Consider the following 72,089-nt stretch of genomic DNA (forward strand, 5'->3'; position numbering starts at 1 on the left):
TTTTTGAGTTCAACCCATAATAGTTACTTTAGAACTCTTGATCTTTCTCTTCGATTGGTCCCTTCTGGCCAATAAGACCTTGATTCTGAACTCCAGTGCAATTCAACTTTGTTCCTTGATTTCAAGCACAAATATCTTTGCTAATTTAAACCCTGAGTTGTTTAATCACTTTGCTACGTCTCACAGTCTACTCATTTTCCCTAATGTCCATTGTTCATAATGCGCATTCCCTGGAAAATAACAACGGTTTTCATAAGAGAAATGTCCTTAATATTTTCTATTCCATAAGTTTCCCCAGGTGATGCAGGCTTTTAAAATAATATAAGGTATTTATTTATTGAATTTAGAAAGTTGCCCAATGTAACACTCTGGACGGGGTAAATATTCAAAACAAAAGAACCAAAATAATAGGAATTTTGCACCAACTGAAGTTTCCGGATGCTCTCCAAGGGCAGCCCCATGTAGAGTGTGTTGCAATATTCAAGACGAGAAGTGACTAGGGTACAATGACTGTGAGTAGGGACTGTCAGTCCAGGAAAGGGCATAACTGGTGCACAACCCACAGCTGTGCAAATGCCCTCCTGGCCATGACTTCCTGCTCTTTGAGCAGGCGTTGTGAGTCCAGGAAAACCCCTAGATTACACACAGGTTCTGTTTGGGGTAGTGCCACTCCATCCAAGACCAAAGGTGGCAATTTTCCCTGAGCCAATGAACCCCAAACCCAGAGCCACTCGGTCTTGCAACGGTTTAGTTTCAACCAGTTGCTCCCCATCCAGCCCCTAACAGCCTCTAGGCACTGCGAGAGGGAGGACACGGCATCACTTAACACATCACAGGCCGAGACATACAGCTGAGTATCATCAGCATATTGGTGATACACAGTGGTGAAATCCAATTTTTTTTACTACCAGTTCTGTGGGCATGGCTTGGTGGGCATGGCAGGGAAAGATACTGCAAAATCTCCATTCCCACCCCACTCTGGGGCCAGCCAGAGGTGGTATTTGCCAGTTCTCCGACTACTCAAGCTTTCCGCTACCGGTTCTGCAGAACCTGCCAGAACCTGCTGGATTTCACCCCTGGTGATAGCTCAATCCATGGTGATGGAAGGTGGTTTCATCGAATTCTTTGCAAGAAAGGCTGTATATGATGAAGGAAGATAGATAGAAGAAGCTAGTAACAAGAAATGTTGCTCCAAATATTTTTTCTTTAAAGAAACTACTAGAAGACCAGCAGCAAACTAATAGAACTTCCAAGCTTACAACAAGAACAACAACAAAAAGAATTTGCTGTTTAATATTATACAATTGTACAACGGAGATAATGTTGGGATGGATCTGAAAAAGATGTGAAAAAGAGCATTCTAGAATTGCCTTTTAACAAACGTCTGCTGACCATCCCTTGAATAGGAGTCATTTTAACAGAGAAAAATTATCAGGTCTTCACTTAAGATAATGGGAAAAAGAAGACTAGCTCACTTAACAGAATAGCTGTTATTTTGAAAGGAGATGAAAAGTGCTTAATGTTTATTTAGTTAGGAATCAACTGGCCTGAGCAATCTCATGGGCCCCTCAGAAATCTCTCTGGAATTGCTTTATAATTTGGCATGCATGCAAATGCATACCCTCTACCTTAAACTGAGCTAATGAACATTTTCGCAAACTCATGTAACTCCTTTGCTTAAAAGCAGAAGCATGGCTAAATATCATGCAGAAATGCAGATTGAGTTCCCTTTCTGGAAATTAGAGAAGCAACACAAGAAGTCACCTGACCCCCTCATCAGCCAATAAGAGGAAAGAACGGGATTCTGTTTGGTTTTTGGCGGGAAAAACCTCAGAATGCCTTTGGTAAAAGAATCAATGGCTTCCTGGAAGAGGAGTTACCTCAGGAACAATAGGAAATTGTGATTTTGCTATTGTATAGCCACAATTGTACTGGCATTTTGCATGTTTAAAGTGTGTATTCTGTATATGGAAGCTCACTTTCTTTTGACACCTTTAATAAAGTGGTTTTTTGTTCCAATCCTGCCTTTCTGCCACCCACCTGAGCTTGGTTTTTCTTGGCTTCTCCTTTGGATTTAGCCAGATTTGGGTGGGGTGTGGGTGTCCATCCTTCCCAGTTCCCCAGGGGACTGGTGTGGAGGAAGGAACCAGTATCCGGCAAAGAGGATGGCAACAGCCATTGGACCGATTTTTTCAGTTGATGGTCATCCCAGGTTTCCTCAGAACTGAAGGACCTCAGAGGAAGAGCTGATTTGACCCCTAGGGCGCCTTTCCCTTGTTATTATAGTGACCAAATCTCCTTGGAAAAAAAAGGACAAACCTGAAAAAGTGTCCAACCTGAAAGCGGTTCATAAGGACAACGTGTTTTAAAGTAACAACCCAACCTCCCACAAGTGAAGCTGTGTAAAACATTGTTTAGATGAGCACAAACACACCGCAGCAACCCCAAACATCAGGAAAAGGAAACAGATCGGGTATACAACATCTTCCAGCAGAATGGATAGCTACGCAACTTTATTCAAAAAGTGCCTGGCCACATTCAACCCTCTACACCACAGGCAATAGAAGCTGTGAAAAGGATAGCAAAAAAATCTAATAAATAATAATAATAATAATAATAATAATAATAATAATAATAATAATAATAATAATAATAATAATAATAATAATAATTTTATTTCTATACCACCCTTCTCCCGAAGGACTCAGGGCGGTGTACAGCCTAATTAAAAAACAGAATAAACATCAATTTAAAATAATTTAAAAATATTAAATAAATTTGGCTTAATTTAAAACCCCCAAAATTTAAAACATCCAATTTAAAATTATATTGCTAACCCAGCCTGGCGGAACAATAGGGTCTTGGTAGGTATCAAATAAAAATGGGGGGATGGGACCGGTGGTGGGTTTCAAATTTTTTGACTACAGGTTCTATGGGTGTGGCTTAGCTTGGTGGGTGTAGCTTGGTGGGCGTGGCTTGGTGGGTGTGGCAGGGGAAGGATACTGTAAAATCTCCATTCCCTCCCCAGTCCAGGGGAAGGATACTGCAAAATCCCCATTTTCTCCCGATCAGCTGGGACTTGGTAGACAGAGAATAGATGGGGGCGGGGCTAGTCAGAATTTTTACTACTGGTTCTCCGATCTACTCAAAATTTTTGCTACCGGTTCTCCAGAAATGGTCAGAACCTGCTGAAACCCATTTCTGGATGGGACAGGATTGATGTACAGAGTTAACAAGTTTCAATTGAGAAACTGTGAGCATCCTAAACTAAGTTAACTCCAAAAATGCTAGACTTTTCCTTGAAGCCTAGCACTCAGGCACAATTGGGATATGATTCCAGCCATCCCTCTCCTTTAGATTTAGACATCACAAAAACCACCCTGAATTTGGCTAAAATGGGATTTAGCAGCTGATAGGTCAATTTGTGGGAATTCAGGCATTGTCTTAAAATATTCGCAGCATGCTCAGGTATCATTCTTAATTGGGAGTAGCATGGTATGTGAACATAGCAACTACCGGTATATTTCATTCAACTGCTTTCAACCCAATTACCAATAAAGGTTGGGTTGAAATATTTGTAGCTCAGAGTTTAAATGAGGGGTCTTTGATGCTCTCTGAGCTTGACTGATCAGATTGAGGATGTTACCTAATTTGGGTAGTGAAATTTTTGCAAGCAAACAATCAAGCTCAGAGAGTATCAAGAACCCAAATACTTAGATAGAATATTGACCGTGTGTGCAATTCTCCCTTCTCTGGTTTACACCTTCTCTACTCCACATGTTTCAGTTAAATGTCAAAGCAAGGCATCACAAAACAATGTCTCCTATCAGATTTTGTTGACAATGTGGTTTGAAAATGTATCCTTTCCCTGGAGAAATTTAGAAAAAAAATGTCAGTTTTACAAGCAAGATGAAAGGATATGGAAAAACCAAGACAAGAAGTTAGTTGGAAAGGGTTGGCAGTCTGACTCTTACATTGATGATTAAAGAAACTTGCTTGTTATTTCCAGTTTGAAATGTTAACTCTGTTCCCAACCTTGGGACATAATCTCAAACATACTAGAACATTAGCTGGTAAATTCAAAAGTTCTAACCTGAAACAAAGAGGAAGTGGTAGCCTAGTGGTTAAGACTCTAGGCTTGTCAACCAGAAGGTTGGCAGTTTGAGACTCAAGTACCGCATGACAGAATGAGCTTCCGTTAGTTGCCTCAGATCCTGCCAATTTAGCAGTTTGAAAGCATGCAGATGCAAGTAGATAAATAGGTAGCACTTCAATGGGAAGGTAGCGGCATTCCATGAACGTCTGCACAAAGATGGCCTTGAGAGACATATTCAGGATCTGTTAAAAAACCCAAAAAGGACAGAAGCCTTCTCTGAGCCCTGGGAAAGAAAGAGAAAAAGTCTGAAGCTCTATCCACCCTGAGTCAGTGGGTTACAAGAAGAGGGGATGAAAAACTAAACTCTAGAACTAAACTTTATGCTATATGAACAGAATCTTGTAGATCTGTTTCCTGATCTGGAGAATTTTCAAGGGCTAACAATGGCAGCCCCCTCAACACCTACTGATTTGATTTCATCAGAAGAGAACTTAATGGAAACATTTCAGTGGAATATTGTTTCCTGAGCTGCATAGAAAATTACTGTTGCTTTCATACTCTTTGGTCTCTAGTGTCTCGAGGGAAAAGATGAAAAAAAGAGAAATCCAATTTCCCCTTTTCTTGCTTTCTCTTCCTTCTACAATGGTACGCCTTAAGGGTAATTTAAACAGGATGTTTAATTGCCCATCAATGGTAATTTAAACATTAAAAAGGTATAACTTTTTCACGCTAAGAAGAATTGCCAAACACTAATGGTCCAAAATTGAATGGCTTTATAAGGAATGTCTTGAAGAATCGATGTCTCACTCTTTTTGAGCCAAGACCATCGCTGTGTTTACACTTTGCTGACAATCCTGGGAGAAGAGAGGACTTCTTTTGAGGCCAGATCAGGGATTACAGTGAAGAGATCCTGAGATAGGAGAACTCACTAGAATTTGAATATCAAAAGGTAGGTGCTCTCTGAATTTATGCATATGTCCTGTACCTGGAATTTCTCTCTATGATGGATTGATTATGTGCCATTAAGTTGTTGCCAACTCTTAGGAAACACATTGATATTTTCCATTATGTTCTGTCTCTTCTTCTATGATGCTGATTTTCCCCCCTTTCCCATGCCTCCTAATGCTACACCTTCCATTCCCACAATTCTGCTTCAACAACATTTTTAGACTTCACTTGGAGTACAACCATGGGTGAAATCCAGCAGGTTCTGACAGATTCTGGAGAATCAGTAGTGGAAATTTTGAGTAGTTCAGAGAACTGGCAAATATCACCTCTGGCTGGCCCCAGAGTGGGGTGGGAATGGGGATTTTGAAGTATCCTTCCCCTGCCATGCCAACCAAGCCTCGCCTACCAAGCCACACAATGCCCACCGAGCCATACCTATAGAACCGGTGGTAAAAAAAAATTGAATTTCACCCCTGAGTACAACACACTACTACACTATCTTTTGCTTCCGTCCACATCATTCTCCACCCAAAGGCCAACCTTTGGCAACCGAAGGAAGCAATAATTTAGTAAACTTGTATAAATTATGCATAGATATTTTTTTTGTTTAATCTCATCATTTCCCCCCAAAAAACAGCAATCACAAATTGTATCTCACTTTTGATACTGAAGGGTTTAAATATTTATACATACACTATAATACAGAAAATAGAAGGAAAATAGAAGGAGAGGCAAGTAGGAAAAAATTATGATACATTTTTAGGACCTCCTTGGAAAAGGATTGATTTTACATTATATTCTCAGCAGCTCAAGGTTGATTCAGCCTTCCATCCTTCCAGTGTCAGTAAAATGAGGACCCAGATTGTTGGGGACAATATGCTGACTCTGTAAACTGCTTAGAGAGGATCGTAAAGCACTGTGAAGTGGTATATAAGTCTAAGTGTTATTGCTATTATATTTAATTAAAGAGACTCACCTCCGAGTCAAGTTCAATGTACGAATGAAGGCAAATATGTTTGTCCCAGGAATATTGTTGCAGGATCAAATTCAGCTCCTGGGGACTCTGTGGATTTGGCAACAGGATAAAATAGTTTGCCATTCTTAGTGTTTTTCAGTTTCTCAAAATAATTCACAGACTGGGATTACTTCTTGGTTACCCATCCAGGTATTTACCTGGTCCAACTCTGCTGAGCTCTTGGATACCAGCCAACATTGGCTGAATGTGATTCATTTATTAGACATTTTACCTTTGTTTTCTCTCTAACAGACTTTTCAATAGCAACCAGTTAACTGATAGATCCTTCGTTCAGCTCATCAAGGAAACTGATTCCATCTCTGTTTTTTTTCTTCTTCTTATGCCATCAATGCATAAATCATGGCAAAAAGTAGACCAAAAGCCCAAACCACAGACTAAATAATGTCCCAAACTTCTTATCCACACCTTCTATGGACCTGGGACCAGAACTGACCCACATGGATGCTGAATTCCCAGCTGTAACCATTTCAGAATCAGATTATTCTTATTATTTAATCCTCATGATTAATATCTTCATTTTCACAATTTCCATTTTTGGATTTTCCAGGAAGGAGAACACAATAGAAAAGACATGGAGATAGAATTTCACTTTCAAAGTTTGATGCAATGCTTCCACAATTTTCTGGTTGGGATTAATTTGATGGCCCACCACTAACTGGGTAATACCCTTTCAGAAATGTGAATGGGTCAGTAAGTAGAATCTAAAGGATGGCTGCAGTTCAAATTTGGATAGGAGTATCAAAAAGGCAGTCTAATGTTTAATGCCTTTTTGGGAAAAAAATGTAAAATTTTATTAGTGAACTATATCGAATAAAAATAATATATCATTAATTGTAGAATGAAAAAACCCATATAAGTTACTTTGATTAAAGTAGACTGAATATAAGAGGAGAAAAACAAAATAAACTAAAGAAGTTATGAAAAAGGAAAAATTAAGACCGTATAATATTTGTGTAAGATCAGTTTAATTCTTAAAGTTATGATTATTTATTTATTTTTATTTATTTATTTTTTAAATGTTTATACCGCCCACTCTCCCGAAGGACTCGGGGCGGTGAACAGCCAAAATTAAAAACACACAGTACAAATATTAAAATACATTAAAATGAAATCAAATTTATCTTTGGCTTCCGCAATTTAAAACCCGTTACCCATAAAATCCCCCAATTAAAAGATTTTTAACCCAGCCCGGCTTGCTGAAATAAAAAAGTCTTCAGGGCCCGGCGGAAGGTACGGATAGTTTCTATAGGGTCTAAATTAAATTTAGACCCTATAGAAACAAGTGGTTCCATCTTCTCAGCTGTAGAATAGAAAGCCATGTGGAATCCTTGGTGCTTTCTGAGATTGATTGTTTTCTTGAAGACGTTTCATTACCCAAACTTGGTAACATCATCAGTGCTGGTAAGGAGTGGGGTTTGCTCTCAGTTCATTGTCTAGTGCAGATGACAGCAACCTGCAGCTCCGGAGCCACATGTGACTCTTTGGGCCTTCTGCTGTGGCTCCTTGTCGGGTGATCCCACCACTGGCTGGCCCTGCCCCTTGCCCTCCCTTCCCAGTCACTCCTCGCCTGGCCTGAGAAGGTAAGGGCGACAGCAGGGGATGGAGAAGTGGCTGGGGCAGAGACAGAGAGATACAGAGAGAAAGGTGGGGAGAGAGGAAGAGAGGGGAAAGGGAGGGAGAGAGATATATATATCAAAAGAGTTTTGTGGTTCCCGGTGTTTTTTAACAACCGGTTCTCTGCCCTAATGACCGTATGGGTAGGCGTGGCTAGGGGGGGTGTCATGTGACTGGTGGAAGTGAGTGACGTTGAGTTGGCCACGCCCACCCAGGTTTTGTGGCTCCCAGTGTTTTCTTTTCTGTGGGAAACGGGTCCAAATGGCTCTTTGAGTGTTTAAGTTTGCAGATCCAGTGGCTTGCTCTGTTAGTGTTGGAGGGGCTGGCCTAGACATTCTTTGCCCTAGACATTCTTTGGTTGGGCTGTTTACTGTTGGCTTCTTTGGCAGTTCCTTGATTGGGGTGTTGTTTATTTGCTGATGTTACTTTTGGAATTAATCCATGCTCACCTGTCTGCTGATTGCTGGTGGAGAGGTGCTTAAGGCTTTTTGGCTTGTTGATTGACTCTTTTCCACAGTCCATAGATATTGTTTATATCTACGTGTCTTATCTTAGGGAACAAAATAATGTTACTCTCCACCAGCAATATTTTTGGTCAACAATTTTTGAATTGCAAGCTGCCCAGAGTTTTTTGTGGAGATGGGCATCTATAGAAACTGAAAAAATAAATAATCAAACAAACAAACAAATAAATAAAGGCATTGTTGCATAGGTAAAGATGCCATAACTCAACTTGCTACCTTCATAAGAGCCCCTGTTGGATTCAACAAGGTTTATCTTAGTCTACTAAATTGTTTTTAGAATTGGCCAAGTAGATGTTTCAAGGGTACATGGAAAGAAAGGTTTGAGACATACCCCCGTCCCTTGCAGTTGGTATCTGGAGATGTGCCTTCTTGACTAATAATCCTTGAGAGACATGCCCACTTTACTGTTGCTATGCAGGCTTTTCTATTCTTCAACCATGTCATCATGTCCCCACTCAACTTTCTTCTTCATTGACCTGTATCTGACAATGGCCCCTACCATGTTTCTTTCCTGTTATTTTCCTGCAACTCGCCATCAGCATCATACACATGACACATAGCTTGCTTTTCTCAACACCTTCATCACTTTGGGAAAGTGGTGAAATCCATTTTTTTTACTACCGGTTCTCTGGGCATGGCTTGGTGGGCATGGCTTGGCTTTATTGTCATGGCTTGGTGGGCATGGAAGGGGAAGGATACTGCAAAATCCCCATTCCCTTCCGACTCCTGAGGCCAGCCAGAGGTAGTATTTGCCGGTTCTCTGAACTGCTCAAAATTTCCACTACTGGTCTACCAGAACCTGTCAGAACCTGCTGGATTTCACCCCTGCTCCGGAGTACCCTAGAGTTATGCATTCTAAAAAAAAAATCACAATATTGAGAAGAGTTTAGAAAATACAGAAGGAAATGGTTAGGCATTAAGAGAAGGAGTTCTTTAAGGAGTTCATTAAGAGTTCTTGCAAATTTTTCCTTCAGAAACTTTTAAGAATCTTAAACTGAGCAGTCTGCTTCATTTCATTTTTCTTTTCATTTTCAGGAAAAATGAAATATTTTCCAAACAAAAATGAATGTCACATCCAAATTAGGCTGCTTTTCAGTGAGGTATTTTTTAGATTGTTCCTTCTTCTATGTTGTGATAACATGTTTGCACACTTCTTTCACAATATATTTATGCTAATGCTTTAACTTGGAAAATTCAGAGAAGAAAATTAGGAGTGTTCTCTGTTTTTCTACTCTAATTTTGCAGCTTGGGCCACCTAAGTTCTCTGGTCCAATTGTAGCAGCATCAAGTGCAGGCCAAGGAAAATGTCACCCTTAGATCCCGAAAGAGATCTACTTTTGTCCTCTGGAGATTCGTCCGGTGATTACCAGGTATGTCAGCAATAAAGGTAGCACTTGAGTGGTGGCAATTGTTATTTGCAAAGTACATTTTCTTTTTTAGCTCATGATAGGACTTGGGGATCATTAGGAAGTTATCAGCCAATACCATAGAATCCTATGGCCAATTGAAAATCTTACTACCAGTTTGCTATCCAGCTTCTAATTTTATATAATTATATCCTGTCGTTATTATTTTTACAAATAACTGAAGGCACTGAACATACCTACTATGAGTAGTGTAATGGCCTAGAGGTGGAGCTCTTCCCTCACAATCAAGAAGTTGTGAGTTCGATCCTAGGTAGAGGCAGACATTTCTCTCTCTGGGCATAGTGAGACTATATCTGCTGAAACAACAGCATTGGCAACAGGAAGAGCATCCGGGCAGTAAACACTCAGCTCCATTTGGTTGCCCAAGATTCCAAGATGCCCAAGAGATTATGGAGTCTTTAAAAGAAGAAGATGATGATGATGACTGAACATACCTACTGTAATACTCCTTCCTCTTACCATTTCCTATATAAAAGCATTGAGGAGTTGGGGATTGGACTCAGAGAAAGCTGTTGGTCCAAAGTCACCCACCCACCTTTTATGCCTAAAACAGAACTAGAACTCACAGTCTCCTGGTTTCTGGCCTGGTGGCTTGAAAAGCAGACCAACTGCCTTTCTAGTGCTCTCTTCAAATGCTTTCATGCAACTGGAATTAGGCCCAATTTCTCTTAGGATTCTGATTAAGATTTTGTTTGTTAAGATTTTGGCTGAAGCAATCTCCCACTTTGGTAGATTGACTGTATTAGATTAGGTTTCATTTTCTTTACTAAAAAAAGAAAAGTACCCCATACTCCCTGTAGAATAGAATAGAATAGAATAGAATAGAATAGAATAGAATAGAATAGAATAGAATAGAATAGAATAGAATAGAATAGAATAGAATAGAATAGAATTCTTTATCAGCCAAGTGTGATTGGACACCCAAGGAATTTGTCTTGGTGCATACGCTCTTGGTGTACATAAGAGAAAAGATACGTTCATCAATAATCATAAGGTACAACACTTAATGACAGTTTTAGGGTACAAATGATACAAGCAACAAAATTACAGTCATACAGTCATAAGTGGAAGGAGATGGATGGTGGGAACGATAAGAAGATTAATAGTAGTGTACACATGCATATATAAAATCCCCTCTGACCATTATGAGTGAATTATATCTTCCACAATCTTGGTCTATGTGAGGGTTCTGTGAAGTTTCTTAGCTGTTTCTATTCCTGCATTCTTCTGAATAGAGACCTCTGATGTTGTTCCTGGGAGCTCTTGGAGCTACTCTCCCAGTTTAGGACACACAATCCCAAATGCTCCTACCACTTCTGGGACCATATTGTCCTTCAGAATCTGGTATTTCTCCAGCTTCCCATACTCCTTTGTGATGTTGTTGTCACTTGGCACTGCTACATCTATCACCACTTCTGCCTTATGGATGTATGGTTAAAGATAGATAGATAGATAGATAGATAGATAGATAGATAGATAGATAGATAGATAGATAGATAGATAGATAGATAGATAGATTTCCTGGAGCCTCCAGAAGAGCAAAAACGGCCTCCCTTCGGCTCAGGAGGCGCTCCGGAGGCCAGAAATGAGCCCATTTCTGGACTTCTGGTACTTCCGGTAGACCCATTTTTTACTCTCCCCAGGCTCTGGAGGCTTTCCTGGAGCCTCCAGGAGGGCGAAAACCGCCACGGATGGGCGCCGGATGCTCTCCGGAGGCCGGAAACAGGCGCGTTTCTGGACTTCCGGTACTTCCAGTAGGCCTGTTTTTTGCCCTCCCAGAGCCTCCACGCATGCCATGCACTTACCTGGCATCCAAGACAGGCTGCGTGGAGACTCTTGGAATGGGTGGGGTGGGCGGGATCAGCCAGTCCTTGGAACAACTGGTTCGGCGAACCAGATTAAAATTAACATCTAGTTTGCCTGAACTAGTCCAAACCGGCTGAATCCCATCCTTGTAATAGATTTGGTTTCTATTTTCCCACCAGCAACAATCAGGAGATCGAAAATCTGTCTCACATAAACTGTTAGAATGTCCCTTATGTACCTAATGGCAATCAAGATTAAACCTTATAATTGTTCACAGTTCTAACTGTTTTTGCAAGAGGTGGGCATGAATATCTCCTGTGTGATCACTTCTCAGAAATCTCTAAGAAGCCTGCATAATTCTCACCAAGAGCTGCAGCTCCTAAAAGCCAACAGATTCTTCCGTCATGTTATTGTTAGCTGCTAACTTTTAAAAGATTTTCTCACAGTTGCTTTTTTTAAAATATTTTTTCATATTGATTACATGAATGTTTTTTTATTATTATTATTTATGTTTGGTGTTGGACCATAAATACATTTTAATTGATTGATTGATTGATTGAAAGCTCAGAAGGGCTTTAAGTGGATGGGATAAACGTTAGGGGTGGGCTTCAAATATTTTAGCAAGGGTTTCTCTGCCCGGTCTCTGGGTGGGCATGGCCATGTTGGGCATGGCTTAGTTGGCCTCCTGCACCATGGCAGTGGGGGGGCGTTTTTGCCCTCTTTGGGCTCCTTGAGGCTTTCCTCGAGTTTCAGGAAGGGCACAAATGGCCTCCCAAGGCTTTGGAGGCCCTCTGGAGGCTGGAAACAGGCCCATTTTTAACACACCCTGAGTCTCCACGTGTGCCTGCACTTACCTGCATCCAAAACGGGCCGTGTGGGGACTCCAGGGAGGGGCAGGGTGGGGTGAGCAGGGCTAGCCAGGAGTGGGTTCTCCAAACTGCACAGAATCTTAGCTAGAGGTTCTCCCAAACACCTGCAAACCCCCAGCATCCCTCTCCTGCCTATGAATCATGTTTATTATTAGAAGTCGAGTCCAGTTTTATTTATTCTGATAATTGTATTTCCCCTTAAATTGCAGAGCTCTGGACTGTCCACCTTAATCCCCGGTCCGAATTCCTACAACAAAACAAGCAAGACTTTTGGTACAATAGTGCAACTATTTAATCTTTTAATAAGTAGGGATGGCATGTGAACTATATTGAAAAAAAATAAGTGGATGCATTCACAAAATGGCTCCTGGAGGGAATAGGTCATCTATTAAAAAGCCTTATGGTGAATATACAAATATTTACACATTGATTGTCTTTGGGTGGGGCTAAAGACATAAAGCCAACTGCTTTATCTTTGAAGAAAACTTTAAGAAAACAATGTTACTGGAGGCCCATATGTGCTTGTGAAAATGAAAGAAAAACATTGATGGGCAGAATAGTTTCAGCTGAAAAGGTGGTTGAGTGGCTGTGATAGGAGCAGGCCAAAAGACTGAAGGGACCCAGCAGGATGGACAAGAAATGGGCACTGCAGAGCACAGGTGGGTTTCAGCAGGTTCTGACCAGTTCTGGAGAACTGGTAGCGGAAATTTTGAATAGTTCGGAGAACCAGGCTGCCCCCCCCATCTATTCTCTGCCTCCCAAGTCCCAGCTGATTGAGAGGAAATGGGGATTTTACAGTAATCTTCCCCTGCTACGCCCACCAAGCCACGCCCACCAAGCCTCACCCACAGAAATTTTTGAAACCCACCACTGCTGCAGAGTCCATGTAGTCACTTGTAAGGGTGAACAATCATGGGGGTGCATCGGGGCCATGGCTTCAAAACTGGGTTGTAAATAGCTTTGGGGGCATCTGGCATAACTTCAGACAGCCATTAAGTGACTGGTAGTATGTAACGGATAACCTGCATGGACAAAGTTTCTAGAACAAATTAGTATTTTTGCTGCATTATGTTATTGGCCATAATCATGACTTATGATAATTTTGTCCTTAGACCAAGACTTAAGGCAGGACTTTCATCGTATTTGGCCTGAAGTCATGTAAGTATATCATGGTACAAAATACAATATTTTCTTTGCAGGAATGAAGGAAGCCGTCCAACTGTTACATAATATACCGAAAGGAAAATAGCCGCTCTGCTCTGCCCATTGTGACTGTTGAAACAGGATCCCCTGTGAAGGATGGAAGTTCACCCAGCTCTGTTTGATCTTAACTCACCTTGGATGAATGTCCAGACACCTTAGATTCCCAAGAGAACAAATGAGGATTTTGAACTCAGTTCAGGGTGCAGATAAGGGACCAAGTTCCCTGGAGAGCAGCTCATTCCCATTTGAGAAATATGAGGGGTATTGAGAAGTCTTCATAATGAAAAAAAAAGGTTGGTTTTCTGAAGGAAAGATAGGATAGAAACCAAATAAGTAAAATATTGTGAGGATGCCATAGTTATGATAATATTAGACTCTAATTAGACTCTAAAGGGTGGTGCAAGGAGTAGCACAGCCCCCTCCAGCCAGAGCAAGGTAATGGCACTGCTGTTGTAAGGTGGGACGGGGCAGCATGGGAACAAGTGGGCTGAAGCAGTTTGGGTTCTTCTTACCTGTAAGAAGTCCTATCCCAAAAGTGTTGCAGCAGAGAAAAGCAGCTTTGTTGAATGCTGCTTCTCTCCGCCGCAGTGCTTTCCAGATGGGATTTACAGGTCCGAACCCAAAGCGGTGGCTCACAGCTGCTAAATTTCACTGTGCTGCAGAAGATGCATCAGGCCACTAGCAAGAACAGCGATGGAGAGAAGCAGCTAGTGTCTTGGGGGCAGTGTCTTTGGGCAGAGAGCACGTGCAGTGTCTCCCCGAGTGCCCGAGGCTCGCCCAGCACCAACAAGGACCAGAAGAAGTGGCCATGTTTTGACCAAGGCCAAAGTAGTGATTACCAAACACAATTCAGTCCTCAACAAACTTATTTTATTAAAACAGCTGAGAATGAATTCATTCTCAGCTTAGTCCAAAACAAAATTCTTAATAATCAGTCCATTGGCCTTATCACCAACCTTTGATGTCTTTGGCAATCTGCCAATGGCTTTTCTTGGCAAAACCTCCACAAAGTTCAAGAGACACTGACAAGAAGCATAGGAATCAATGTTGCTTTTCTACAAAGAAGCCAACAGCTTGTTGCTGCTCTTTTAAGCCTTATGGGAGTGGCCAATCATCTTCTGGCCTTACTCCTGAGTCATCCTTTTTGCTTTAGCTGCTCTTGGCTTCTGGCAGCTCTTCACATGCGTGCACTAGGAACAGGCTCCTCCTGTTCCTCTGCCTCTCTGCTGTCTGCCTCTGGACGCTCCGTAGTCCACACATTGCTCCCAGATGGCCCTGGCCCCATCTCTGCCTCCAACTCAGAACCCTTATCTGGGCCTTCCCCAGCCTCCAGGACTGGCCTATTGTCCTCCCCAGCCTCCTCACTGTCCGACTCCTCTGCCAGGTCCACAGGCTGCTGGCGGACCACAACAGGCTTCAAGATCAAGCAAAATCTTGTGGCCACTTCTTCCAGTCATTGTTGGTGCTGGGCATGCCTCGGGCACTTGGGGAGATGCTCTACATGTTCTCCCTTTCTTCCAGCACTCGTGCAGGAAACCCAGGCGTGGAGGAGCAACAATGGTTTGGAGCTTGTTAAGGAGGACCGCTTCGCCCCAGCCATGCGTTTCCCAGCCTGGGCTGCTTGCAGTAAAAAGCATGCAATATGCTGCCGCTAAGCACACACGAGCGCTGGAAGAAAATTGGCCAATGGTCAGCTGCAGCCAGAGCTGAGCTTAGTGAAGCAGCAGATGAACTTCAGGACACACAATCTACCCCTCAAGCTCCCAATGCCCAAACCTGTGAGTTGGAAGAGAGATTCTCTGTTGTGCTGTGAATAAGTATGGACCGAGTGGGCTTTTTGCTTCCCACCCCCATCTCCCCATCCCGATCCAGCGTGGCGGAGACAGCCCAGTGGAGGCAGAAAACGGGGCATTTCCATTGGCCCTTCTCTTGTTTTCCCGCTAGCCTCCTTTTGCCAGCATGAGCCAGGCAGGCTTGGCAGGCAGTCACAATCTTTAGATGGGCTTTTATTTTGTCAGCCCAAGAGGGTGGGGGGAAAGGAGCACGGAATGATACTGTAGGAAATCGCCCTGTCTTTGCAGCATCGGCCCGCCTGCGCCACCCCACCTTGCCATGAGTGATGTTGAGTTGGCCATGCCCACTCAGTCACATGACACCCCCCCAGCCACGCCCACCCAACCAGTCACTAGGAAGAACCAGTTGTTAAATTACTTGAATCCCACCACTGTGTATAAGTAAAAACGACTTGTCTTTTGGTTTCTTTTTATTATCAGGGTATATCAGTTTTCTGTTCCTTGGAGTGACCGTAGACTGATTAACATTTCTTCCAATAATACTGAAAACGCAGAAATTCCTTCGAATATGTCTAGAATATCAGAAAATTTCTCTTCTCCATATGACCAACCGTTCGATTATTTAACACAAAACCTTTACTATGGATTCTTTGCCATTATTTGTTTTTTGGGCCTGATGGGAAATGGAATGACAATTTATCTTCTGGCCTTTTCCATTAAGAGGAATTCTTTCACCACTTTCATCCTGAATCTCTCCGTTGCTGATTTTGGAGTCATCACATCCCTCATTATGACAGAAATATTTGTGATAGTGTTAACTCTGGGTAAAAGAAATTACATTGTCCAAACCTTTTTCTTCTTATTTTTTGAGTTCTTTTTCTTCACCTATTCTGCCAGCCAGTTTCTGCTGACCGCCATCAGCCTGGACAGGTGTGTGGCTGTCCTCTTCCCACTCTGGCATCGCTGCCATCGTCCGCCATATTTGCCCACACTTGTTTGTAGCCTCATCTGGATCCTCTCCTTCCTGCTCTCTGCGGTGCACTTCATTCTCCAGCAAACCAGGGCCTTTGGAAGTTCACCTTTCTTTTACCAGCTGATTGTGAATGGTTTACTTTGTATGCCTCTCATGGTTGTGTCCACTATGACTCTCTTGATTCATATGAGGACTAAAAGGCAACGCAATCAAAGGAAACTTCTCACTACCATCTTTCTGGCTCTCCTTTTCTTTCTCCTTTTTTCTCTCCCAATGAATGTCTTTTATGTCCTTGAATATTTTGTTTCTTATAATCCCCTCCTCATGACCATTGGGATAGGATGTATGGCTCTCAACAGCAGCATCAACCCACTCCTTTATTTTTTAATCGGGAGGAAAAAGAGAGGAAAGAAGCAGCCCAGAGCAACTTTTAAGGTTGCTCTGCAAAGAGTTTTCAAGGATGAGCAGGAAAGCTCAGAAGAGCAGCAAACTACAGAGGAAAGCATATTGTGAAATGTCACTATCATTGTATAATCATTTTAAATCCATAAATAATTGGTGGGTTCAGTAAGAAAACTGATGTGATTTACTGAATAAGCTGAACACAAAACAATATAAACAGGAAATATTTATCTATGTATAATTCTCGAAGTGAAGATGTTTGTATATTAATTGTTTTGCTTATATAATTCCTTTTTTTCTTTCCTAATAAGAACTGTTAAGAGGGATGTGGTGGCTCAGCGGCTAAGATGCTGAGCTTGTCGATTGAAAGGTTGGCAGTTCAGCGGTTCGAATCCCTAGTGCCGCGTAACGGGGTGAGCTCCCATTACTTGTCCCAGCTTCTGCCAACCTAGCAGTTCGAAAGCACATAAAAAATGCAAGTAGAAAAATAGGGATCACCTTTGGTGGGAAGGTAACAGCGTTCCGTGCGCCTTTGGCGTTGAGTCATGCCGGCCACATGACCATGGAGACGTCTTCGGACAGCGCTGGCTCTTCAGCTTTGAAACGGAGATGAGCACCGCCCCCTAGAATCGGGAACGACTAGCACATAGGTGCGAGGGGAACCTTTACCTTTAATAAAAAACTGTTAGAAATAATTCTTACTGCATGAGATTTTTAAAATGTATAAAATTTATCATTTTATTTATCTTTATTTGTTACATATTTCCCAAGGTTTTGTCCCTAACAAACTTGGAAGAATATATGGCTTGACTAAAAACATGTAAATTTATATGTGTGTATATGCATAATGAAAATAAAGAGAAGGGGAAAAATACAAGATACATTTCCTGAAATAAAATGTGACAATTATGATCCTCACAAATTTCAGACATAATATTCAATTATGTTTAATAATAACAGTTCATTATTAATAACTTTCATTTGTTGGGGTTTTTTAAACTATTTATTTATTTTATTTACCAAACATTTATATGCCACCCTTCTCCCTAAGGATTCAGGGCGGCGAACACAAGTTAAAAACATACAATAATAAAAGATCAAAATGATTAAAACCCAGTTAAAACAACAACAATCAAAATAAAAAAACCGCAAGGATAAAGGTCAACCCATTTGTTGAAACAGCCAGGTCTTTAAGTCCCGACGGAAGGAGCGGAGATCAGGCACTGTCCGAAGCTCGGTGGGTAACTCATTCCAGAGGACAGGGGTGCCCCTCGGAGAATGCTCTACCCCTGGACATTGCCAGCTGACATTGTCTGGCTGATGGTACCCTGAAGTGGATCTGGAGGACCACTGGTAGCCAGTGCAGCTCGCGTAGAAGAGGGGTTACACAGGAGTAATGGGGAGCTCCCGTAACCACCCGCACGGCCGCATTCTGAACCAGTTGGAGCCTCCGGGTGCACCTCAAGGGCAGCCTCATGTAGAGGGAGTTGCAGTAATCCAAACGAGAAGTAACCAGGGCATGAGTGACTGTGCGGAGGACATCTCTGTCTAGGAAAGGGCGCAACTGGCACACCAGGCGAACCTGGGCAAAGGGCCCCCTGGTCACGGCCGTAAGATGGTCTTCCAAAGAGCTGGGAATCCAGGAGGACACCAAAGGTGCGGGCCCTCTCAATGGGAGGGAACACTTCCCCCCCTCCCCCATTGAAAGTGATGGAACTTCTAGAACACGAGACGCTGGCATCCATAGCCACTCAGTCTTGGAAGGGTTGAGTCTTAGCCTGTTCCTACCCATCCAGGCCCGTACCGCCTCCAGGCAGCGGGACATAATGGAAAGGGCATCCCTGGGGTGGCCCAGAGTGGAGATATATAACTGTGTATCATCAGCATATTGATGATACCTCACCCCGAAGCCACGAATGATCTCACCCAGCGGCTTCATATAGATGTTAAAGAGTAGGGGGGAGAGAACCGACCCCTGAGGCACCCCACAAGTTAGGGGCCTCAGGGTGGACCTCTGCCCCCCCCCATACAAACTGTGAACGACCTGAGAGGTAGGAGGAGAACCACTGTAAAACAGTGCCTCCTACCCCCAACCCCCCAAGTCGCTGCAGTAAAATATCATGGTCGATGGTATCGAAAGCCACTGAGAGGTCAAGTAGGACCAGGATGGAGGAACAACCTCCATCTCAGGCCCGCCAGAGATCATTCACCAGAGCGACCAATGCCGTTTCCATGCTGTGCCCACACCGGAACCCAAATTGGTACGGGTCTAGGAAATCCGTTTCCTCCAGGAACTGTGGGAGCTGTTGCACCACCATGGACTCAACAACCTTTGCAATAAAGCAAAGGTTGGAGACTGGCCGATAGTTATTTAGTGAGTCTTAATAACTCACTTAATAACTCCAAGGCCGGCTTCTTGAGGAGGGATCGAACCACCACCTCCTTAAGGGAGGCAGGGATGACCCCCTCCCTCAAAGAAGTGTTGACAATGGCCTGGGTCCAGTCTCCAGTCACCTCTCAGGCAGCTGAGACAAGCCAGGCGGGACACGGATCCAGCAAACATGTGGAGGCACCCAGTCAACCCACAATCCTGTCCACTTCATCCACGGAAACAGGGTCAAACTCAACCCAGATACTACTCCCAAGACTTGCCCCAGTTTCCTGGATGGATTCTGCCCAGTCAGAGTCCAGACCGATCCGGATCTGAGCGATTTTATCTTGCAGAAACTGAACAAAATCCTCAGCTCTGCCCTGTAAGGGGTCTTTCCTCACTCCCTGATTGAGGAGAGAGCGGGTCACTCTAAACAGGGCTGCTGGGCGATTTGCAGGGCTTTGGCAATAGCCATGATGAGAACTCGGACTTGTCGGACTCTAGGAAAGAGCTTTAAGCAACACAGTACATGTCTTAACAGCAGAAGTCGGAGAGTTGTCACACTCTGGTACTTCTTAAATGGATATATGACTTCTGGTATAATGGAGATGATGGTCACTATGAAATCAAAGATATTTCAGGGATTTTTCCAGTATCTCTGAAAGCTCACAAACCAATGCAACCCAATCTCCGTCACAAAGATCTGTAAAATGATCCAAATGATCACTTCCAGGACCCTGGTAATTTTCACATAAGTGATTCCCCTCTTCCCCATGATCTCCGTTGAGATCATGAGGACTACCATGTTCAAGAAGATAAGAAAGATGATAAAGCCTTTGAATGTTTGGCTGTTCAGAACTGAAGACACCCACATCTTAAAAGGGGGCCAACGGCTGCAACGCACATTGATACGGTTGCGCCAGCGTTTCTCTTGAGTCACCATGATGTTCCGGGTGGGCACGACATGGAAACAAACCAATTGGTGGTGATCCATGAGCATCAGTTTCTTTCGTTTCTTGGAATCCAGAAAATCTTGTACGTTATACTGTGGCACCGCATGGCTCAGCCCCTCAAAGTGATCAATCAGGTAAAATGTATAGATCAGCTTAGAGCGAATGGCATCCACACGGGGATTCAAGTCAAGTTTGGGAGTTTTCTTAGGTGGGGCAAAAGGCAGCATGGCACCTGTTTGCTGCTCCAACTCCACACAGAAAAATCTAGAAGTTCCTCGGTTGTTTCAACAGTGATCTCATAGTTGAGAAGAATGACTCCAACGTTCTATTAAGCTGCCTTGATATCAGTAGGATCTCTTAATTTCTACAATCCATAGACAAGATGTTTGCTCCCACCAATCCATGGAGACCTAGACTAGAAGGAAGACAGAAATTAGTATCTAATGAGTTTAGGGTCTTCTAGTCCAACCCCCTGCTCAGGCAGGAAACTCTATACCATTTCAGACAAATGGTTGTCCAATCTCTTTTTAAAAGCTCCCAGTGTTGGAGCAGCCACAGCTTCTGGAGGCAAGTCGTTCCACCGATTAAATTAATTTCTCCTTATTTTTAGGTTGGATCTTTCCTTCATGAGTTTCAATCCATTGCTTCTTGTTCTGATTTCGGGTTCTTTGGACAATAGGTTGACCCCTTCTTCTTTGTATTGTGAGATCAGCTGGGAAGGTATATCAATTACCAGCTTTTACCTGGGCATTTCCACTCTCCATCAATCAAATAAGGATGATGAAGATACTTTTTTTCCAATCTTGCTTGTTAATCTAAAAAAAATGTAAAGAAACCAACGATGCCTTTTATCTCAGCTGGTGTAGCTGAGATAAATGAAGATAAATCGGCTTAGATAATGAAGTTACCAAAACAGGAAGAATTGCCTTTTAAGAAACGTTTGCTGACCATCCCTTGAATAGGAGTCATTTTAACAGAGAAAAATTATCAGGTCTTCACTTAAGATAATGGGAAAAAGAAGACTAGCTCACTTAACAGAATAGCTGTGATTTTGAAAGGAGATGAAGTGTTTAATGTTTATTTAGTTAGGAATCAACTGGCCTGAGCAATCTCATGGGCCCCTCAGAAATCTCACTGGAATTGCTTTATAATTTGGCATGCATGCAAACGCATACCCTATACCTTAAATTGAGCTAATGCACATTTTTGCAAACTCATGCAACTCCTTTGGTTAAAAGCAGAAGCATGGCTAAATATCATGCAGAAATTTTATTTATTTATTTCCAATTTATATACCGCCCTTCTCCCTGAGGACTCAGGGTGGTGTACAGCCAAAATAAGAACATAAAATACAAATATTAAAAAACAGTTAAAATATATATATAAATTTGTCCCAGAAGTTAAGAAATCACAAACCGATTAAAACAATTTAAAAATTTCTTCTCAAGCCAGCTGGGCTTGCTGGGAAAAATGGGTTTTATGCAGATTGAGTTCCCTTAACTGGAAATTAGAGAAGCAACACAAGAAGTCACCTGACCCCTCATCAGCCAATAAGAGGAAAGAACGGGATTCTGTTTGGTTTTTGGCGGGAAAAACCTCAGAACACCTTTGGGAAAAGAATCAATGGCTTCCTGGAAGAGGAGTTACCTCAGGAATGATAGGAAACTGCGATTTTGCTATTGTATAGCCACAATTGTACTGGCATTTTGCATGTTTAAAGTGTGTATTCTGTATATGGAAGCTCACTTTCTTTTGACACCTTTAATAAAGTGATTTTTTGTTCCAATCTTGGCTTTCTGGCACCCACCTCAGCTTGGCTTTTTCTTGGCTTCTCTTTTGGATTTAGACAGATTTGGGTGGGGTGTGGGTGTCCATCCTTCCCAGTTCCCCAGGGGACTGGTGTGGAGGAAGGAACCAGTATCTGGCAAAGAGGATGGCAACAGCCATGAGACTGAATTTTTCAGTTGAAAATTTCCTTGAAGCCTAGCACTCAGGCACAATTGGGATATGATTCCAGCCATCCCTCTCCTTTAGATTTAGCCATCACAAAAAACACCCTGAATTTGGCTAAAATGGGATTTAGCAGCTGATAGGTCAATTTGTGGGAATTCAGGCATTGTCTTAAAATATTCGCAGCATGCTCAGGGATCATTCTTAATTGGGAGTAGCATGGTATGTGAACATAGCGACTACAGGTATATTTCATTCATCTGCTTTCAACCCAATTATCAATAAAGGTTGGGTTGAAATATTTGTAGCTCAGAGTTTAAATGAGGGGTCTTTGATGCTCTCTGAGCTTGACTGATCAGATTGAGGATGTTACCTAATTTGGGTAGTGAAATTTTTGCAAGCAAACAATCAAGCTCAGAGAGCATCAAGAACCCAAATACTTAGATAGAATATTGACCGTGTGTGCAATTCTCCCTTCTCTGGTTTACACCTTCTCTACTCCACATGTTTCAGTTAAATGACAAAGCAAGGCATCACGAAACAATGTCTCCTATCAGATTTTGTTGACAATGTGGTTTGAAAATGTATCCTTTCCCTGGAGAAATTTAGAAAAAAAAATGTCAGTTTTACAAGCAAGATGAAAGGATATGGAAAAACCAAGACAAGAAGTTAGTTGGAAAGAGTTGGCAGTCTGACTCTTACATTGATGATTAAAGAAACTTGCTTGTTATTTCCAGTTTGAAATGTTAACTCTGTTCCCAACCTTGGGACATAATCTCAAACATACTAGAACATTAGCTGGTAAATTCAAAAGTTCTAACCTGAAACAAAGAGGAAGTGGTAGCCTAGTGGTTAAGACTCTAGGCTTGTCAACCAGAAGGTTGGCAGTTTGAGACTCAAGTACCGCATGACAGAATGAGCTTCTGTTAGTTGCCTCAGATCCTGCCAATTTAGCAGTTTGAAAGCATGCAGATGCAAGTAGATAAATAGGTAGCACTTCAATGGGAAGGTAGCGGTATTCCATGAACGTCTGCACAAAGATGGCCTTGAGAGACATATTCAGGATCTGTTAAAAAAACCAAAAAGGACAGAAGCCTTCTCTGAGCCCTGGGAAAGAAAGAGAAAAAGTCTGAAGCTCTATCCACCCTGAGTCAGTGGGTTACAAGAAGAGGGGATGAAAAACTAAACTCTAGAACTAAACTTTATGCTATATGAACAGAATCTTGTAGATCTGTTTCCTGATCTAGAGAATTTTCAAGGGCTAACAATGGCAGCCCCCTCAATACCTATTGATTTGATTTCATCAGAAGAGAACTTAATGGAAACATTTCAGTGGAATATTTAGAGTGTTTTTGTTTCCTGAGCTGCATAGAAAATTACTGTTGCTTTCATACTCTTTGGTCTCTAGTGTCTCGAGGGAAAAGATGAAAAAAAGAGAAATCCAATTTCCCCCTTTCTTGCTTTCTCTTCCTTCTACAATGGTACGCCTTAAGGGTAATTTAAACAGGATGTTTAATTGCCCATCAATGGTAATTTAAACATTAAAAAGGTATAACTTTTTCATGCTAAGAAGAATTGCCAAACACTAATGGTCCAAAATTGAATGGCTTTATAAGGAATGTCTTGAAGTATCGATGTCTCACTCCTTTTGAGCCAAGACCATCACTGTGTTTACACTTTGCTGACAATCCTGGGAGAAGAGAGGACTTCTTTTGAGGCCAGATCAGGGATTACAGTGAAGAGATCCTGAGATAGGAGAACTCACTAGAATTTGAATATCAAAAGGTAGGTGCTCTCTGAATTTATGCATATGTCCTGTACCTGGAATTTCTCTCTATGATGGATTGATTATGTGCCATTAAGTTGTTGCCAACTCTTAGTAAACACATTGATATTTTCCATTATGTTCTGTCTCTTCTTCTATGATGCTGATTTCCCCCCCTTTCCCATGCCTCCTAATTCTACACCTTCCATTCCCACAATTCTGCTTCAACAACATTTTTAGACTTCACTTGGAGTACAACCAGGGGTGAAATCCAGCAGGTTCTGACAGATTCTGGAGAATCAGTAGTGGAAATTTTGAGTAGTTCAAAGAACTGGCAAATATCACCTCTGGCTGGCCCCAGAGTGGGGTGGGAATGGGGATTTTGAAGTATCCTTCCCCTGCCATGCCAACCAAGCCTCGCCTACCAAGCCACACAATGCCCACCGAGCCATACCTATAGAACCGGTGGTAAAAAAAATTGAATTTCACCCCTGAGTACAACACACTACTACACTATCTTTTGCTTCCATCCACATCATTCTCCACCCAAAGGCCAACCTATGGCAACCGAAGGAAGCAATAATTTAGTAAACTTGTATAAATTATGCATAGATATTTTTTTTGTTTAATCTCATCATTTCCCCCCAAACAACAGCAATCACAAATTGTATCTCACTTTTGATACTGAAGGGTTTAAATATTTATACATAGACTATAATACAGAAAATAGAAGGAAAATAGAAGGAGTGGCAAGTAGGAAAAAATTATGATACATTTTTAGGACCTCCTTGGAAAAGGATTGATTTTACATTATATTCTCAGCAGCTCAAGGTTGATTCAGCCTTCCATCCTTCCAGTGTCAGTAAAATGAGGACCCAGATTGTTGGGGACAATATGCTGACTCTGTAAACTGCTTAGAGAGGATCGTAAAGCACTGTGAAGTGGTATATAAGTCTAAGTGTTATTGCTATTATATTTAATTAAAGAGACTCACCTCCGAGTCAAGTTCAATGTACGAATGAAGGCAAATATGTTTGTCCCAGGAATATTGTTGCAGGATCAAATTCAGCTCCTGGGGACTCTGTGGATTTGGCAACAGGATAAAATAGTTTGCCATTCTTAGTGTTTTTCAGTTTCTCAAAATAATTCACAGACTGGGATTACTTCTTGGTTACCCATCCAGGTATTTACCTGGTCCAACTCTGCTGAGCTCTTGGATACCAGCCAACATTGGCTAAATGTGATTCATTTATTAGACATTTTACCTTTGTTTTCTCTCTAACAGACTTTTCAATAGCAACCAGTTAACTGATAGATCCTTTGTTCAGCTCATCAAGGAAACTGATTCCATCTCTGTCTTTTTTCTTCTTCTTATGCCATCAATGCATAAATCATGGCAAAAAGTAGACCAAAAGCCCAAACCACAGACTAAATAATGTCCCAAACTTCTTATCCACACCTTCTATGGACCTGGGACCAGAACTGACCCATATGGATGCTGACTTTCCAGCTGTAACCATTTCAGAATCAGATTATTCTTATTATTTAATCCTCATGATTAATATCTTCATTAAGAAAAGAGCTCAAAGAAAAGGAAGATAGGGAATATTATATAATCTGGCACAAATGGTATAAGTGTTAGAGACTAGAAATAATGGATAATAAAAATAGGGGTGAAATTTGAAAATGGAAAGAATGAATATGTCAATGGATAGAATGTATAAAATCAATATGATTGTTAAGAAGTACAATGTAATAAAGAGAAACGAGGAAGAATTTTTTAGGTCGTTCCTTCTTCCAAGTTGTGATAAGATGTTTATACATTTATTTCACAATAATTTTGTCCTAATACAAAAGCAGGGAAGGATATTCTCTTTTTTTTCCTCCCTAGGTTTTAGTAGCTTAGGCTACCTAAGTTCTCTGCTCCAATTTTAGCAGCAACAAGTGCGGGCCAAGGAGAATGTCTTCCTTAGATCCCAAAAGAGATCGACTTTTCTCCTTTGGAGATTCCTCCGGTGATTATCAGGTATGTCAGCAATAAAAGTAGCACTTGAGTGCTGGTAATTGTTATTTGCAAAGTACATTTTCTTTTTTTAGCTCGTGATAGGACTTGGGTACCATTAGGATGTTATCAGCCAATACCATAGAGTCCTATGGCCAATTGAAAATCTTACTACCAGTTTGCTATCCAGCTTCTAATTTTATATAATTACTGTATATCCTGTCATTATTATTTTTACAAATAGCTGAAGGCACTGAACTTCCTTCCTCCTGCTAGTTTCTCTAGAAGTACATCGAGGGCTGGAGGAGTTTGACTGTGAGAAAACTATTGGTCCAAAGTCACCCAGCTGGCTTTTATGCCTAAAACAGAACTAGAACTCACAGAACAGTCTCCTGGTTTCTGGGCTGTGGCCTTGAAAAGTAGACCAAACTGCCTTTCCAATGCTCTCTACTCCTTTCATGCATCTGGAATTAAGCCTAATTTCTCTTAGGAGTCTAATTAAGATTTTGTTTTCTAAGATTTTGGCTGAAGCAACATCCCACTTTGGAAGATTGCTTGTATTCGATTAGGTTTCGTTTTCTTTACTAAAAAAGAAAAGTACCCCATTCCCTCTGTACGCATGCATATATAAAATCCCCTCTCACAGCTATGAGTGAATTATGACTTCCTCAATCTTGGTCTTCTACAGATGCCTTGGATTATGAGGGTTCTGTGCAGTTTCTTAGCTGTTCCCATCCCTACATTCTTCTGAAGAGACCTCTGATGTTGTTCCAGCGATCTGTTAGAACCACTCTCCCAGCTTAGGACTCACAATTTCAAATGCTCCTACCACTTCTGGGACCATATTGGCCTTTATTTTAAAGAACCTTTTGTACTGGAGGCAAATTCCTTGTGTGTCTAATCACACTTAGCTAAATAAAGTATTGTGTTTTTTTGTCTTTTTTTTAATTTGATTTACATGCCGCCCTTCTCCGGAGACTCAGGCGGCTTACAATGCGCTAAGCAATAGCCTTCATTCTTTTGTATATTTATACAAAGTCATCTTATTGCCCCCACAACTGGGTCCTCAATTTACCTACCTTAGAAAGGATGGAAGGCTGAGTCAACCTTGAGCTTGGCGAGATTCGAACCTGCAGTAATTGCAGGCATCTGGTCTTAATAACCAGCTTAATAACAGGGTGCCTTAGAATACTGTACTACCAAGGCTCATGTAGTGTTGTATTGTATGGTAAGGTATCCTCTTTTCCTTCAGGACAAGCAGGACCAGCTTCACATACTCCTTACTGATGTTGTTGTCACTTGGCACTGCTACATCTATCACCACTTCTGTCTTCTGGATGGATGGATGGATGGATGGATGTAGGTCATTAGGTAGGTAGGTAGGTAGGTAGGTAGGTAGGTAGGTAGGTAGGTAGGTAGGTAGGCAGGTAGATGATAAATAGAGATGATAGTTAGATAGCTAGATGATAGATAGCTAGATGATAGATAGAGATAGAGATAGAGAGATAGATAGATAGATAGATAGATAGATAGATAGATAGATAGATAGATAGATAGATAGATAGATGGATGGATGGATGGATGGATGGATGGATGGATGGATGGATGGATGGATGGATGGATGGATGGATGGATGGATAGATAGATAGATAGATAGATAGATAGATAGATAGATAGATAGATAGATAGATAGATAGATAAGCTGTTCCATTGGTTGATTGCTCTCACTGTCAGAAAATTTCTCCTTATTTCAAGGTTGAATCTCTCCTTGTTCAGTTTCCTTCAGGTGCTTTGGAAAATAGCTTGATCCCACTCCTCTCTGTGGCAGCCCCTCAAATATTGGAACACTGGAATATAGGAAGACTGCTATCATGTCTCCCCTGGTCCTTCTCTTCACTAGACTAGACTGCCACTGCTCATCATATGTTTTGGCTTCCAGTCCCCTCATCATCTTGGTTGCTCTTCTCTGCATTCTCTGCATGTCTTTGGGTGTTAAGTGAATTTCGTTGTATGAGTATACTGTGTATACATGTAAAATGACATTAAAGTTATTATATTATATATTCTGGAGTCGATAGATAGATAGATAGATAGATAGATAGATAGATAGATAGATGGATAGATAAGATGATAGGTGATAGGTGATAGATGATAGATGATAGATGATAGATTTTATTTATTTATTTATTTACCAAAAATTTATATGCCGCCCTTCTCCCTAAGGACTCAGGGCGGCAAACACAAGTTAAAAACATACAATAATAAAAGATCAAAATGATTAAAACCCAGTTAAAACAATGACAATCAAAATAAGAAAAACCCAAGGATCAAGGTCAACCCATTTGTTGAAACAGCCAGGTCTTTAAGTCCCGACGGAAGGAGCGGAGATCAGGTGCCGTCCGAAGTTCGGTGGGTAACTCATTCCAGAGGACAGGGCGCCCACAGAGAATGCTCTACCCCTGGACGTCGCCAGCCGATATTGTCTGGCTGACGGTACCCTGAGGAGGGCAGCCCTGTGAGATCAAACAAGACGGTGGGAGGCGGGTAGGAGATGGTCCTGTAAATACCCCGGACCTAAGCCATGTAGGGCTTTAAAGGTGAGTACCAGCACCTTGAAGCGGATCCGGAGATGATAGAGACAGAGATATTGTCAAGGCAGTAAACATGCCTAATAGACCTGCTTCCTATTTTCCCACCATAACAATCAGGAGGCAGAAACTCTCTCTCACATATACTATTAGATTGTTCCTGATATATATCTAATGGCAATCAAGGTTAAACCTTCCAATTGTTCACAGTTCTAACTGTTTTTGCAAGGGGCGACCATGAATATCTCCTGTGTGATCACTTCTCAGAAATCTCTAAGAAGCCTGCATAATTCTCACCAAGAGCTGTAGCTGCTGAAAGCTCACAGGTTCTCCCCTCAAGTTATTGTTTGCTGCTAACTTTTAAAAGATATTCTCAAAATTATTTTTTACTCCTTTTTCATACTGATTACATGAATGATTTTTTAAATTTATCTTTGTCATAAATATATTTTAATTGCTTGATTGATTGAAAACTAAGAAGGGTTTTGAGTGGATGGGACAAAAGTTAGTGACTCTGAAATATGATTCTTCCTATGAATTATCTTGATAATCAGAAGTCAAGCTCCATTTTATTTATTCTGATAATTATATTTCCCCTTAAATTGCAGAGCTTTGGACCGTTCCTTTCAACCTTTTATCTGAATTTCTTCAATGAAACAAACAAGACTTCTGGTACAATGGTGCAACTATTTAATCTTATAATAAGTAGAAGCAGCACATGAATTATATTATATATTATTTTCCTTTCCATTGTGTCTCCTACTGATGAAGAAAAACTCAAGTGTTTGAAGATGCTTTATGGGCTTATTTCAAAATTCAAATTGTAGCACCAGATCGTGGATCCCTATCAGTTTTTTCCCCTATCTGTACATATGTAGGGCTCATGGTGCTGCAGATGGGTACTTTGACAAAAAAAATAATAATTGGGTGCATTCACAACATGGCTGCTGGAGAGAATAGATCATCTATTAAATAGGTTTATGGAGAATATAAGAATTTTTACACAATGACGTTTGCCATTGTTTTTTGGTAGGACTCTGGCAATAAAGTCAACCTCTATATTCCTGAAGAGAATTTTAAGAAAAAAATGTGATTGGAGGCCCATATGCATCTCTGAAAAGGACAGAAAAATAAGGATGGGTAGAAAAGTTTGTTTTTTTAAAAAAAATAATACTTACTTAGGGAGACACTATACTGTATATATGGAGATAGATGATAGCTAGCTAGCTAGCTAGCTAGATGATGATAGATAGATAGATAGATAGATAGATAGATAGATAGATAGATAGATAGATAGATAGATTTTGTTGTTATTAACTATAATCATGACTTACTATTGCTTCCTTAGGTAAAGTATTACTGCCTGAACCTGTATTAGTCACATCTCGTATTTGGCCTAAATACTGCACATTGTAAGTATATTATACAGTTGTGGTATTCAGCCGGTTTGCACAGGTTCGGGAGAGCCGCTTGTTAACTCTTTCTGAAGTTCTGCGAAACAGCTGAATAGTCAAGCCTGCCTACCTGCCTGCCTGCCTGCCTAACGATTCCAGTAACTCACACACACCTCAGACATTCCTGCTCATTTGTAATTAATCAAAGGAAGGGAAAAGAAAAAGAAGAAATAACCACATAGCCATTTCCTCAGCAGAAAAATTCTAGCCAGTTTAAAACTGGGGGCGGGGAAATAAAGTGAAAGAGTGGGGTTTTTTTCTTCTCTCTCTCCCTTCAGTTAATAGCTCTGGGCAGACAGCCAAGACCATTTAACAGGCAAATACAGTACTTAGTTGCAATAACAAAACTGCAGGAAAACAGTCAGCGTAGAAACAATAAAAATTTACAGATCGTACAGATTAACAGAGTTGGAAGGGAGCTTCTAGGTCATCTAGTCCTACCCCCCCACCCAAGCAGGAGAGCCTACACCATTTCTGACAAATGGCTGTCCAGTCTCTTCTTGAAAGCCTCCAGTGATGAAGTTCCCACAACTACTGAAGGCAAGCTGTTCCATTGGTTGATCGTTTTCATTGTCAGAAAATTTCTCCTTATTTCCAGGTTGAATCTCTCCTCACTCTGGACAGGATTAGGCCAGGGAAGGAGTTTTAAAAATGTTAATACAGAGCAGGAGTTTCTTGTCAGAGTTCTTATGTCTTTTAAAATACACCTTCTAATTAGCAGAATTGGTTTTATTAATTTGGAATAGGGTTACAATGCTGTTTCTATGTTTACGTCTTTTCATCCTGCATTTTCAGCATTTAAGAGTTAGTTTACAGTATTAAACTGTAAAGATTTCAAATTATTTTGTAACTGTGTTGCTTGTGTATGATGGAGCACCCACAACTTCTGAAGACAAGCTATTCTATTGGTTCATTGGTCTCATCGTTAGGAAATTGCTTCTTAGTCCTTGGTTGCTTCTCTCTTTGAATAGTTTCCATCCATTGTTTCTTGTCATGCTTTTTGGTGCTTTGGAAAAAAGATTGACCCCCTCATTTTTGTAGGAGCCCCTCAAATTTCCTGACAGAACAATTAATCAGTGGAACAACTTGTCTCCAGAAGTTCTAAATACTCCAACACTGGAAGTTTTTAAGAAGAGATTGGACAACCATTTGTCTGAAGTAGTGTAGGGTTTCTTGCCTAAGCATGGAGTTGGATTAGAAGACCTCCAAAGTCCCTTCCAACTCTATTATTCTATTCTATTCTATTCTATTCTATTCTATTCTATTCTATTCTATTCTATTCTATTCTATTCTATTCTATTCTATCCTATCCTATCCTATCCTATCCTATCCTATCCTAGGATAGGGACAGTGCTATTTTATTCCAATCTACTATTGGAACAGTGCTATTTTATTGTGCTATTTTATTTTGAGTTGGACTAAGGAAAAAATTCCTAAGGATGAGACCAATTAAGTTGGCCATGCCCACCCAGTCACATGACTACCCAATGTCAGGCCTGGAAGCCATCTTTTACATTGGGCCTTCAGGCCTGCCACATTTTCTACTGTGGGAAAATGAGAGGGAGGCTTTTATGGAGTATGGGAGATATATAATCAAAATAACATTCCTTTCTCAGGGAGTCAAGGACATCTTGCCCTGGCACCTGGAGTCAGATGACTGGAAGGCATCTCCAGTTGGGACAGTGCTTTGATTGGGCCATGTGATGGACATGTGGGTGCTGGGCAGGAACTTGAACTTTCATTTGGGTGGGGAAAACCTGGAAACTTTCAGATTCGGGTTTTCCCAAATGTGCCAATATGACATCTCTAATAAAATGGAACTTAGAGGAACTTCGAGCCTCGGAGTCTTCTTTCGTTGGGGGTGTTACTTGGAACCCTGACACCCAGCCGGTCATTAGAGCAGAGAACCTGTTGTTAAATTATTAGAATCCAGGGGTGAAATGCTCCCGATTCAGCCCGATCCAGTAGCGATGGAGGCGGGTGGTTCAGAGAACCGGTAGCAAAAATCCCTGCCCCCCCCCCACACTCAGCTGAGCCGCGTGATCATCAGAGGCTCTTTTATTTTTAAAAGCATTTTTCTACAACCTCTTCGGCCACAAAATGCTTTTAAAAGTTAAAAAAAAAAGTTGGCCACGCCCACCCAGTCACATTACACTCCCCCACCAAGCCACCCCCACAGAACCAGTGGTAACAAATTTTAGATTTCACCATTGTTAGAATCTCACCACTGATATTATGGTACAAAATATTTTCTTTGCATGAATGAGGGCAGCCATCCAATTTTTACATAATATTCCAATTGGAATATTTTACATAATATTCCAAGGAAAATAGTCGCTCTGCTCTGCCCATTGTGACTCTTGAAACAGGATCTCCTGTGAAGGATGGAAGTTCACCCAGCTCTGTTTGAACTTAACCCATCTTGGATGAATGTCCAGGCACCTCAGATTCCCAAGAGAGAAAATGAGGATTTTGAACTCAGAACAGGGGGCAGATAAGGGACCAGTTTCCCTGGAGGGCGGATCATCTCCAATGGCTAATTATGAGAATATTGATAAAATATGTTAATTTGGTAGTCTTCATGATCCAAAGATGGTGATGTTCTGAAAGTAAGATGGGATGAAGTAAAATAAATGAAATATTGTGAGAATACCACAGTTATGATAGTATTAAACTCTGTCCTCAGCCAAAATGCCTGACTATGGGTATTAGACTTTGGCCATCTAATGAGAAGGAAGGACTCACTGGAGAAGAGCCTAATGCTGGGAAAGATTGAGGGCAAAAGAAGAAGGGGATGACAGAGAATGAGGTGGCTGGATGGAGTCACTGAAGCAGTAGGCATGAGCTTAAATGGACTCCAGAGGATGGTAGAGGACAGGAAAGCCTGGAGGAACATTGTCCATGGGGTCACAATGGGTCAGACACGACTTCGCAACTAACAGCAACATGGGTATTGGTGGGAATTCTCCTGAAATGCATCGTGAGTCTTTTAAGGTGAAAAACTCTGGATTCACCAACCATGTAAGAAACATTAATTTTAGGGCTGTAGTCAAAACGATGGTCAAATATATGTTGATATATGTAAGTAAAATAAAGTGCGTTTCTGCATGCCCATCTATATATTTCTGTAATAATGACTGATTGGTTTCTTTTTATTATCAGGGAACATGAGGAGATTTTTAATCCTTGGAGTGAACTTATACAGGTCAACATTCCTTTCAATAGTACTGAAATTGTTTCAAATACATCTAAAATACCAGAGAATTCGTGTCCGCCACTTGATAATTTAACACAAAACCTTTACTATGGATTCTTTGCCATTCTTTGTATTTTGGGCCTGGTTGGAAATGGAATGACAATTTATCTTCTGGACTTTTCCATTAAGAGGAATTCTTTCACCACTTTCATCCTGAATCTCTCCGTTGCTGATTTTGGAGTCATCACATCCCTCATTATGACAGAAATATTTGTGACAGTGTTAACTCTGGGTAAAAGAAATTACATTGTCCAAACCTTTTTCTTCTTATTTTTCGAGCTCTTTTCCTTCACCTATTCTGCCAGCCAGTTTCTGCTGACAGCCATCAGCCTGGACAGGTGTGTGGTTGTCCTCTTCCCACTCTGGCATCGCTGCCATCGTCCTCCATATTTGCCCACTCTTGTTTGTGGCCTCATCTGGATCCTTTCCTTCCTGCTCTCTGCGGTGCACTTCATTCTCCAGCAAACCAGGGCCTTTGGAGGTTCACCTTTGCTTTACCAGCTGATTGTGAATGGTTTACTTTGTACGCCTCTCATGGTTGTGTCCACTGTGACTCTCTTGATTCATATGAGGTCTAAATCACAACACAATCAAAGGAAATTGCTCACCACCATCTTTCTGGCTCTCCTCTTCTTCCTCCTTTTTTCTCTCCCAATGGATGTCTTTTATGTCATTGAATATTTTGGTTCCTATAATCCCCTCCTCATGACAGTTGGGATAGGATGTGCGGCTCTCAACAGCAGCATCAACCCACTCCTTTATTTCTTAGTTGGGAGGAAGAAGAGGGGAAAGGATCAGCACAGAGCAACTTTTAAGGTTGCTCTGCAAAGAGTTTTCAAGGATGAGCAGGAAAGCTCAGAAGAGCAGCAAGCTACAGAGGAAAACATATTGTGAAGCGTTCCTATCATTGTATAATCATTTTAAATCCATACATATGTGGGTTGAATAAGAAAACTGATGTGATTTACAGAACAAGCTGAACACAAAACAATCTAAACAGGAAATATTGCTCTATGTATAATTCTCAAAGTGAAGATGTTTGTATAGTAAATGTTTTACTTATATAATTCCTTTTTTCCTTCCTAGTAAGAACTGTTAGAAAATACTTACTGCACGAAATTTTCAAAATATGTAGCATTTATCATGTTATTTTATTTTTATTTGTTACGTATTTTCCAAGGTTTCATCCCTAATGAACTTGGTAGAATATATGGATTCATGAATGAACTTGGTAGAATATATGGCATCACTAAAAATGCTAAAACATTTATTTATTTATTTATTTATTTATTTATTTATTTATTTATTTATTTATTTATTTATTTATTTATTTATTTATTTATTTATTCGATTTATATGCCGCCCTTCTCCAGAGTCTCAGGGCGGCTTACAATGCATTAAGTAATAGCCTTTACACTTTTTGTATATACCTGCTTAGTAAGGTTTTCGCCCCCCCAAATTATTGCCCCCACAAACCGGGTCCTCATTTTACCTACCTCGAAAGGATGGAAGGCTGAGTCAATATTTCATGTCTAAGTAGCAAGTTATGATTAATTGGTACCAAATAAGAGTGTCACTTGGCTCAAAAAATGCAGGAGGACACTCAAACTGCTTTTTGAAAGAAGAACAAACATTACACAAAATAATTCCACAAAATGTTGGAAATGTCACCAGACACTTGGTTCATACTATCATATGTGGTGGATATGTCAAAAAGCGAAAAAATATTGGACAAAATACATACATGGCAGGAAAAAAGGATAAAAGGATAAAATAACATAGAGACATTTTCATTGGGCATTTTACCAGACAAGTATAACAAAGGGAATGTATATCTGATTTTGCATGCATTGACTGCAGCGAGAATAGTATTTTCACAACAATGGAAAAATCCCAACAGATGAAGACGAGATTAGAAAAATATTAGAATGCACTGAAATGGACAAGCTAACACTTATGATTAAGGAAAAGAAAGAAAATGAATGTTTTTTTTGACTTGGGACTTATTTTATCACTGGCTAGCTGACAAAAACAGGAGCTAGAAATAGGGAAATATATGAAAGGATCAGTGATACAAGGAAGATGTGTTAAATTGGTTAAACAAATAATATGACTATTATTGGTATTAATATATATTGATATAAATGTGATAAATATTGCTGTAAACATTTGGAATATTACTTCCTAAAATGATTTGTACTCAGTCAACACATTGTTCAACTGAAGTTGGAATTTTTATATGCTATAAAACAAAATAAAAACTTATTACCAAAAGATGGGGAGAGCTTCTTGACTGTTAGCTTCTCTGGACTTCTTTTTTTAGAATCTTATTTTTATCTCCATGATGTAACATGCAGGGAAAAATTTGGTGGGAAATCATTGTATACGGTTGTACTTAATAAACCGCAATGTACAAACAACCAAAAATCTATCTCCTTAGCCCAGAAGATAGGAACATCTTAACTGAGGTTCCAGTTAAACAAGGAATATCATTTTTTCCAGAAATGTTCATAAGTGGGTTTCACGTTGTGTCTTATCTTCCTTGGTGTCTTCTTCATTTCTGAAAATCCTGTGGAGAGCAAGGTTCATGGATACTCTGGACCGTTCCTCTTTATTTCTCCCAGCAAGGAAATAAAGGATTGGATTGATACTGCTGTTTAGTACGATACAGATGTCAGACAGCAATGCAAGAATCATTATATGTTGAAACCAGGGGTGAAAACTATATATAAGAGCTAAAAAAAGGTCAGCAACCATTTTACTTTCAATTACTGAGTTTGTATACAGTTCGCCGAGTTCTGATGTTATACCACTGTTTTTTACTATGCTGTAAGTAATAATGGAAAATATGCTCAGAGGCAAACGAAATACAACGAAGCATGTGAGCGCAAGCAGAGTTACCATCAACACCCTTTTCCGCTTTTGCTGGCGTTGTTTAAAGAAAATTTTAACAAGCAGGATCAGAGTGGAAACAACCATCACTGGGTAAGAAATCAACCCATTGAAAATCAACTGAAACAATAGAAAAGGCTCTGAAAGTATAACTACCATTTCCAAGGCAAAGTACACAAAGGGCAGGACCCAAGCGATCACACACACAATGAGGGACAATTTGGGTGGCCGATGGCATTGATGCCAAATTGGAAAAAGCACAGATACACAACGGTCCACACTGATGCTTATGAGTAAAAGTTGACTAGTATTATAAAACATAAAATAAAGAAGTTCGAGAAAAAAGGACGCTCTAAAATTAAATGGATTGTGAATTTCGGATATTTGCATCGAAACCTCCATCATGATTACTCCACAATCAGCCACAGCCAAATTCAAGACATAGATGGAGAAAGAATTCCTTTTCATATGGAAACCAAGAATCCAGATGACTTTTCCATTCCCTAGAAGTCCCAAAAAGCAGAGAGTAAAAAGGATGACATTAAAGATGATCATCTCAGTAGACATTGAAATATCTGGAATTTGGGCATTTTCAAAGTCAGTCCCATTTGGATTGTCATAGCTTTCATTTTTAAACTCTGAATCAAGTAACGAAGTAGAGCCAAACTCTGCCATTCTGCTCAACTCAATTTTCTTTTCCTCCGTATTTGACTTTTTCTCCTTTTGTACATAAACACCTGCAGAGAGAGGCAAAGCAGGCATACAATAAATCCTAAATTATACTAAATTATGTTCAGAATTTTTTTTACAACCCCCCAAAATTAGGAGTTAAATGAAGTTATTTTTTTAATTAAGGCAAAGCTCTGCAGTTTTCCTGGTGACAATACAGAAAGCCAACGAGCAGTCAATAAATAATGTCTACTAAATTAAATATATAGACAGAACAAATAAAGATTTCTTATTTAGCAACTGACCAGCTGGAGATCTGAAAAAGATTTTGAAGAACTCACACAGTTTTTAGAAAATAGATGCACGTTTGTCTTCTTTATTTGCAATCCATAGACTCTTGTACAACATTAATGAAGCTTAAAATATGTGAAACTGGATGAGTTCCATTTCTCCTATTTTTCTGAACATCAGAGAGATCCCAAATTCTATTTCAGAGTCTTTCTGATAATCTGGGAGAGATACTGCCTCAGATCAAGCTGTTCCTAAAATTTAGTGAAAACCAATATTACTGAGTCGAAATGTCACCAGACACCAGACTATCACCAGACTTGAAATGTTGGGCTTAGACAATTTAGAACTATGCCGCCTTCAGTCTGACCTAAGCGTAGTACATAAAATTATCAGCTACAACATCCTACCTGTCAATGACTACTTCAGCTTCAACCACAACAGTACACAAGCACACAATAGATACAAACTTAAGGTAAACCACTCCAAACTTGATTGCAGAAAATACAACTTCAGCAAAAGAGTGTTCAATGCCTGGAATGCACTACCTGATTTTGTGGTTTCTTCCCCAAACCCCCAAAACTTTAACCTTAGACTATCTACTGTAGACCTCACCCCATTCCTAAGAGGTCTGTAAGGGGCGTGCATAAGCACACCAGTGTGCCTACCGTCCCTGTCCTAATGTCACCTTTTATTATTTATTTATTGGTTCGATTTATATGCCGCCCTTCTCCGGAGACTCAGGGCAGCTTACAATGCGTTAAGCAATAGCCTTCATACTTTTGTATATACCTGCTTTGTAGGGCTTTCAGCCCTCCCTAAGCGATGTTTTTTTTTATACAATGTCAGCTTATTGCCCTTAAATCCGGGTCCCTATTTTACCTACCTCGAAAGGATGGAAGGCTGAGTCAACCTTGAGCCTGGTGAGATTTGAACTTGCAGTAATTACAGGCAGCTGGTGCTACTTAACAGCACTTTATTCTGCTGCACCACCAAGGCTCTTGATAGTATTAGTATTAGTATCCATTTCCTGTATTCATACTCATGTTTATACTTATATCTGATATCTAATACATTTGACAAAATAAATAAATAAAAATAAATAAATAAATAAATAATAAATATAAATGATAAATAAATAAATAAATAAATAAATAAATAAATAAATAATGAATGAATAAATAAATAAATAAATAAATAAATAAATAAATAAATAAATAAATAAATAAATAAATAAATAAATAAATAAATAAATAAATAAATAAATGTAGGGTTCCCCACTGATTTACAACTGATCTACTCTAAGATTTAAGTCTTGGTTCATTTCAAGGTAAATACAGGAGTACCTTTACTATGTTAACAGAATTCTTCTTTAAAAGACCTTTTAAGACTTAATCTTTAGAAGAGAGAGTCCAGGCCATAGAAGGAAAAAAAAAAAAAAGAATAGGAGAATTTGGCATCCAGTCTAATCTCAAGGAAGAGTTACAGTTACAGAATTTTCATGGAAAATGAGATAAGCTAGACATAATATTTTGAATTTCTCATTCCATCAGAAGCAAGCTATAAAGATACCTCCGCCTGAATCCACTTGGATCAAATGGGAGGCTCATGAAAACAAACTTGTATTTTTTAATTATTTTTTGCTAATATTCAAATAAAGAGTCTGTTTCCTTGCACAAGACTAACATAGCAGACTTTAACAGCATTTCAGTAGATGTTGTGATTCCAGGAGACATAATCACAAATCCCTCCCACATATATAGGGTTCCCCACTGATTTCAAGGGATCTATTCTAAGATTTAAATCAGTTCAAGGTAAACACAGGAGTACCTTTAGTCTGTTAACAAGTTTCTTCTTTAAAAAGCCCTTTAAGACCTAATCTTTAGAAGAGAGAGTCCAGGCCATAGAAAAAGAAAGAATAGAACAATTTGGCATCCAATCCATTATAATATTTTTTAAAACCTCAGATGAGCTCAAGGAAGGGTTCCGTAAGCTATTTTTCAATTTTACCAAAGTAAATGATCTGCACACACTCATACGACAATGGCTTTGAATGTTGTTCAAAATATAAATTAAAGAAAGGGATTTTTTTTAAAAAAATTGATTTATATGCCGTCCTTCTCTGGAGACTCAGGGCGGCTTACAATGCGCTAAGCAATAGCCTTCATTCTTTTGTATATTTATACAAAGTTAGCTTATTGCCCCCACAAACTGGGTCCTCATTTAACCTACCTTAGAAAGGATGGAAGGCTGAGTCAACCTTGAGCCTTGGCGAGATTCGAACCCTGCAGTAATTGCAGGCAGCTGATCTTAATAACCAGCTTAATAACAGGGTGCCTTAGACCACTGTACTACCAAGGCTCTATTTGCAATTTGTTTTTTTCCAAGGCAGTAGGTTGCCCCTGAATGTGTTATCCCGCTCAGAGCTACCTTTGACAGAGTAATATTTGATTGGTCCAAATTTATTTTGAGGCAGAAAATACACAAAGCCATAGTATGAACTCTACAAAACCTCTAAACCAGTGGTGGGTTGCCCCCGGTTCGGACCGGTTCACAAGAACCGGTAGTAAAACCAGCGGGAGGCCCCGCCACTGCCCCAGATGTCAACACTGACGATCTGCACATGTGCAGAAGCTTCAGCGCATGCATGCGATCCCATTCCGAACCGGTAGTAAAGGTAAGTAGAACCCACCACTGATCTAAGCCATTTGCAAAGTGTGGTTTCATCACAAGGCAGTAAAATTCTGCCCTTGTAATATAGCCAGTCCTTCAAGTAGTAGACACAGAGATACATATATATATATACCTGGAAATAAGGACTGGTCAGTAATCTTTCTCGAACACAAAACATACATTCCTCTACATCAGGTCCTGAAATAGCTCCCTTGGCATACAAAGAGTTTCAGCAAAACATTCCAAAAGGAATCGACGTATTGAGCTGTCATCGCAAAATGTAGGTCTTCTGTTGATTCTTTGCTAAGCAATGAAATTCTTATTTGATAAAGTGGTTTCATGGTTTAGCCGTTATTAGATTAGGCAGTGCTGTTCCTTTTTTGACAGCTAAGATAACCATCAAACGAAAATGCAGAAGGGACCAATTATTCGTAATTAAGTGCATTGGGACTAGTTTTACTAAAGAGGATAGTTTTGGTAGACAATCGGGGTGATTTTATTTATTTATTTAAAGCACGTTTATATCTTAAAACTATTTTGGGTGGCCTTCAAGCAATAAAACAATATATGAAACAGTATAAAATCCAACAGCATTATAAATAAACATAGAAAAATGAAAACCCAAAAGCGTTGGATGGTTGGTAAACCCATTCTAGGAGCTGCTAAAAAGATTGCATGAAAATTCTTAATATTTTATATGGGATCCCACTAGATTTTGCATATCTCATCTATTGGGTAATGCTGTCTATCCCAGATTTTTTCCATTTTACCAAGATGTGGGCTGTGAGTAGTGGTGAAATCCAATTTTTTTTATTACCGGTTCTGTGGGTGTAACTTGGTGGGTGTGATGGTGGGCGTGGCAGGGGAAGGATACTGCAAAATCCCCATTCCCACCCCATTCTGGGGCCAGCCAGAGGTGGTATTTGCCGGTTCTCCAAACTATTCAAAATTTCTGCTACCGGTTCTCCAGAACCTGCTGAATTTCACCTCTAGCTGTGACTTTGTTTTGTCAAATGCCTTACAGGAGTCCAAGTATGCTATGCCTAGAGGAATTTGCTAGTCCACTAATTTAGTCACTTTGTCAAAGAATGCAATAAGTATTTTCAGGCATGATCTGTTTTTGACAAAACTATGTTGGTTTCTAGTAATAGGTTTGAGAGGTCCTTGGTCCTGTCTGAGCTTGAGCTCTCTAAGTAATAATTGTGTTTGTGCCTGTCCACAGATCCATCGCTTGATTAACTTTTCCAGGATCTTCCCAGGTATTGATGCCAGGCTGATTGGTCTGTAATTTCTTGGATCCATTTTCCCCTTTTTTTGAAGATGCGAACCATGCCAATGTTCAGTGGTTCTGAGATCACATCTGCCAGCTCCTTCAGACCTCTGGAATGTAATCTGGTGCTGGTAATATGAGCTCATCTAGAGTGGATCAGTGTTTTCTTGCCTATTTTGACTTGTATTCCTAACTTGCATTTTATGGTACTGCTTTTGTTTAGGTTGAACTATTTTTTTTTAATTTTTATTAAGTTTTTAATTAAAGACAAAACACAAAACCACGCCCAGTGTATAATACAAAATAGGGAGAAGCGGAGGAATTTTTTCTTCATCTTCAAGTCTTCCAAAATTCTCTTTGCATTGGCACTGGCATTATTTCTTCCAAGTTCCCGATTGCGTAGTCCACAAATGGTTGCCATATCCTCCAAAATATATTTTCTTTCAATAGTCCTTTTTTGAATTTTATATCACACGTTAACTTATCATTAAGAGCAATTTTCCAAACTTCTCTGAACCATTCATTTATTTTGTATTCAATATTCAATTTCCAGTATCTTGCAATCACAATTCGTCCCATAATGACCAATATCCTTACAAGCTCTCTTTCATCAATTGTTAACACCTTGTCATTCAACTTTAATATGAGGATAGTATCTACTCCCAACTTTACCTTCTTTTTAATTATTTTACTAGATTCTTCTTCTATTTGTAGCCAAAAATTCTTCACTTTACGACATCCATACCACATGTGTTCATATGTCCCATTCTCCACTTTACATCTCCAACATAAATTATATTGGTTGAACTATTTTTTTTTCCTTTTGTGCAAAGACAGATGCAAAGAATGAATTAAACAGTTCCAGTTTCTATCTGCTGCCTGTTACATCCTTGCCATTTCTCCCTATAGTGGACCAATCATTTCCCTGACTTTTTTCCAACACTGTTGGTTTATTATTCAGTGCCAGGAATGAACAAGCAGCTTCACGTTGTAGCTTTCTTTTCCTGCTGACGGCACCAAACAGAATGATTTGCAAGTAAAACAGCAAAAGAATTCCTTTCCTGCAAAAGTAGAAATAGCAAGGCAAATTCTTTGAAAATAGTAATTCTTGTGACATTGGAAAATGGATTTAGGCAGCTTCCTCTGCTACCGGCTACTTAAATGGTAAAATACGAGTAATTATCAAGATACTATGACCATTTTGTTTGTTACAATTAGTTTAAGGTATATTTTTCAATAGATTATGGAGTCATGTCACCAGTTGGAACAGAGAGACCTGCAGTTCAGGGGGAAAACAGCTACTATTACCTACCCCAGCAGAAATTAACTTTCAGACTTATTTAGAAGTTCTGTCTCAGTTAAAGCACTTCAGGCATTTCTGAGTTTGTTTGTTTGTTTGTTTGTTTGTTTGTTTGTTTGTTTGTTTAGGATAGAAGAGTTTTGTGACACAGAAATCAGAATATACATAAACTAATTTGAATGACAAATTTTAATCCATCTCTCTCTACAAACAAAGATTCGACTGTAGAAACCAAAGAAACAAATTAAGATTCCAGGAAGGAAAAATAATAGCAAATACAAAATTAATCTATCAATATTTCTCATCTTAGCTCTACCCTGGTATTTGGTTATACCATATAGGTGAATTCAGGACCAGGAAGATCTATAAAATAGAGTTATGAATGCTTCCAATCCAAAAGAGCCATACCTCCCCAAAATTGACAGAATAATATTCCCTCTCCCCCTCTCCCCCCCTCTCTGTGTATGTGTACACATGTGTATTGTGTTGACTCCTCGCAACTGTCTGGACTTCACTCTGCAATTTTCTTGAAAGACTTTTGGGAGTGATTTGCCTTTGCCTACATGCTTGTCCTGAGAAGGAATGACTGGCCCAAGGTCGCCCAGGTGTTTTTCTGCCTAAGAAAAGAAAATCTCCTGATATCTATACTAGTGCCTAACCACTACACCAAACTGTCTTTTTCTTAAATAAAATAATGCATGGATATTTGTGATAATAAGAGTATCTATAAACATCTATTTCAGGAATGTATGCATTGAAGATATTTGACCTTAGAATATTTTACAAATTGGGAGATATGTTGGTTTGATCTCAGATGATCAGCTCAAAAATACTTGTTAAATATGAGACAAGTGTTATTAAGAAAATACTAAATTAGGAACACTACAAAAGAGAATTTGCCCAAAATGTACATTCACATTTTTTATTATTATTTGCATGTGATTCAGTTTGACCTATTAAAGAAATGCTTTGTAGGTTTTTGTTTTATTCGTTATTTGTTTGTGCAAATGCTATGCAATATTATATTAACTCTGGAACCCTTCAAAACCTTTCTCTCCCCCCCTCTTTTAAACTGTAGTAGACATGTTTTGGGGAAATAAGAGGAAAGAGCTAGTTAGAACAGGTAGAATTCTACACCTGTCAATAATCTGGATGATTTTGGGTCTGTTACTCACTCCCTGTCCCAAGAAGAAGGCAATGGGAAACCAAGTTTCCAAGAAAACAGTATGACTTTGCCCATGTAGACACTAAGAGTAAACAGGCATGACAACAAAAAGAAAATAAGACATTCTTCATTTCAGTAAATGAACTACTGTGTGTATCCATATATCTGTGGTTTATCTAGTCCAGGAGTGTCAAACACACGGCCCGCTGGCCGGATGTGTCACACATTGGCCACCCCCACCCCCGGTTTAGGGGAGAAAACTCATGATATATCACATGACAGCAACATGATACCACGAGTTTGACATCCCCCAATCTAGTCAGTTGAGCTAAAGTCTTCACTAAAACAGACACATAGGAAGAAATATTCAGAAACAGAGACCAACAGACTGCAGACTAATAGCCTGTTATTATCATTCAGCTGCCTGCAATTACTGCTAGTTCGAATCTCCCCAGGCTCAAGGTTGACTCAGCCTTCCATCCTTTCTAAGGTAGGTAAACTGAGGACCCAGTTTGTGGGGGCAATAAACTGACTTTGTATAAATATACAAAAGTATGAAGGCTATTGCTTAAACGCATTGTAAGCCGCCCTGAGTCTCCGGAGAAGGGCGGCATATAAATCAAATTTTTTTAAAAAATGACTATAATTCCTGACACAGAGTGTTGAACTGATGGCACAACCTACTTGGTTAAAAATACTATCTCAAAACTCACTACATGGCAAGATCCATCAGATCCTGGAGATTTCAAATAATGTCAGGCGAGAAAGCCAAACCTTTGAGGGTTCTCATATACAGTAAAATATTAGAGTTTTCATGCAATGTTTTTACCAGTCCCTGAAATGGATTACCAGTCATTGAAATCTTTCTGGTTTTCATTTTTCTATATTTATTTTATTTATTTGTTTATTGGCTGTAAGTCAACCAGAATTGTTTTAAGATATGATTTCAACAAATAAATAAAATTACCACATTTTGGCTATCCAAACAGTCATCTTTAGTAAGATTATTGCCAGTGCATCTAATAATGAATAATTGCCACCCTTCTGCTCTACTTAAAGTAATAGTTATTTTAGCAGTCAAAAAGAAATCAGCCTTTCTAATCTGATAAATGCTAAACAATGAAGCTACTTTATCAAGTAATCTTTGTTAATCTTGCTTAACAAAGAATCAACAGAAGACCGACATTTTACAGTTACAGCTCAATACATCTATTCCGTTTGGAATGCTTTTCTGAAACGCTCTTTATGCCAGGGAGCCATTCGAGGACCTGATACAGAGGAATATACATTTTCTATTCGAGAAAGGTGAAGATTTCCCACCAGTCCTTATTTCCAGGTATATATGAATCTCTGTGTCTACTACTTGCAGAAAAGGCAATGTTATAGGGGCAGAAGGTTAGTGCTTTGTGATGGAATCACACCATGCAGATGGCTTAGTTTATGCTACCGCTCAATTCTATAGCTTTGTGTGTTTCCTACCTAAACTTACTTCAAATTAAACCATGGATTTGCAAAAGTCAGATTGTTGCTCTGTAGCTCTGGGAGGCACAACACATTCAGGGGCAGCCTATTGCTTGGGGAAAATGGATAGCCAATTCGTTTCTTTCATTTTTGTTGCTAGGAATAACATTCAAAGCCATTGCCGTATGAGTGTGTGCAGATAATTTATCTTGGTAAAATTGGAAAATAGCCTAACTGTAATTCTTTCTTGAGCTCATCTGAGGTTTTAAAAATTATTATAATGGACTGGGTACCAAATTGGTAGTACAGTGGTCTAAGGCACCCTGTTATTAAGCTGCTTATTAAGATCAGCTGCTTGCAATTACTGCAGGTTCGAATCTCGCCAAGGCTCAAGGTTGACTCAGCCTTCCATCCTTTCTAAGGTAGGTAAATTGAGGACCAGTTTGTGGGGGCAATAAGCTGACTTTGTATAAATATACAAAAGTATGAAGGCTATTGCTTAACGCATTGTAAGCCGCCCTGAGTCTCCAGAGAAGGGCAGCATATAAATCAAATTAAAAAAAAAATGTTCTATTTTTTTTCTTCTTCTGTGGCCAAGACTCTCTCTTCTAAAGATTAAAGGGTTTTTTAAAGAAGAAACTTGTTAACAGACTAAAGGTATTCCTGTGTTTAAACTGATTTAAATCTTAGAATAGATCCTTTGAAATCAGTGGGGAACTCTATTTATTTATTTATTTGTTTGTTTGTTTATTTGTTTATTTATTTATTATTTTGTCGAGAACGTATTAGATAATATATTTAAGTATAAGCATGAATTGAATACATAAAATGAATACAATTAAAGGGAACATTAGGACAGGGACGGTAGGCAGGCTGGTGCTCTTATGCACACCCCTTACAGACCTCTTAGGAATGGGGTGAGGTCAGGAGCCTTGGTGGCTCAAAAGCAGTAACTGTGAGAGGGATCTTGGAGTCCTAGTGGACAATTACTTAAATATGAGCCAGCAGTGTGCCCTACCAGCCAAAAAAGCTAATACAATCCTTGGTTGCATAAACAGAGGGACAGAGTCAAGAAACAATGAGTGGAAACTAATCAAGGAGCGAAGTAACATAGAACTAAGAAGAAATTTCCTAACAGTGAGAACAATTAATCGGTGGAATGGCTTGCCTTCAGAAATTGTGGGTGCTTCATTACTGGGGTCTTTTAAGAAGGGACTGGACAGACATTTGTCTGAAATAGTATGGGGTCTCTTGCTTCTGACTCAAAGACCTCCAAGATCCTTTTCCCTTTATTTCGTATTTTGTAAGAATGCTATTAACGGACTAAAAGTGCTCCTGTGTTTATCTTGGACTGAACTAAGACTTAAATCTGAGAGTACATCACTGGGGAACCCTATATATATGGGAGGGATTTGTGATTATGACCCCTGGAAACACAATATCTACTGTAATACTGTTAAAGTATGCTGTGTTAGATTTGTGCAAGGAAACAGACCAGTGGTGGGTTCCAGATTTTATTACTACCAGTTCTGTGGGTGTGGCTTGGTGGGCATGGCATGGGTTGGTGGGCGTGGCTTGGCTTGGCGGGCATGGCAGGGGAAGGATACTGTAAAATAGCCTTGATAGTACAGGGGTTTAGTTCACCCTGTCATTAACCCAGCTGCCTGCAATTTCTGCTGGTTCGAATCTCTCCAAGGCTCAAGGTTGACTCAGCCTTCCATCCTTTCTAAGGTAGGTGAAATGAGGACCCAGTTTGTAGGGGCAATAAGCTGACTTTGTATAAAATATACAAAAGGATGAAGGCTATTGCTTAACGCATTGTAAGCCGCCCTGAGTCTCCGGAGAAGGGCGGCATATAAATCAAATTAAAAAAAAACAACAACAAAACACTCTGCTAGCTCCATTCAGTTGCCTAGACTGCCCCCTGCAAGGGATTATGGGGTCGTTAAATGAAGATGATTATCTTTGTTGATCCTTGTGGACAAATGCAGATTGAGGTGTCATCACGCAGAAATACATTTCTGACTTAATTATTACTTTACTTATTTTTTAATCCATGTCAGGCTAGGTTGAAATAATTAGTCTCCGGAGAAGGGCGGCATATAAATCAAATTAAAAAAAAAAAAAAAATCTCCATTTCCTCCCAATCAGCTGGGACTAACATTGTTTTTCACTAAATTTGGGGAACAAATTGAGCTGAAGCAGTAATTTTCCCAAAGTACCACGGGTTTAAAATAGAATTTAGGATCTCTGTGGTGTTTGGAAAAACATGAAAAATCGAACTCATTTACTTTGGCTTATTTTAATCTTTATAAATACTGTACAATGAGCCGTCGTGGCACAGTGGTTAGAATGCAGTACTGCAGGCTGCTTCTGCTGTCTGCCGGCTGCCAGCAGTTGGGCAGTTTGATTCTCACGAACTCAAGATTGACTCAGCCTCCCATCCTTCTGAAGTCAGTAAATTGAGGACCCAGATTGTTAGGGGGCAACATGCTGATGCTGTAAACCGCTTAGAGAGGGCTGTAAAGCACTGTGAAATTGTATATAGGTCTAAGTGCTATTGATACAAGAATCTATGGATTGCAAATGTGCATCTATTTTCCTAAAACTCCACCTCTCCTTCCAAATCTCTTGCACACCTCTTGCAAATATCTTGCTCACCAGTGGTAGATACGGGATGTTTATTTATTCTGTCTATATATCTAATGCATTAGAGCAGGGGTCTGCAACCTTAAACACTCAAAGAGTCATTTGGACCTGTTTCCCACAGAAAATAAAACACCGGGAGCCACAAAACTAGCATATATAGTTGAATTAAATATTATGTTTTCTTCTGAAACTTTTCTTTTCTTGGATTTATCCATGGTTGGCCTACTGGGGGTTGAAAAGCTCAATAAATCCCGTGCTGGCAAGTGTCACACATTGGCAGCTGTGAGTGATATTTTGAGTGACAGGGAGCCACAGCAGAGGGGTGAAAGAGCCACACGCGGCTCCAGAGCTGCAGGTTGCTGACCCTTGCATTAGATATTTATTTATTGACTGCCTCTCAGCTTGCTTTCATAAGTTCTGTATTGTCATCAAGAAAATTTGAGTTTTCTCTTAAGAGAAAATCCCCTTTTAATCACTTAGTTTTCTTTTGGCTGTAAAAAAAATTCTGAAAATAATATAGCATAGTTTAGGACTTATTGTATGCCTGTCTTGCCTCTCTTTGCAGGAATTTAAGTACAAAAGGAGAAAAAGAAAAACACAGAAGAAAGAAAACTGAGCTGAGCAGAATGACAGAGTTTGACCCTACCTTATTATTTGATTCAGAGATGGAATATAATGTCTACAACAATCGAAATTGGACAGAAATTGTAAATTTTCTAATTCCAATTATTCCAAATTTTACGGAGATTATCATCTTTAATGTCATTCTTTTTGCTATCTGTTTTTTGGGACTTTTAGGGAATGGAAAAGTCATCTGGATCCTTGGTTTCCATATGAAAAGGAATTCTTTCTCCATCTATGTCTTGAATTTGGCTGTGGCTGATTGTGGAGTACTCATAATGTTGGCTTTGGTTCAAATATTTGAGTTTTTTAGGGAAACTAGTTTTGGAATGTATGTTATTGTACTCCTCCTTTATTTTATGTTGTATAATACTAGTCAACTTTTACTCATAAGCATCAGTGTGGACCGTTGTGTATCTGTGCTTTTTCCAATTTGGCATCAGTGCCATCGGCCACCCAAATTGTCCCTCATTGTGTGTGTTATCACTTGGGTTCTGCCCTTCGTGTGTTTTGTCTTGGAAATGGTAATTGGATTATCAAAGTCTCTTGTAATATCTGAGATGATTTTCAGCGCACTGTTTCCTTACCCAACAGTGATCATTTCCACTCTGATCCTGCTTGTGAAAATTTTCATTAAGCAACGCCAGCAAAAGCGGAAAAAAGTGTTGATGGTAACCCTGCTTGCACTCATGTGCTTCATTGTACTTCGTTTGCCTGTGAACATATTTGGCATTATAATAAGTAATGATTTAACATGGGGACTTTATGACTCGTCTTTGGAATCGCTGTTAAAAAATGAAATGATGGGTGACAAAATATTAGATTTTGCAAATATAATTCTGCCCTGGATTCAACCTATAATTATTCTTGAAATGGTATCTGACATCTGTATTGCAGTAAATAGCAGCATCAACCCAATCCTTTATTTCCTGGCTGGGAGAAATAAGGAGGATCGATCCAGAGTTTCCATGAAACTTGTGCTCCGCAGGGTTTTCAGAAATGAAGAAGATGCCAAGGAAAATGAGATGCAGCCTGATGAAACCCCGTTGTGAATATTTCTGAAAAGATTGTTGTTCATTATTTAACTAGTTGGGCTAAGAAGATAGATTTTTGATTGTTTGTACATTGTGGTTTATTAAGGATAACCGTATAGAATGAGTGTCCACTAAAATTTTCCCTACATGTTACATCATAGAGATAGAAATAATATTCTAAAGAGGAAGTCTAGAGAAAATCAAGAAGCTCTTCCCATCTGAAAACTGGAAAAATGCTTGAGACAAAGCATTGTCTGGATTTGTTAGATTTTAATCCATGCTGGACACACTTCTGAATAGCATGGGACTTCAGCACTATTATTTGGGCTGAAATTCACAAAGTTTTGCAATATCTCTAGTTTATCGCCTTCTCCATTCAACTTTGTACCACAGAGTCAATTTCATATCGATGTGAAAATTTCTATTTACATGACTAAGGAGACTTAGTGAAAAGCAGTTTGTTCTAGCTTACTATAAGTCTAGCTGTGTTAAGGATATTGTTATGTTAACCAACCAGCAGAGCGTAGAGCACAGGGAAATGGTGCTGAGAGCGATGAATAAAATACATACAAACTGCTTTATCAAAGTTTTTACTTTGTAGTGAAAAACAATCTCATAGTTTTTAATCAAGCCAAGTCTTTGCCAGTCAAATCAGTCCAATGATACAAAAGTCTTCTTACCATACAAAACAGCAGTAGGTAATAATATCAGCACATACACGCTGGTAACAGATCATGATGGTAGCATATCCATCCACGATGATAGCATCTCCACACACGATGGTAGCATATCATCAATGACTACATTTCAGCTCCCTTCTTAAATACAGTTACAACAGAGCTTATCCAATCAGGATACAATGACTCAGCATTACAATGACTCAGCAGTACTTCCCTAAAGTCATATAATACATATCCATGTTAAAGTCATAGAACACATATATTGTCCATATATTGCCTGGAAACCTGTTAGGCATACACCATATCCTAACAAGCTGTAAAATATTTTGTTACATCGCCATGCTCATAAAATTCATCTCTGATAAACTGATTTTTCGCTGAATCCTACTTTCAAATCCTCAAATGGTCATGCTTAGTGTCTAATTCAGTGTTCCTCAACCTCGATCACATTAAAATGAATGGACTTTAGATGCCTGAATTCCCCAGCCAGCTGCTGAGGAAGTCCAGCTTTTGAAGCCCACCCATCTTAAAGTAGTCAGTGTTGAGAAACACTGATCTAATTGTTTGAATGCCTTTCTTCAAATATCATTAGGTTTCCCAATCTAAAAATGGGGGGGGGATAGTTGGGACAAAGCTAATGATATGTTTAAATCTGTTACTTTTCAATTCATGTTGGACCACAACCCTCTCATTGGGGTGGAAACTCACAAAGGTTTGCCGAAATCTGTCGTTTCCATCCTTCTGAATGCAACTTTGTACCATAGAGAATTTCATGATAAGATGTTATTTTCTGCTTACATGCCAAGGAGATTCAGTGAAAAACAATTTTGTCTTAGCTTGCTATACGTCTACCTAAAATATTATGTTACATCACAATGTTCTTAAAAATAATCTGTGATAAGCCTTTTTTAAGCCAATGCTATTGTCAGGTTTTGAGGTTGTCTCAAATAAATTGCATTTCAAACAAAGTCTTTGAAGAAAAACTCCTATTTATTAAGCACGGCATTCTAAACCCGACTACAATCGAAGCCAACACTGACTTCCAGCCCCCAAACCCTCCCTTTCCATTCCCCACTCCCCTGCACTCATTGGCCATCTTCCAAGTCATTCTACCCCTAATCTACTCCAGCTCAAAGGAATTTCCCCCCTCCCATCCCATTTCCTAGGGGATATTATCTCCAGGGAAAATAAGTAGGTGAAAAGTCAAACGTCCCTTTCCAGACGCCTTCGCTTCTCCTTCTTATGTCAGCACTAGAGTAAATGCAGGTTGAAGTGCTGACAGCTATCTTCTAACCCCTCAATAGGAATATTTAGTTTTTTGGGGGAGGGGGGACATCTGAGGGGGGGGCAAGGCCTTTGATGTCTCTCTTCCATTTACAGCCCCCTTTACAGATGGACTCAACTATTTCTTGCTGTTGTCACTCCCTTTGTGTTCCAGCCTGAATCCATTCTCTTCCCTGTTTATGTAAGATGCTTTTGGAAAAGATTTCAGCTGTATGGTTGTCCTACTGTTTTGCAAGTCAATTATATTTCCTCAGAGACTGTACAAATCAGCTTACAAATCAAATAAAGTCATTTGATCCATGTATTCATCCACTTTCTACAGCTATGTCAGTCACTATATAGATGGAACTCCATTTTCTGAAAGCTCTAAGTGATATAGGAGTCAAATAGATCAGAGGGAGTAACTTGGAAGTGGCTAGAAAATTCAGGAAAAAAATGAGTTACGGGCAGGCTATAAAACAATGAATTCCAATATTAAATTACACTTTTAAGGAGTCAAAAACTAAAACTTTTGTTGGATAAAAACAAAGCACTAAACGAATTCAGATTTGCCCATCATATCTTCTCCTTCATCAGGATAAAAGAAACTACATAGGTGAAAAGTTGGTTGCCACGGGGACTTCATCGGTTCATGGGATTTGATCTAAATTACAATATTAAAAACTTACGATTTTTATGTTAAGTATCAAATTAAGGCATGTTTTTCTTCTTTAATTTTCACAGAGATAAAACATTTCTGGCAGGTTTTTTTTTTTATTGTTGAGGCTAAACAGCAGCTAATTAAGATATGAGCCATGGTGGCTCAGTGGTTAGAATGCAGCATTTTATTTATTTATTTATTTTATTTATTTATTTTTATTTTTATTTGATTTATATGCTGCCCTTCTCCGGAGACTCAGGGCAGCTTACAATGCGTTAAGCAACAGCCTTCATCCTTTTGTATGTTTATACAAAGTCAGCTTATTGCCTCCACAATTCGGGTTAGCATTGTAGGCTAACTTTGCCCACAGCCTGGGGCTCGATCCTGATGGGGCTTAAAGTTGACTCAGCCTTCCATTCTTCTGAGATTGACAAAATGGGAATTCAGATTACTGGGGGCAATACCCTGACAATATAAACTATTTCTTGCACTATAAGATGCTCTAGAATTTAAGATGTACCTAGCTTTTGGGGATGAACACAAGGACAAAAAAATCTGCTTCTGCCTCCCAGCAGCTTGCTTCCTTGAAGCAAACAGCAAACAGCCTGGTCAGCTTCAGCACAGCCTGATTTAGCACCAGCAGCTGACTGGCAGTTGGATCGGCCTCCCGGAATACCGCCGATTAGCTGTTACAGGCTACAGGGATCGCCGCCACTCATTGCCGCTGTCGCCACCCATTGCTGCTGCTGCTGCCCATCATCACTGTCCCCATCACCGTCTCTGTGTGCCCCATTTTCAGCCTTCATGTGCCCCATTTTTGGCCTCCGCACATCCCATTTTTGGCCCGTTCCAGGATCGGTGGTGATTGGCAGTGGCAGCAATCCTCACCACCTGGAATGGGCCAAAAATGCGATCCCTACAGCCTGGAACAGCTGATCAGCGGTATTCCAGGAGGCCGACCCAACCGCCAATCAGCTGCTCGTGCTAAATCAGGCTGTGCTGAAGCTGACCAGGCTCTTTGATGTTTGCTGCAAGGAGGCAAATTGCTGGGAGGCAGAGGCTGGCGGGTGGGTGGGGCTTCAACAACATTCACTCTATAAGATGCACAGACATTTCACTGTGAAGCAATATATAAGTCTAAGTGCTACTGCTATTGCTAAGCCAGATTCTTTTCCCTCACTTCATTCCTTGAAAAACAATAGTAAAGCAAACAACCAGAGGTTTGATTTATATAGCCAAACATTTTAAAGTTAACTATCTCCCTACTGGATGTGTTTGCAGCCAATAAATCTAAATGTGTGCCTTGTAACTTCTAGAATTCTACTCAGAGCTAAGTAAAGACTAATTATTCTGGTAGACATTCTTTCTCGGGGTATCAGAATACAATCATCCCCTCTTACTTTGCCTTCCTATGAAAGCAATCTGTATAGCCTGACTAGGTGGTTCAGTGGTTAAGACACTAAGCTTGTCGATCAGAAAGGTTGGCAGTTCGGTGGTTCGAATCCCTAGTACAGGTCTCCTGAGTGAGCAGGGGGTTGGACTAGATGACCTCCAAGGTCCTTTTCAACTCTGTTACTCTTAGAATCTGTTTTAGGATAAATCTGTGGCTCATGGCTCCCTTGTTTCTTCGCAGGTTTGGGATCTTCTTTAGCTCTAGTTCACGAATCTTCCTCCAGGCTCTCTTCAAACCAACAAACTCTCAACAATCAGCACTGTTTAGAATCTATTTTATTTTGCCCTTCCTATTTTGTTCTTCCTGCTAGACTCTCTCTCTTTACTACTTTCTCCCTGTGCTAGCACAGCAGTGGCCTCTATTTCTCTTCTTTTTTTCCTGTGAGATAATTATATGTATAGCTCTCTTTCTGCTATCAGCTATAAAAATGGTCCACATGTCTGCAAGCTGATATGACAAGAAGGCAGATAGGCCTGGGCAACTGCATGCTATAACATAATCTACAAATTTAGGGCTGGGTTTCTCCTGCTGAGAAACGAGTACTACTGCTAAGAGCTTTTATATTTCTCACAGTTGAAAGAGATTTGAGGGTTTTTTTGGGTATAACACAACTGGATGGAGGGAATTTTCTGCCATTTCTTCCTCTCAGTCCTCTCAAACTCAGTCAGGTTTGGATGGCAAACATCGGTGGACAGCCATTTTGAGGTCTCTCCAGAGATGTTCAATAGGGTTCAAGACACGGTCCAGCTGGGCCACTCTAGGATATTCACAGAGTTGTCCCTAAGCTACTCCTTTGTTGTCTTGGCTGTGTGTTTAGGATTGTTGTCATGTTGGAAAGTAAACCTTCGGCCCAGTCTAAGGTCCTGAGTGCTGTAGAACAGTTTTCACTGGGGATAACTCTGTACTTTGCTCCATTTGGCTTTCCCTCAACCCTGAGTAGACTCCCAGTCTGTTCTGCTGAGAAACAGCCCCACAGCATGATGCTGCCACCACCATGCTTCACTGTTGAGATGGTATTGGGCAAGTGATGAGCGGTGCCTGGTTTCCTCCAGGCATAACACTTAGAATTGAGGCCAAACAGTTTGTTGGAAGAAATGTCCATCTGGGTTCAATTCAGTGGTGAAATCTAAAATTTTGTCAGGATTTGGTGAATGCAGCTTGGAGTGCTGACAAATTTGTTACTACCAGTTCTGTGGGTGTGGCTTGGTGGGGGAGGGTAATGTGACTGGGTGGGTGTGGCCAATTTTTTTTTAACTTTTAAAACCATTTTTTCTACAACCTCTTCGGCGATTCCAGCTGAGTTGCCTGATCGTTAGAAGCATTTAAAAGAAAAACCTTTTTTTCTTTTAAATGCCTCTGTCGATCCAAGCTGAGTTGTCTAATCGACAGAGGCTTTTTAAAAAACTCAGCTTGGATTGTCAGAGGCTTTTAAAAGAAAAATAGAAAAATCGGCCAAAGAGGTTGTAGAAAAAATGCTTTTAAAAGTAAAAAAAAAAAAAAAGCCTCTGATGATTGTGTGGCTCAGCTGGGCATGGGGAGGGAGGCAGGGATTTTTGCTACCGGTTCTCCAAACCACCTGCCTCCATCGCTATCGGATCGAGTGATCCGGTCCGAACTGGGAGCATTTCACCCCTGGGTCAATTCCAAGTGGGGAGAAAGACATTGGAAACATGGAGACTGCTTGGAAGGATGGTTTTAATGGTGAACAGGACCACATGGGTTTGAAGTCCTGGGTAGCTGACCACATGGAAGAGAGAGAGAGAGAGAGAGAGAAAGAGAGAGAGAGAGAGACAGACAGACAGACAGACAGACAGACAGACAGAGAGAGAGATTTATACACTCTCTTGGGCTTTGAATTTGAGCTTATCCTATTGGTTTCAGTCAGACTGCCATGGGGCTATGCAGTCATAGTTGAGGTTGTCTGTGTCCCAGGCTTGGTTAAATTTTGCTGGGTGCTGATGTAATGAAGAGGGTTGTGTTCTGAAAGGGTGTTGGCTAATTCCTAACCTTAATAACTTTGTCCTGGTTTGGATCTTGAGTGAGGGCTAATCCTATCACCCTGGAGCTGAAGGCCTTTTGTCTTATAGATAGGATGTCTTTTGTCTTTCTGGGGCTATTAACAAAGGTGGGGGCTGCTTTCCAAGAGCATATTTCTCCTTTTTCTCATCCAGGGAGGTATAATATTCTGCCTTTTTAATATTTTCTAGAATATTTCATTCTTCTAGGAGAGAGGTGGGTGCTAACTTCCTACAAGTTCAATCTTTGTTTCATGAGACCAATGAATCTTGTTCTTCACAGTCTAAGAGTTCTCCTGGTGCTTTTTTTTCCCCAAACACCAAGCTGACTTTCATGCATTTTGCATTAAGGAGAGACATGATAAAACAGAATAACAGAGTTGGAAGGGACCTTGGAGGACTTCTAGTCCAACCTCCTGCTCAGGCAGGAAACCCTATACCAGTAATGGCGAACCTTTTCGGCACCGAGTGCCCAAACCAGAACATGCATGTATGTGTGGGAGCCAGAATGCCGGAAACCTGAAGGGAAGCTGGCCGGCACGCACATGCCTGTTTTGGGCCATTTTGGGGCCATTTTCAGGCCATTTTGGGGGCTGAACATGGCCTGAAAACCAGCCTGAAAAATGACCTGAAAATGGCCCGATAAGGGCCCAGAAAATGCTCTGTTTTGGGGGCATTTTTTGGCCATTTTCTGGTCCTCCAGTGCCTACAAAGTCCAGCTGGCCAGCATGCAGGGTGAAATGCTCCCGGTTCGGACCGGATCACCCGATCCAGTAGCGATGGAGGCGGGTGGTTCAGAGAACCGGTAGCAAAAATCTCTGCCCCGCCCCCATGCCCAGCTGAGCTGCGCGATCATCGGAGGCTTTTTTTCTTTTAAATGCCTCTGACGATCCAAACTGAGCTGCCTGATCATCGGAGGCTTTTTTTCTTTTAAATGCCTCTGACGATCCAAGCTGAGCTGCCTGATCATCGGAGGCTTTTTTCCTTTTAAATGCCTCTGACGATCCAAGCTGAGTTGCCTGATCATCAGAGGCTTTTTTTCTTTTAAATGCCTCTGACGATCCAAGCTGAGTTGCCTGATCATCAGAGGCTTTTTTTCTTTTAAATGCCTCTGACGATCCCAGCTGGGATCGTCAGAGCCTTTTGAAAGCATTTTTTTACAACCTGTAGAAAAAATGGTTTTAAAAGTTAAAAAAAATGACCATGCCCACCCAGTCACATTACCCCCCCCCACCAAGCCACGCCCACAGAACCGGTAGTAACAAATTTTAGATTTCACCACTGCAGCGCGCATGTGTGTGCTGGAAACCAGAAGAGCAGCTGGCGACGGAGCGTGTGCCCACAGAGAAGGCTCTGCGTGCCACCTTTGGCATGGATGTCGCAGGTTCGCCATCACAGCCCTATACCATTTCAGACAAATGGCAGTCCAGTCTCTTCTTGAAAGCCTCCAGTGATGAAGTACCCACAATTTCTGAAGGCAAGTTGTTCCACTCATTAATTGTTCTGTGTTAGAAAACTTATCCTAAGTTCTAGGTTGGTTCTCTCCTTGATTAGTTTCCACCCATTGCTTCTTGTCCTGCCTTATCCAGCTTTGGAAAATAGTTTGACCCCCTCCTCTTTGTGGTAGCTCCTTAGATATTGGAACACTTCTATCATGTTACCCCTAGTCTTTCTTTTCATTAAACTAGACATTAATTAAACTAGACAAGAGCAGCCCTTTGTACTCCAGAGTGCTGCATGAAAATGTATTTAATACTATTTATGCTAATGTTTTGGATTTTATTTGCATTTTCTTAGATTTCATTGTCTAAAACCTCTGTGTCATCAGCTCCAAAAACTTATGCTGAAAACTCGTAATGCACTAATAGAGTACAATAAAACACTTTCATGAAATGCTATAGTTGTTCAGAATATTTGTTTCTTGGAAAGTCATTGGATTGTCATCTTCTAAGAGCTTTCAATATTGCTAATATCCTTTATGGAGTGCACCTAAGCAATCTGTTCTTGGCAACTTGGTTCTGTCCCCTGCTGCCCCCAGCCATCCTAACTCTCAGAGTGATAAAAGGATGAACTAATGCTTCTGAGGGATCCTTTGGAGCAAATGGGTGGAAATATCCTTGAAAATGATATTTCCTGTGAAGTTGCCCTGATGAGCTTAATGGGTGCTAAACCATTTAAAATCATTGGGGAGTTGGATTTTTTTTTTCTTGTTCTTTAGAGTTATAATGTAAAGTTATAACCAGAAGCCAACATGGTTTGTCAAAGGCAAACAAACCTTATTTCATTGTTTGAGAAAGTGACTAAATTAATGGATCAGCTAAATGCTGTGGACGTAGTATATTTGGATTTCAGTAATGCATTTGACAAAGTAGATCATCATCTACTTCTTGGTAAGTTAGAAAATGTGGGATAGACAGCATCACCACCAGATGGATTTGTACCTGGCTGACAAACCAATGACTAGTCCTTAATGGTACCACATCTATATGGGGGGAAGTAAGCAGTGGGGTACCACAAGGTTCCGTCTTATTTATTTTATTTTTATTTGATTTGATTTGTATGCCGCCCTATCTCCATAGGACTCAGGGCGGCTCACAACAATTAGAATCAAACCAGATAAAACATGTTAAAATACATATCAAACAAGGGGACCTTTTGTCAGGTTCGCCTGATTTGCGGCCCTTTCTTGATCGGGATTCCTTGTGCACAGTCACTCATGCCCTCGTCACCTCTCGCCTTGACTACTGCAACGCTCTCTACATGGGGCTCCCCTTGAGGAGCACCCGGAGGCTCCAGCTGGTCCAGAATGCAGCAGCGCGGGTAGTGACGGGAGCAGCATGGCGCTCCCATGTAACACCGCTCCTGCGTGAGCTGCACTGGCTCCCGGTGGTCTTCCGGGTGCGCTTCAAGGTGTTGGTTATCACCTTTAAAGCGCTCCATGGCATAGGGCCTAGTTATCTTCGAGACCGCCTGCTGCTACCGATGACCTCCCATCGACCCGTGCGCTCCCACAGAGAGGGCCTCCTCGGGGTGCCATCAGCCAAACAGTGCAGGCTGGTGACCCACAGGGGGAGGGCCTTCTCTGTGGGGGCACCTACCCTCTGGAATCAGTTGCCTCCAGAGATAAGGAGAATCCAAGACCTCAGTGCCTTCCGCCGTGCCCTTAAAACCCATTTTTTCAAGCAAGCCGGGCTGGCTTAAGAAGAAATTTTAAATGTTTTAATTGGTAGTGAGTTTTAATTGGGCCAAATTTATATATCTTTTAATTGTTTTCTAATATCTGTACTGCATGTTTTTTTAATTTTGGCTGTACACCGCCCTGAGTCCTCAGGGAGAAGGGCGGTATAGAAATTTAAAATAAATAAATAAATATTAAACACATTAAAATAATCCAAACCACATCAGTCCAGGTTTAGGCCCAGTACTCTTCAATATCTTCATAAATGACTTAGATGAGGGAATAGAAGGGGAATTCATCACATTTGCAGATGACACTAAGCTGGCACAAATAGCCAACACCTCAGAAGACAAGGTTAGGATCCAAAAAGATCTTGACAGACTTGAACAATGGACCCTATCCAACAATATGAAATTTATTGTGGAGAAAAGCGAAGTTTTACACCTAGGCAGGAAAAAAGCAAAGGTGCAGGTACAGATTAGGTGAAACCTGTCTTAAAGGTAGTAACTGTGAGAGGGACCATGGAATCCTAGTGGACAATCACTTAAACATGAACCAGCAGTTTGTTTCAGGAACCAAAAAAGCTAATACAATCCTTGGTTGCATAAACAAAGAAACTTCCAATGTCATGCCTTCCCTGGAAATGTTGGAGATAATTCAAAAATGTATCTACCTTGAAAATAGCCTATGGGGGACTCTATAGTAGCATAGTCAGATTTCGCACATGGAAGTTTTATGACATTTTTGTATGATATAAACTGTTTTTTGGTAACTTTATTGCCATAAAATGTTTCCAAATATTGCACAATTTCCATTCCACGGGAGTTGTGTATCCTGAATGTTGGACTCATTCTGTAAGCCAGTCCATTTGAGGTACCTTGGTTCAAAAATTGTTGGCCTTCCATCCACTTTTTCACCCAGTTAAAGCTTCAGGGAATGAGAGCTTCATTAATACATAGATACTGTAGATCAATTAAGTTTTGAAAGTACACAAAACAATGAACTTTCCTTAGAAACATCGGCCTAATGCATTTCTCTTGCAAAGTTATGGGAAACCATTTTATCATAATTTGAGACTTCTGAAGCATCCATGGAAAATATCAACACCCTCATTTAATTCTTGGCAAGAAAGAAAGGATTTATTTAACTCATTAAGGTACCCCACCTTTTCTCAAAATATATAAAAGCAACTCTTTTGTGTATTCTGCCAATGCAAATGGGCCACGTCCTAGGGGAACAACAGTTTATAACCATTCCAGAAGAAAGTATTAAGCACCAATATCCACTGGTAAACCAACAAGTACGACTGGAAGAAGGTAGGACTTTCAAGTATGAGCTGGTAGAACCCAAAAGATTTTCAGAGGAAAGGTCAGAAGCAAATATTAATTTCCAATTAAGGATAAGAACATCAGCTGGAACATTCAATAACATTTTCTTTCTGTAAAGTTTATTTATTTATTTATTTATTTATTTATTTATTTATTTATTTATTTGTCATATTTCTATGCCGCCCACTCTCCGAGGACTCTGAGCAACTTACACCAATAGACAGTATACTAAATAGCATATTGCCCCCAACAATCTGGGTCCTCATTTTACCCACCTCGAAAGGATGGAAGGCTGAGTCAACCTTGAGCTGGTGAGATTTGATCCGCTGATCTGCTGAACTAGCAGTCAGCTGAAGTAGCTGCAGTCCTGCACTCTAACCACTGTGCCACCTCGGCTCATTCTTGGAATTGCTTTACTGTATATAATAGTATTTGTCCCAGCTTGTTTGTCTAATGGTTTAGGATCGCCTGCTTGAGCAGGGGATTGGAACAGAAGACGTCCAAGGTCCCTTCCACTTCTGATTGATTGATTGATTGATTGATTGATTGATTGACTTATTTTATATCTAAGTGATAGCTTTACTTTCTCTTGTGGGGTCGGATGGCTCCTGAAACAAATGGATCATCATTAGTATAGCAAAGGAGGAGTAGAAACAGTGAAGAAAGAAAGAGACCTTTTCTTAAAACCTCCTTGAATTAATTTGGTTTTTCCCAGCATCAACAATAATAACAGTAGCAATAATTTCTTCACACAAAGATTCCTCCAGCCATTGGAAGTTTTTGCCTCTTTTTTCCCCTTCTCTTTATTTTCCTTGATTTTCTAGGGGAAAAAATGTTCTGAGAGTATTCCATGCAGCCACAGATTTAACCTATTGGAATATACTCAATCAGCTGTGTTGTGTACCCGTATTTAGTTTTTCAGCAATCCAAGAAAGAACAACTTTGCAGTAGAGGAACATGGTTCACACTAAACAATTGCAAGAGGGTCTGATGACTGCATAAACTATACTAATATATGTACGGCCAAGTATTTTAAACCAGGATCAGAGAAGACTGTGTGAACCCGTTATAGTTGTCACTAATCTTATTGACGGCCGTGACCGGGAGGATTTTTCATCAGGTTCGCCTGATTCGCCAGTTGCGTCCCTTTCTGGATCGGGACTCGTTACGCACGGTCACTCATGCCCTCGTCACCTCCCGTCTGGACTATTGTAACGCTCTCTACATGGGGCTCCCCTTGAGGAGCACTCGGAGGCTCCAACTGGCGCAGAGTGCGGCCGCGCGGGTGGTGATGGGAGCGACGTGGCGCTCCCATGTAACGCCTCTCCTGCGCGAGCTGCACTGGCTCCCGGTGGTCTTCCGAGTGCGCTTCAAGGTTTTGGTCATCACCTTTAGAGCGCTCCATGGCTCAGGACCTGGTTATCTACGGGACCGCCTGCTACCACCAATAGCCTCCCACCGACCAGTACGCTCCCATAGAGAGGGGCTCCTCCGGGTGCCGTCGGCCAAACAATGTCGACTGGCGGCCCCCAGGGGGAGAGCCTTCTCTGTGGGGGCACCTACTATCTGGAACGAGCTCCCCCCCGAGATACGGAGGATTCCGGATCTGCGTACCTTCCGTCGCACGCTGAAGACGTTCCTATTCCAGCAAGCCGGCCTGACCTAAACTTCTCCTCTTTTAAATGGGAATTTTAAATTTGGTTTTAAATTATTGGGGTTTTAAATATGGTTCAGCCAAATTTATCTAACTTGTTTTATTTCTATTTTAAATTTTGTATTGATATGTTTTATTTCATGGCTGTTCACCGCCCTGAGTCCTTCGGGAGTAGGGCGGTATACAAATCTAATAAACTAAACTAAACTAAACTATTTTGAACATACTCAAGTTTAAGCCCATCTGCAGATAAACTGGCTTTCCAGTTTCCAGTAAGCCCAGTAATATGCATTTGATCCAGTGGTGGTTTTCAAATTTTTTTACTACCGGTTCTTTGGGTGTGGTTGTTGGGCGTGGCATGGCTTGGTGGGTGTGGTTTGGTGAGTGTGGCTTGATGGGCATGGCAGGTGAAGGATACTGTAAAATCTCCATTCCCACCCCACTCCAGGGAAAGGATACTGTAAAATCTCCATTCCCTCCCCAATTCAGAGGAAGGTTATTGCAAAATCCCCATTCCCTCCCAATCAGCTGGGACTTGGGAGGCAGAGAATAGATGGGGGCAGGGCCAGTCAGAATATTTACTACCGGTTCTCCGAACTACTCAAAATTTCCACTGCCGGTTCTCCAGAACTGGTCAGAACCTGCTGAAACCCACCTCTGATTTGATCTCATATAATTGGCTCAAAAATACTTGTTAAATATGAGACAAGCATTATTAAGACAATAGTGCATTAGGAGAAGTACAAAAAATTCATGAGAATTCTTAAGCAGATGTAAAGATCCTTTATCCTTGAGATTACATGTAAGGTCAGATAAGCCAGTCACTCAAGGGATCTCATTAAAAATATTAGAGCTTTCATGCAATTTTTTTTAATAGTCCCTCAAATAGGTTACCAGCCATTGAAATATTTTTGGTTTTCATTCTTCTATATTTACTTATATGGTTTTTGGATTTTATACTATTTTATACTGTTTATTGGTTGTAAACTACCACAGAACTGTTTTAAGATATATAAATGGTTTCAATAAATAAATAAATTACCACATTTGGCTATTCAAATAATCCTCTTCAGTAAGATTACTCCCCATGCAATTAATAATGAATAATTGCCCTCCCCCACTTCTGCATTTCCTCTAATAGTTATCTTAGTCATCAAAAAGAAATTACCCTTTCTTATCTGATAAATGCTAAACGATGAAACTACTGTCAAATAAGCCAGTGGAGTTTCATTGCTTAACGAAGAATCAAGGGAAGATCATCATTTGACTATAACGGCTCAATACATCTATTCCTGTTCTAATGCTTTTCTCAAACGTTTTCGATGCCAGGGAGCCATTCCAGAACCAGATGTAGAGGCATCCATTCCTTGTATTTGAGAAAGGTGAAGATTATCCACCAGTCCTTATTTCCAGGTATATATGAATCTCTGTGTCTACTATTTAAAGATAAGGCTTTAAAATGTCATTTAAAGAAGAATCCTGCAAACAGACTAAAAGTACTCCTGAGTTTACCTAGAATGGAACCAAGATTTAAATCTTAGAGTAGATAACTTGAAATCAATGGGGAACCCTATATACCAGGGGTGGGTTTTAAATTTTTTTACTACCGGTTCTGTGGGCGTGGCTTATTTTGTGGGTGTGGCTTGGAGGTCATGTGACTAGGTAGGCGTGGCTAGCTGGTCAGAGTCATTTCTGGAAGGTCCTCGCACTTACGACCTGACTCATTTTTTGCTTTTAACACTGATCAGCTGTAGGGCGGCCCTTTGAAGCCCCGCGGCAAGAGTTTAAACAGTTTTTTTCCCTCTAGTCATCAGCTGGGACTCAGGAGGCAGCAATAGATTGGGGGTTGTACCAAATAAAAGATAAGAATAACGTGGGGGGATGGGGGGGAGGGCGGGGGGGAGAACCGGTTCAGTGACATCATATCGTCACCGCTACCGGCTCGGCCGAACCAGACCGAACCGGGAGGAACCCACCACTGCTATATACATGAGAGGGTTTTGTTATTATGTTCCCTGTAATCACAATATCTATTGTAATACTGTTAAAGTATGTTAGACTTGTGCAAGGAAACAGACTCTTTATTTGAATAATAATAATAATAATAATAATAATAATAATAAGAAGAAGAAGAAGAAGAAGAAGAAGAAGAAGAAGAAGAAGAAGAAGAAGAAGAAGAAGAAGAAGAAGAAGAAGAAGAAGAAGAAGAAGAAGAAGAAGAAGAAGAAGAAGAAGAAGAAGTCATTATGTAAAAAAATAAGACTTTCCTGTATCCAAAAAGTCATGGGAGCACAAAGTGGAAAAAGTTGTCAAAAGTGAAACAGGAAAGATCTTGTGGGACTTTTGAATACAGACAGATCGTCTTGTGGAACATAACACACCAGATATCACAGTTGTTGAGGGCCAAAGCATACAGTTTATTGATATCGCTGTACCAGGAGATGCCAGAGTCAAAGAAAAAGAACTGGGAAAAAAAATCACAAAATATTGCAACCTGGCAATCGAAACTACACAATTATGGATGTAACAGTGGTATCCACTATGATCACAGCACATGTCCAAGAATCTTACAAAATACATCAAGAAATTGCAGCTTCCTGCAATAACATCAGTTATTTCTGCAATAACACCAGTGGAACTGGAAAAAACTGCACTACACGGAACATCGTACATCTTAAGAAGGTACTTGGTTGATACCTAGGACGCTGGCAGCAACCCGTATCAACCATTAGCACCAGTCGATGGTATTTGTGATGCATTTTTTTTAATGTTCAGTTGACTGAGTTTCATGTTTAATGAATAAAAGTTTATTATTATTATTTCTTTTATTCATTAAACATGAAATTCAGTCAACTGAACATTTAAAAATGTGTCACAAATGCGATTGACTGGTTGTTGTTGTTGTTGTTATTATTATTATTATTATTATTATTATTATTATTATTATTATTATTATTATTATTATTATTAAAAAGTTTGGGGGATTTGTTTTGTTTTCATGAGCCTCCCGTTTGATCCACGTGGCTTCAGGCAGAAGTATCTTTATAGCTTGCTTGTGATGGGATGAGAATTTCAAGATATTATGTCAACCATGCCTCATTTTCCATCAAAATTCAGTAATATTGTTTTTTACTAAATTTTGGGAACATATTATCCGAAACAGTATTTTTTTCCAAATTTCTAAGGATTTAAAATAGAATAGAATAAATTGCAAACGTGCATCTATTTTCCTAAAACTCCACTTCTCCTTCCAGATCTTTTCCCGATCTCTTGCAATTATCTATCTGTCTATATATTTAATGCATTAGACATTTATTTATTGGCTGCCTCTCAGCTTGCTTTCATGAGTTCTGTATTGTCATCAAGAAAATTGGACAGTTTTCTCTTAAGAGAAAATCCCCTTTTAATCACTTAGTTTTCATCGGATGTAAAAAAAATTCTGAAAATAATTTAGAATAATTTAGGACTTACTGTGTACCTGTTTTGCCTCTCTCGGCAGGTGTTTATGTACAAAAGGAGAAAAAGAGAAATACAGAAGAAAGAAAATTGAGCTGAACAGAATGGCAGAGTTTGGCTCAACTTCATTATTTGATTCCGAGATGGAATATAATACCTACGACAATCTAAATTCCTCATTATTTGATTCAGAGGTGAAATATAATGTTTACGACAATCCAAATGGGACTGACTTTGAAAATTTCCTAATTCCAATTATTCCAAATTTTACTGAGACTATCATCTTTAATGTCATCCTTTTTACTCTCTGCTTTTTGGGACTTTTAGGGAATGGAAATGTCATTCTTGGTTTCCATATGAAAAGGAATTCTTTCTCCCTTTATATCTTGAATTTGGCTGTGGCTGATTCTGGAGTACTCATGTTTAAGGTTTTGATTCAAATATTTGAGATCCTCAGTCAAAATTATTTTACAGTATATTTTGTTTTTCTCGGTCTTTATTTTACGATGTACAATGCTAGCCAACTTTTACTCATAAGCATCGGTGTGGACTGTTGTGTATCTGTGCTTTTTCCAATTTGGCATCAATGCCATCGGCCACCCAAATTGTCCCTCATTGTGTGTGTGATCACTTGGGTTCTGCCCTTTGTGTACTTTGCCTTGGAAATGGTAGTTACATTTTCAAAGTCTCTTCTAATGTTTCAGCTGATTTTCAATGCACTGTTTTCTTACCCAGTGGTGATCATTTCCACTCTGATCCTGCTTGTTAAGATTTTCATTAAACAACGCCAGCAAAAGCGGAAAAAAGTTTTGATGGTAACCTTGCTTGTACTTATGTGCTTCATTGTATTTCATTTGCCTCCGTGCATCCTTTCTATTATTACTTACAATATACTAAAGAACAATTTAACATGGGTAGTTGATGACCTGCTTGAGAACTTACTAATAGAAAATGTATTGATGGCTGACTTTTTTTTAGATGTTATATATAGTGTTCAACCCTTGATTCAACCTATAATTATTCTTGCATTGGTATCTGACATCTGTATTGCAGTAAATAGCAGCATCAACCCAATCCTTTATTTCCTGGCTGGGAGAAATAAAGAGGATCGATCCAGAGTATCCATGAAGCTTGCGCTCCGCAGGGTTTTCAGAAATGAAGAAGACACCAAGGAAGATGAGACACAGCGTCATGAAACCCAGTTATGAACATTTCTGAAAGATCGATGTGCTTTCTTTAACTGGTTGGGCTATGAAGATGGATTTTTCTTTGTTTGAACATTGGGGTTTAGTAAGTACAAGTGTGCACAACCATTGCCCACCAAAATTTTCCCTACATGTTACATCATGGAGATAGAAATAATATTCTAAAGAAGAAGTCCAGACAAAGTAACAGTCAAGAAGCTCTTCCCATCTGAAAACTGGAAAAATGCTTGGGATAAAACTAGCCATATATCTGGATTTGTTAGATTTTAGTAGATGCTGGACACACTTCTGAATTCTTTGAAAGAGTGCACGAGACTTCAGCACTACTATTTGGACTGAAGTTTCCAAAGGTTTGTAATATCTTTAGTTTACCTCCTTCTCCATAGAACTTTGTACCACAGAGTCAATTTCATGTTAATGTGAACATTTCTATTTACATGACTCAGGAGAATCAGTGAAAACCAGCTGTAAAATGTTTGTTCTAGCTTATTATAAAAATCTAGCTGAAAAATATTTTGTTACATGGCCATGCTCATAAAATTAATCTCTGATAAATTGATTTTTCATTTAATCCTACTTTAAAATCCTCAAATGGTCATGCTTCATGTCTAAGTGTTTTTCTCTGGTGGGACCAGTCTGTCAGGGCAACCTGGACTTCCCAATTATGGGACGGAGCATACTGCTTCCATCTGCTTAGTGTCTAATTCAGTGTTCCTCAACCTTGATCACATTAAAATGGATGGACTTCAAATGCCTGAATTCCCCAGCCAGCTGCTGAGGAAGTCTAGCAGTTGAAGCCTAACCATCTTAAAATAGTCAGCGTTGAGAAACACTGATCTAATTGTTTGAATGCCTTTCTTTGGATATCATTAGCTACAGTAGCTCTTTGCAGAGTTTGCAGAGTTATGTTACTCAATTTATGTTAGTCCTGAAATATCTGGTGAAAGTCTACATTATCCTAGTAAGGGAGGGCTGGGTCACAATTTCTATCCAAAGACAATGAATACATTGTTTTATTTTCTCCTGGACAAAGAGTGTCACTTTTGTCCAACATTAGTGGACTCTTTGATTGAGTCTTCAGGAATTCAACCTCTGGTTTTTAGAATGTCAAATGGCTTCCTCTTGTCTGTTTAGTTGATTCATAAATCTATTCTACTTAATATTATGTTGGCAAACCTAAATAACTTGTAATGTCTGCCCTTCTTTCAAAAAGCAGTTTGAGTGTCTTCCTGCATTATTTGAACCAAGTGGCACTCTTATTTGGTACCAATTAATCCTAACTTGCTACATAGACATGAAATCCTTGGTCACAGAAAGATGTCAGAACTAACCATATCAAGATATTAATTAAACAAAGTGTCCTAATTATTAACTGATTAGTAGACTAATCAGTTTCAGATTGCCTTTGATATCTCCTTTCCCTCTTGACTTACAGACTGACCCAACTATTCCTTGCTGTTGTCATGTCTGTTCCAGCACGAGTCCATCCTGTTCCTTGTTTATGTAAAATGATTTTGGAAAGGATTTCAGGTATATGTTTGTCCTACAGTTTTGATCTCAATTTTAGAGATTGTACAAATCAGACCCACAAATCAAATAAACTCATCTGATCCATGAATTCATCTACTTTCTTTGGTTACATCAGTCAGTATGTAGATGGAACTCTATTTTCTAAAACCTCTAAGTCAGTGTTTCCCAACCTTGGTAGCTTGAAGATGGGTGGACTTCAACTCCCAGAATCCCCCAGCCAGCAGCGCTGGCTGGGGGATTCTGGGAGTTGAAGTCCACCCATCTTCAAGCTTCCAAGGTTGAGAAACACTGCTCTAAGTGATACAGAAATCAAACAGTTTGGAGGGATTTGGAAGTGTCAAGAAAACTCACATAAAAATGGGTTATGGGCAGGCTACAAAACAATGAATTCCAGTATTAGATCACACTTTTAAGGAGTCCAAAAGCTAGAGGTTTTGTTGGATAAAAACAAAGCATTGAAAGAATTCAAATTTGTCTATATTTTCTCCTTTATCAGGACAAAAGAAACTACATCGGTGAAAAGGTTGGTCGCCATGGGTCTTCATCTAAATTACAATATTTTTTAAAAATGTGATGTTTATATTTAGTAGCAAAATATAGAGAAAAAACTAATACAGAGAAAACATTTCAAGGAGTCTTTTATTATAGCATCTAATCAGCAGCTCATTAAGCCTTGAGCTGGGTTGGCCTAGTGGTCAGAATACAGTATTGCAGGCTAACTCTGCCCACAGCCTGGAGTTTGAACCTGATGGGGCTTAAAGTTGACTCAAGTCCTCCATTTTTCTGAGATTGGTAAAATGGAGACCCAGAGTGTTGGGGGCAATATGCTGACATTATAAACCACTCAGAGAGTGTTCTAAAGTACTATGGAGCAGTATATAAGTCTAAGTGCTATTGCTACTGCTACTACTCTCTCCAATTTTCTCCTCCCAGTGCTATCACAGCAGTAGGCCCTACTTCTCTTTTTTCCCTATAATTATTGTTTATCTGTCTCTTTCTGTTATCATCTATAAAAATGGTCCACATGTCTGCAAGCTGCTAAGATGAGATGGCAGATGGGCCTGGACTGGTACATGCTGTGACATAGATTTTAATCTACAAATTTAGGACTACTGTTAAGAGCTGGAAGAGATTTGTGCAGAACGTGATGAGTTAAGATTAGGAGTGGTTGAAAATAAAATGAACAGTGCAGCATTCCCTATATTTAGACTTCAAAGAAAACCAAAGAAAGAGTGAAAAATGAAAAAGAAAGCTGAGATGCATAACATAATTGTTTGGGTAGCAATAAATAGAAGAGAGGGAGGGAGGGAGGGAAGGAAGGAAAGAAAGAAAGAGAAAGAAAGAAAGAAAGAAAGAAAGAAAGAAAGAAAGAAAGAAAGAAAGAGAAAGAAAGAGAAAGGAAGGAAGGAAGGAAGGAAGGAAAGAAGGAAGGAAGAAAGAGAAAGAGCAAACTCATAAGCAATGCAATTATAAGGAAAGGCTATCATAGACTGTAACAGAGGAATAAAGAACAAGCAAAAGCCTAGAGCCATGATGACGAATCTATGGCACGCATGTCACAGGAGGCTTGTGGAGCCATGTTGCCTGGCATGCCAGCTCAGCTCTGGCGCACATGCACGCATTGGCCAGCTGATTATCGGGCCTTCTGGGCCCACCAGAAGTAGGGAAACAGGCTGTTTCCTGCCTCCAGAGGGCTTGGGGGGGTGGGGAAGGCCCGTTTTTCTTTCTCACCTGACTCCAGATCCTCTCTATGCATCTGGGGAGGGTGAAAACAGCCTTCCCCATCCCCTCAAAGGCCCTCTGGAGGCCCAAAATGGCCCATTTTCCAACTTTCGGTTGGACAGGAAGTGACTTTTTTGCTGTCCCCAGCCTCCAGAGCCTCTCTAGGCTGGCTGGCCCTGCCCTCCTGCCCATGCCGTTCCCTATCCTATATTCCCTTGTTTTTTTTAGCTCATCTGATTCACGCAGCAGAGCAGATTGCCATGCCAAAGCTGAGCTGAAAAAACAGCTCAGCTCACCAGCACTGACACCGTGGGCGGTCTTTGAATGCTGTGCACATGCGCAAAGCACGCATTAACATGCAGGTGCATGAAGCGCACTCTCATAGAACCGGTAGGAAAAGATTTGGAATCCCAACACTGAATATGATATATCCAATAAACATGTTCTTTGAGGAATCTACCTGACTCGAAGTTCTGCTTTTGGCAGATGCATTACTTGGAACATGGACAGTCAAATTCAAAAGGGATAAAAAAATTTCAGAACACACTGGTTTGCACAAAACATCTTTGAAAACTCCTTAAATGGAAGATTTCCTTTCCTGAGATCATAATACATTTGGGGAAAGCAGCTCATCATTTTGAGAAAAGACATTGCTGCTTTATGGAGAGGCCAAAAACAGCAATATAAGCAGCCTTGTGCACTCCAGAGTGCCACTTGAAAACATATTTAATACTATTTGTGCTAATGTTTTGGGCTGTATTTGCATTTTCTTAGATTTCATTGTCTTAAAACCTCTGTGTCAGCAATTCCAACAGCTGAAAACTCTTAATGCACTAATACAGTACACTTTGATAAAAACACTATTCCTGTTCAGAATATCTATGTTTCTTGGAAAGTTATTGTATTGCCATCTATTAAGAGCTTTCAATATTACCAATATCCTTTATGGAGTGCATCTAAGCAATCTGTTCTTGGCACCCTGTTATTAAGCTTATTAAGACCAGCTGCCTGCAATTACTGCAGGGTTCGAATCTCGCCAAGGCTCAAGGTTGACTCAGCCTTCCATCCTTTCTAAGGTAGGTGAAATGAGGACCCAGTTTGTGGGGGCAATAAGCTGACTTTGTATAAATATACAAAAGGATGAAGGCTATTGCTGAGCACATTGTAAGCCGCCCTGAGTCTTCGGAGAAGGGTGGCATATAAATCAAATTAAAAAAAAAAGAAACTTGGATCTGTCCCCTGCTGCCTCCATCCATCCTAACTCTCAGAGTGATAAAATGGATAAACTAATGCTTCTGATCCTTTCAGGGGTGGGCCGCTGGGTGTTAGCACGGGTTCAGGAGAACCTCTAGCTAAGATTCTGTGCAGTTCAGAGAACTCCCAAATCCCACTCCTGTCTGGCTCCGCCCCACCCACCCCGCTCCTCCCAGGAGTCGCCACGTGGCCCATTTTGGATGCAGGTAAGTGCAGGATGCACGCGGAGGCTCGGGGAGGGCAAAAAATGGGCCTATCGGAAGTTCGGGAAGGCCCATTTCCAGCCTCCAGAGGGCCTCTGGAGCCTGGGGAGGCTGTTTTCGCCCTCCCAGAGGCTCGAAGAAAGCCTCCGGAGCCCGGGCAGGGCAAAAACGCTCCCACCCCCCCACAGGGGATTATGGGAGCGATGGGGCACTCCCACGTGACTCCTCTCCTGCGTGAGCTGCATTGGCTTCCGGTGGACTTCTGGGTGCGCTTCAAGGTGTTGGTGATCACCTTTAAAGCGCTCCATGGCTTAGGGGCGGGGTACTTACGGGACCGTCTTCTGCCACCAATTGCCTCCCACAGGCCAGTTCGCTCCCACAGAGAGGGCCTCCTCAGGGTGCCGTCGGCCAGACAATGTCGGCTGGTGACCCCCAGGGAGAGAGCCATCTCTGTGGTGGCACCTACCCTCTGGAACAATCTACCCCCAGAGATACGAGTGATCCCAGACCTCCGGACTTTTCGTCGGGCCCTTAAAACCTACTTCTTTCAGTTAGCCGGGCCGTCCTGATTTTATGATGGGTTTTTAAAATTTGAAATTGGTTTTAAATTGAAATGTTTTAAATTATGGGCCAAATTATTTAATTATTTTAAATCCATTTTAACTTTTGTGTACAAAAGTGTTTTACTTTGGCTGTTCACCGCCCTGAGTCTGAAAGGAGAAGGGTGGTATAGAAATCTGAAAATAAAAACAAATAAAATGGTGCAGGAGGCTTACTAGGCCACGCCCACCTTGGCCACACTCACCCAGCAAGTCCACACCTGGATCCTTTGGAGCATATGCGTGGAACTATCCTTGAAAATGTTATTTCCTGCTAAACTTGAATTTTCCCCGGTGACCATAATGGGTGCTAAAACATTTAAAGTCATTAGGGTGTTGTTTTTGGGTATGTTTATCTGGGTTTTTTTTTCTTTTTGGTTCTTTAATAGGGGAAAAATACTGTCCATATTCAGTGGAAAAGGTATCAATTTAAAAGTATTTTCTCTATTAATATAAAAAAAAAAGACACGGTTTTGCAAGCTTTTAGTTAGGCTTGGATTATAAAGCAGAATTAGTGATTAAAGTTTCCAAATTCTACCATGCCATTACAGCATGGAATATACAGTATCTTGAACACAGGTTAATGTAAGATAAACAAGTTGACCATCTCTTTATCTGATACATGCCTAGATGAGAATCGTGCTTTTAGCGTGCGCTCAGCGATCCGGTTGTTTAACCGGTAGGATCCCACCGGGGTAGGTTCTATTTACCTTTACTACCAGTTCGCAACGGGAGCACGCACACGCTTCTGCACATGTGCAGATCATCAATTATGATGTCCGAGTGGGTGGGCGGAGCCTCCCGCCGCTTTTACTACCGGTTCTAAAGAACCGGAC

General features: G+C 40.3%; 5 protein-coding genes across 5 annotated transcripts; 4 read left to right on the forward strand and 1 right to left on the reverse strand.

Moving 5' to 3' along the window:
- Positions 1-15,820: 15,820 nt before the first annotated feature.
- Positions 15,821-16,802, forward strand: LOC132709927 (proto-oncogene Mas-like). The gene has a single exon (XM_060684985.2). It carries the CDS (start codon positions 15,885-15,887, stop codon positions 16,800-16,802), a length of 918 nt encoding a protein of 305 aa, XP_060540968.2. The 5' UTR covers positions 15,821-15,884.
- Positions 16,803-32,907: 16,105 nt separating this feature from the next.
- On the forward strand, positions 32,908-33,924 carry LOC132709924 (proto-oncogene Mas-like). Its single transcript, XM_060684983.2, has one exon. It carries the CDS (start codon positions 32,908-32,910, stop codon positions 33,922-33,924), a length of 1,017 nt encoding a protein of 338 aa, XP_060540966.2.
- Positions 33,925-35,538: 1,614 nt separating this feature from the next.
- LOC148114972 (mas-related G protein-coupled receptor member H-like) lies at positions 35,539-36,597 on the reverse strand. Its single transcript, XM_087888827.1, has one exon. The coding sequence runs from the start codon at positions 36,595-36,597 to the stop codon at positions 35,539-35,541; it is 1,059 nt and encodes a 352-aa protein (XP_087744953.1).
- Positions 36,598-47,916: 11,319 nt separating this feature from the next.
- LOC132709923 (mas-related G protein-coupled receptor member H-like) lies at positions 47,917-50,700 on the forward strand. The gene has a single exon (XM_060684982.2). It carries the CDS (start codon positions 48,024-48,026, stop codon positions 49,068-49,070), a length of 1,047 nt encoding a protein of 348 aa, XP_060540965.2. The 5' UTR covers positions 47,917-48,023; the 3' UTR covers positions 49,071-50,700.
- Positions 50,701-64,883: 14,183 nt separating this feature from the next.
- LOC148114973 (mas-related G protein-coupled receptor member A2B-like) lies at positions 64,884-65,948 on the forward strand. The gene has a single exon (XM_087888852.1). The coding sequence runs from the start codon at positions 64,884-64,886 to the stop codon at positions 65,946-65,948; it is 1,065 nt and encodes a 354-aa protein (XP_087744978.1).
- The last annotated feature ends 6,141 nt before the right edge of the window (positions 65,949-72,089 follow it).

This window comes from Pantherophis guttatus, chromosome 3, assembly GCF_059756535.1.
Source record: "Pantherophis guttatus breed Tessera chromosome 3, ASM5975653v1, whole genome shotgun sequence".
Taxonomy (NCBI): domain Eukaryota; kingdom Metazoa; phylum Chordata; class Lepidosauria; order Squamata; family Colubridae; genus Pantherophis; species Pantherophis guttatus.

What these genes read in the sequence shown, in the direction of transcription:
- LOC132709923 (XM_060684982.2), top strand. Translation starts at nt 48,024, where the DNA reads ATGACAGAGTTTGACCCTACCTTATTATTTGATTCAGAGATGGAATAT.
- LOC148114972 (XM_087888827.1), bottom strand. Translation starts at nt 36,597, where the DNA reads ATGGCAGAGTTTGGCTCTACTTCGTTACTTGATTCAGAGTTTAAAAAT.
- LOC132709927 (XM_060684985.2), top strand. Translation starts at nt 15,885, where the DNA reads ATGTCTAGAATATCAGAAAATTTCTCTTCTCCATATGACCAACCGTTC.
- LOC148114973 (XM_087888852.1), top strand. Translation starts at nt 64,884, where the DNA reads ATGGAATATAATACCTACGACAATCTAAATTCCTCATTATTTGATTCA.
- LOC132709924 (XM_060684983.2), top strand. Translation starts at nt 32,908, where the DNA reads ATGACTGATTGGTTTCTTTTTATTATCAGGGAACATGAGGAGATTTTT.